Source organism: Somniosus microcephalus, chromosome 10, assembly GCF_052327205.1.
Source record: "Somniosus microcephalus isolate GS21.2 chromosome 10, FLI_Smic_1.0, whole genome shotgun sequence".
Lineage (NCBI taxonomy): Eukaryota > Metazoa > Chordata > Chondrichthyes > Squaliformes > Somniosidae > Somniosus > Somniosus microcephalus.
The window spans coordinates 115,948,011-116,020,099 of NC_140996.1; the positions used below are offsets into that span (position 1 = coordinate 115,948,011).

At 48.7% G+C, this 72,089-nt stretch overlaps 1 long non-coding RNA gene across 1 annotated transcript; it reads right to left on the reverse strand.

Annotated features, from left to right (window-relative positions):
• Window positions 1-37,418: 37,418 nt before the first annotated feature.
• Window positions 37,419-41,896, reverse strand: LOC147111639 (uncharacterized). The gene is made up of 2 exons (XR_015079851.1): window positions 41,765-41,896; window positions 37,419-39,000 (listed from the first exon to the last, which is right to left on the reverse strand). It is a non-coding gene; the product is annotated as an uncharacterized LOC147111639 (long non-coding RNA).
• Window positions 41,897-72,089: the final 30,193 nt, after the last annotated feature.

The window sequence follows — 72,089 nt, forward strand, 5'->3', positions numbered from 1 at the left end:
TATCAGGGTAGGTTAGTGTGGATGGTGTGTGAAAGATACTACAGGTGTGAGAACTGAAGGAAGTAATTGTGAGAACAGTAGAAAGTGTAAAGTGTGCCAGTAGCAACACAGAAGGGTGTTCAATGAAGTGTACTGCTATGATTGGAGGAGAGTGATGAGAAGCAGAAGGCTCGAGAGTTCTGGGATCACAGGTGGTGCAGGACTAAGCAGAGAGCAAGAGAGATATGAGTAGGAGTCTTACCTTAGCCGCTCTGGTGAGATCATTGAATTTCTTGCAGCATTGCATGGCATGTCCTTGGTGCGGTGCTCCTCATATTTAACTTGCTCTCCCACCTCTGACCACTGCTGCTGGCTATTTGCCTCTGCACTCTTCTCCCGTTGGCTGGAAAAAGCAGCTCTCTCCTCCTGGTTACCTCCTCCGCAAGGACCTGCAGAGCAGTATCGGGGCATCCTTGTAGAACTTCTCCCAGCGCCATCTTCACAGCAATGACTAAGAGATATGATTCAAAACAACCAAAGTACACCACCCCTTTAAGAGTTGCAGGCTGCCTTTAAATGGCATAACTATAGCCCAGTCCACACAACACCATCCCCCCACCCCCGCCCCATAATCAGCGAGCCGCCAATAAAAAATGTGAATAGCACTAACAGCTCACTGATCATAATCATATGAGGCACGAACACCAATTTGACATGTGCCTCTCGCTGAGGTCATCAGGCGCAATTATTGGTCGCTATCCCCAATTTGCGCCTATTTTCGGTGCAAGTCGACTTTCTCCCCCAGAGTTTTATAAAAATTAATTACATTTTCTGAACTTGATAAATGATACCTCTGTTGTTAAATACAGTCCATCACATGTAACAGTAATGTACACTGTAAATACACATTTATGCTGTAATCCAAAGTCATCTGAAGTTCTACCCATGATGTGGTGCAAGTCCATGTGAAATGACAGATTGTCCTCTTTTGCCCATAGTGTTTTATAGGTGCGAGCAAGGATATCTTGCCACAACCAGTAATAACACCAGACAAGTGCATGCATACATCAGAGAGGCAAACAGCATTGTAATAACAACATACGAAGACATTTTCAACAACTAGTGGAAATAAATGCTTGCCACAATAGTTGTCCATTTGATTCTAAAGTAATGTACACCAATTCATAGAAGAACATAGATACCCAGAAGATTATCATTATTTAGTCAAGAAAGTGGATTATTGAATCATGCTGGCCAGTCCATTCATTATTTGATAGAATAGTGTCAGACATTAAATGTAGGGATAACAACTATTATCTAAATGGCATGAACCCAGCTGAAGAGAGCACTGCTGTTGCTGCATTTTGAAACTACATGAGTACATAAAGTATTTATGGTAACATGAATATAGTTACACGGCATTACATGTTATGCTCTACAACTGATTATGTCACAAGTATATGGGCTAGTGCATAGGTACAAAAAATAAGCAGAAAGACAAATGGAATGCTGGCCTTTATCTCAAGGGGGGTTGGAATACAATGGGGGGAAGTTATGCTTTACTTGTATAGATCCTTGGGCAGACCCCATCTGCAGTACTGTGTACTGTGTTCAGTTCTGGGCATCGCACTTCAGGAAAAATATATTGGCCTTGGAGGGGGTGCAGCACAGATCAAAAAGGCCAATGGAATGTTAACCTTTATAACTAGAAGGCTAGACTATAAAAGGGGAAGAAGTTTTGCTTCAGCTATACGAAGCCCTGGTTAGACCACATCTGGAGTGCTGTGTACAGTTCTGGGCACCACACCTTAGAAAGGATATATTGGCCTTGGATGGAGTGCAGCGCAGATTTACCAGAACGTTATCAGGGCACCAAGGGTTAGATTATGAGGAAAGATTACATAAATTAGGCTTGTATTTCCTGGAATGTAGAATGATAAGGGGTGATTTGATTGAGGTTTTAGGATTTTGAAAGGAATTGATTGGGTAGATAGAGAAAAACATTTTCCGCTGGTGGGGAAGTCTAGGACAAGTGGACATAACCTTAAAATCAGAGCCAGGCCATTCAGGAGAGAAGTTAGGAAACACATCAGAGCAATGGGAGTCTTTTAGAAAGGAAATAGAGAGAGTACAATGCCAACATGTTCCTGTAAAGGTCAAGGGTGGGACCAACAAGCCCAGGGAACCCTGGATGTCAAGGGATATACAAGAATGGATTAGGAAAAAAAGGGAGGCTTTTGGCAGATACAAAGGACTAAAAACAGTGGAAGCCCTAGAGGAGTACAAAATGTGCAGGGGGTGACTAAAAAAGAAATTAGGAGAGTGAAGAGGGGGCATGAAAAAACACTGGCGGGCAAAATAAAGGAAAATCCCAAGGTGTTTTATAAGTATATTAAGGGCAAGAGGATAACCAGGGAAAGAGTAGGACCCATTAGGGACCAAAGTGGCAATCTGTGTGTAGAGCCAGAAGATGTAGGTGAGGTTTTAAATGAATATTTTGCATCTGTGTTCACTATGGAGAAGGGTGAGGAAGGCATAGAAATCAGGCAGGGGGATTGTGATATACTTGAACAAATTAGTATTGAGAGGGAGGAGGTACCAGCGGTTTTAGCGGGCTTAAAAGTGGATAAATCCCCAGGCCCTGATGGGATGTATCCCAGGCTGCTGAATGAGGCAAGGGAAGAGATTGCAGGGGCTCTGACACAAATTTTCAGAACCTCTCTGGCCACAGGGGAGGTGCCAAAGGACTGGAGAACAGCTAATGTAGTACCATTGTTCAAGAAGGGTAGTAGGGATAAACCAGGGAATTACAGGCCAGTGAGCCTAACATCAGTGGTAGGGAAATTATTGGAAAAAATTCTGAGGGACAGAATTAGTCTCCACTTGGAGAGGCAGAGATTAATCAGGGATAGTCAGCATGGCTTTGTCAGGGGGAGATCATGTCTGACCAATTTGATTGAATTTTGAGAGGGGGTGACTAGGTGTGTGGATGAGGGTAGTGCAGTTGATGTAGTCTACATGGACTTCAGTAAGGCTTTTGACAAAATCCCACATGGGAGACTGGTCAAAAAGGCCCATGGGATCCAGAGCAATTTGGCACATTGGATCCAAAATTGGCTTAGTGGCAGGAGGCAGAGGGTGATGGTCAAAGGTTGTTTTTGTGACTGGAAGCCTGTGTCCAGTGGTGTACCACGGTGATCGGTGCTGGGTCCTTTGCTGTTTGTAGTGTACATTAATGATTTAGATATGAATGTTGGAGGTATGATCAGTAAGCTTGCAGATGACACGAGAATTGGTGGAGTGGTAAATAGCGAGGAAGGCAGCCTCAGGCTATAGGACGATATAGACGGGATGGTTAGATGGGCAGAACAGTGGCAAATAGAATTTAACCCTGAAAAGTGTGAGGTGATGCATTTTGGGAGAACAAACAAGGCAAAGGAATACACAATGAATGGTAGGATCCTAGGAAGGACAGAGGATCGGAGGGACCTTGGTGTGCATGTACATAGATCCCTGAAGGCAGCAAGACAGGCAGATAAGGTGGTTAAAAAGGCATATGGGATACTTGCCTTCATTAGCCGAGGCATAGAATATAAGAGCAGGGAGGTTATGATGGAGCTGTACAAAACGTTAGTTAGGCCACAGCTGGAATACTATGTGCAGTTCTGGTCACCACACTATAGGAGGGATGTGATTGCATTGGAGAGGGTGCAGAGAAGATTCACCAGGATGATACCGGGGCTGGAGCGCTTCAGCTATGAAGAGAGACTGGACAGGCTGGGGTTGTTTTCCTTAGAGCAGGGAAGGCTGAGGGGGGACCTGATTGAGGTGTACAAAATTATGAGGGGCATAGATAGGGTAGATAGAAAGGAACTTTTCCCCTTAGTAGAGGGGTCAATAACCAGGGGGCATAGTTTCAAGGTAAGGGGCAGGAGGTTTAGAGGGGATTTGAGGGAAAACTTTTTCACCCAGAGGGTGGTTGGAATCTGGAACTCACTGCCTGAAGGGATAGTAGAGGCAGGAACCCTCACAACATTCAAGAAGCATTTAGATGAGCACTTGAAACGCCATAGCATACAAAGCTACAGACCAAGTGCTGGAAAATGGGATTAGAATAGACAGGGCTTGATGGCCGGCGCGGACACGATGGGCCAAAGGGCCTCTTTCTGTGCTGTATAACTCTATGGGGGAAAAATTCAGTTGTTTGCGCCTCCCATTAGCACCTTAAGAGGGCGCTAATGGGGCACAAAGCAACTAGCGCTCGGGTGCGGTGATGTTTGCGCCGCTCGCGAAATGAACTAGACATTTTGCGGCGGCGCTAAACACTAGCGCCACGATCTCCTGCGCCGGCAGATCGTGACGTCAGTCGAGTGCGCAACGCCCCGGTAGCGCCCCGGACCGGATATTGAGTGGCGCCCCCTGCCTTACCACCTGCCGCTAGCAATGACAGGTTGAGGGGAGCATTTTGCAGTCACGAAGGGACTGGGGGAGCGCTATTTAAAGGCGACCGCTTCCTGCCTTTTTTTGTTGGTGACATTTTTGCACCACGCATTCTGAGAGAGAGAGAGAGAGACTTCTGGAGAGATTCAACACTGTGTGAAGGAGTTTTGCATACTGAGCAGCACTTTGCAGGTTCATTTTGATTTGCCCTTCCTTGTATCTATTTAGAAGAGACTGTAGGGGCTGCACTGTGAGCTCTTTCCCTGGTTCTCTCCATTGTTCTTTCCAGCAGATTTGATGTACAGGTCTCTCCAGGCCGAGATTCAAGGCTGCAATGAGCAGGGTGTGGATGGAGTGCAAAATCAACCCTCCCCTTTAAGATAAAACAGAAAAATGCTGGAGAAACTCAACAGGTCAAGCAGCATCTGTGAAGAGAGAAACAGGGTTAACGTTTCAGGTCGATAACCTTTCGTCAGAACTCCCCTTTAGGAACTGGCCGGAGCCAGTGTGTCTGTGTTCCATTGATGAGCTTCGCCAGCGCTCTGAGGTAGCGCCTCACTCCTCGGCTTTTGCACCTTAAGACAGGCGTGAAGTGTCTGATTTAGCACTCCATTCACCTCCAGGGGCGATAAAAGCCAAGTTTGCCGTCGGAGGCGATAATTAGTGCCAGGCGCTAAACTTTGCGCACGGCCGCTAATGCCGCTAATGCCGCTAATGGCGCTCCAAACGGGGCGATACTGAATTTTTCCCCCATGATTCTATGGCCTAGAAATTCACTTTGGGCCCGCCAGCTGGCGTGCGCCCAAAAGTTAGCGCTGAGCGCGGAGCCAGTTGCGACCGTCAGATGTTCAGTTTATGCGCCACAAGTCGGAACCGGGCGCAATTCCAGGGTGTGCCCGCTCCCGCTTGGGGCGCTGAAACTGAATTTCAGCGCTCTAGGCGCCGCTGCGCCACCCGCTGCGGAGCGGCAGGCTGCGGTACTGCAGGCCTCCTCCTTCTCTTAAGGGGGAGGTGCCTGCAACGGGGAGATCGCCGCTGGATAGTGCCGGCAAATGAGCCCGGCACCACGGAGAAGTGCCGGGTTCGCGGAAAGCAGCCGGCAATGCCGCGGGGGGGGGTGGAGGAGGCTGGGGAAGGAGGTGCGGGCAGACGGCCGCCGAAAAAGCGGCCGGCCGCACCTCCACCTTAAAGCGCCCCACTAAGGCTACAGTACGGCCCCGTTTTCTGGTCGCTGTTTGCGGCCGCTGCGGAAGAGGCGGCCGCAACTCAATATGGGGGTCGGGCCGGTAGCGGGGTGGTAGCGGGGCACTGTGCACACCGATGACGTCATTGGTGCCGGCGCAGCGCTAACGGCTACCGCCGCCATTACCGCTGCGCTGAATATCAGCGCAAACTCCTCTATTGGCGCAGAAGCCCTCTTTGGGCGGTAACTGGCTGCAAAGCTGGCAGCGCCTTACTGAATTTCTAGGCCTATGACTTCTTCGCACTAAGGGTGGAGGAAGTGTGGAACTCTCTCCCACAAAAAGCAGTAAATTATAGCTCAATAATTTTAAATCTGAGACCGACAGATTTTTGCTAGCCAAGGGCATTAAGGGATATGGAGCCAAGACGGGTGGATCAAATTAGGATACAGATCAGCCATGCTCTCATTGAATGGCAGAACAGGCTTTAGGGGCTGAATGGCCTACTCCTGTTCCTATGTTTTACAAAGGCTTCCAAATAGAATTTCCCTGCATTTAAAGTGGTGTTTTTTGAATTAAGACATTGTGCAGTACCAGGCTACCAATGCCCCCCAAGATGGAAACTGCAAATCTAGAGTTTGAAATGGAGGTGTCCAATGTACACTATTTGAAACTTAGTCAGTCAACTTACCAATGGATATCGCATCAACATCGATAACTGACATTGCCGTAAGAATTTCAATACTGAAATACCAAATAAGCACTTGCTCCTTTGCTGAGAGATCAAATCACTTTAGCACAGGGCTGAGGATATCTTCAAGTAACATCCTTACATAGTCTAAGGCAACAACCTTTGCTCATGCAATTGCTGTGGCTTTAAATCAGAGCAAATTTGAAGTGAGTCCTCCCCATCCATGAAAATAAGTGACTCACAGCTGGGAGACAAGGAGACAATGTGGAAAAAGGGCCTGGGACTGGTATAGGGATAGGAATCAGCAGAAAATAACTTGAATAAATCAGATACTGCATAGAGGTAAATAGAGGTTGGAGCAAGCCCATCTCTGAACTTTGTTGGCCACTATAAATGTGTTGAAACATGCATTGAAGGGATAATTACTAGTCCTAGCCCCTTTAGGGCTACTCCGGATCAGGTGCATTGCTCAGACGTTCACTTTCAACTAAAGTTTGAGGTAGCCGAATCCTAAAGACGCTTAATTGGGTATAAAGGTCCGGACTATCTCTCCCTAAAGGAAAGGAACAACCTGAAAATGTTACCGTCCTCCAGATAGCACTTTTAATAAGTTTAGCTAGACTGTAACATTCCGGATATTATGAGGGTCTGGAAAACTCCCCCAGAATTCTGCAACTCCTCACCAAAGAGTGTACAGAGATTGAGTTCGCGAGTTTGATACAGAAGTCTTATGTGAGACAATTCTAAAGATATATAGATTTATTAAAGAACTGACATGCAGTTTACAGTTGGTGAGTCAATCGCAATATTAACAGTTCCAAAAAAAGAAAGCTTACAATCTTACTCTCAAATCTTAACTTCGCTACAGTTTTACAGTTCCTAAAGTTCTTTACAGGATATCCACCAAAATCAAATACCTTTGATCCCCGAGGTGCAAAGAGTTGGAGACTTACAGAGCCGCCTCTGAAGCTGAGAATCGCTTTGCCCCTTTAAAGCGAGTCTACTATCCCATTTGAGAGTTCAATATTTATACCCTTTTCCAGTGGTATTTCTTTAAGGTTTTCTGCTGATGTAAGCTAATTATCTTGTCATTTTACTGCTGACCCCTGCAATTCTTAGTCACCTCAGCTGCTAGCATTACAGAATTATGTCTATTCTCTAGGTGTTCTAAGTTTACCATAAAAACAGTGTTGCAGCAGGTGAGTTTTTACTATGTCATTTTTACGAAGGCAGATGTTTCTTACTTTTATGGGCTTCTTTACGAAGTGTAAATTAGAACACCTTAACCAGGGTGAACCATTGTCTCATTCCAAAAGGTTCAGCTTGCCAGAGCCTTTAACCTTGTGTTTCAATAAGGTTATTGATTCAGTGTCAACAACTACCTTATCTCAATAACCAGAATGCTTTCACAGCTTTTTCATAGTTAGGTTTCTAGATTTCCAAACCCAGTTTGTCATGTTTTAATAAGGCCAGGATTCTTTCAAAAGATAGTGTATTTTTCTGAATAGGTTACATGGCTTATTCCTTCACATCATGACATTCTACAGCTTAGAATCTAAGCTAACTCCGAAACCTTCAGTGTGGAGTAACTGCAGTGAAACCTGTACAAACGGACACCTGCAAAAACGGACACTTTTTGCCAGTCCCAAATAACTTACATTGTAATGGATACAAACTGCACTTTGATACCACGGACACTCGCAAATTACAATCTGCAGACAGCCTTTAATGCACCAAGTCCGTTTACAACTTAAAACATGGGACACGCAGGTAAGTGCGAGGCGGCAGCGGGTGAAAGAAACGGATTTTGTGGAATGGAGATCACTTACCCAGAGCGGCAGACAAGCTGCTCTATTTCTGGAATTGAATGCTTGCACAGCTCTATCCCAGGGATAGAGTGGTTTCTCTGCTGCTATGGATGCTGGGTAAAGAACACCCATTCTACCTCACCTTTAGTTTACATTCAGGTACCCATTGTACTGGGCTCCACTGTGTAATTTCCCTCCTCCGGTCTGGTCACATCACCCCCACTGCCACAGAGAACGGTTCGGGACTCTGGGGAATAATGAGTTACACGAGCACAGGTGTCAGAAACAATCGGGGGTCGGGAGTCAGGGGCAGCTCCGGAATCTGGGGGCCTCAGGAGTTGGGAATCACAGGGAGCTCAGGAGTCAGGGTTCGGGGAAGAAGGAAACTAGGGGCTGAGGAGAGATGGAGACTGGTTAAAGCGGGCTTGGAGAGAGAAAGGCAATGGAGGCTTGTGATCGAGAGCTGCAGCTGTGTGTTTAAAACTTGTAACTTAGCAAAAACAGGTTTTTTTAGCCCAAAAAAAGTTTTCATGTAAAATTAATAATTTTTTTATATAAAAAAGAGGAAATATAGAAACATAGAAACATAGAAGATAGGAGCAGGAGTAGGCCATTCAGCCCTTCAAGACTGCTCTGCCATTCAATGCGATCATGGCTGATCATCCAAATTCAGTACCCTGTCCCTGCTTTCTCCCCTTATCCCTTGATCCCTTAGCCTTAAGAAATATATCTAACACCTTCTTGAATATATTTAATGAATTGGCATCAACTCATCATCATAATCAACTTTATTGTCATTGTTAGTGCACAAGTGCAGTACAACGAAATGTAGGCTTGCGGCTCCCGAGAGTGTACATTTAGATTAAGACATTTAAACATTCAACATACATTTGGCTTGTAATACATTAACATAAACATAACCATAATAAAGTGCATTGGCAGATGTGCAGGCTTTAGAGTTTATTTGTGGAGTTCAGTAGGATGACAGCCCTGGGAAAGAAGCTGTTCCTAAATCTGGTCGTACGGGTGCGAATGCATCTGTAGCGTCTCCCAGATGGCAGGAGGGCGAACAGACTGTGGCTGGGGTGGGTAGGGTCTTTGATGATGGACCGTGACCTCCGTAAACAGCGTTTCTGGTATATGTGCTCTATGGTCGGTAGCCGGGTGCCGGTAATGCGTTGGGCAGTTTTGACTACCCGCTGCAGGGCTTTCCGGTCATAGTAGCTACAGCTGCCATACCATACTGTGATACAGTTCGTCAGGATGCTCTCTATTGTGCAGCGGTAAAAGTTGGAGAGGATCAGGGGTGACAGGTTACATCCCTTCAGCCTCCTTAGGAAATATAGGCGCTGCTGGGCCTTCTTCACCAGAGAGGAGGTATTGAGGGACCAGGAGAGGTCTTCCGTGATGTGGACTCCGAGGAATTTAAAGCTGTCCACCCTTTCCACCACAGCCCCATTGATGTGGATGGTAGAGAATTCCACAGGTTCACCACTCTCTGGGTGAAGAAATTTCTCCTCATCTCAGTCCTAAATGGCTTACCCCTTATCCTTAGACTGTGAAACCTGGTTCTGGACTCCCGCGCCATCGGGAACATCCTTCCTGCATCTAGTCTGTCTAGTCCTGTTAGAATGTTATAAGTTTCAAAGAGATCCCCTCTCATTCTTCTAAACTCTAGCGAATATAACCCTAATCGACCCAATCTCTCTTCATACGTCATCCCTGCCATCCCAGGTAGCAGTCTGGTGAATCTTCGCTGCACTCCCTCCATGGCAAGAACATCCTTCCTCAGGTAAGGCGACCAAAACTGCACACAATACTCAAGGTGTGGTCTCACCAAGGCCCTGTACAACTGCAGCAAGACATCCTTGCTCCTGTACTCGAATCCTCTCGCTATGAAGGCCAGCATACCATTTGCCTTCTTAACCACCTGCTGCACCTGCATGCTTACCTTCAGCGACTGGTGCACAAGGACACCCAGGTCTCGTTGAACTTCCCCTTTTCCCAATCTATTGCCATTCATATAATAATCTTCCTTCCTGTTTTTGCCACCAAAGTGGATAACCTCGCATTTATCCACATTATACTGCATCTGCCATGCATCTGCCCAATCGCCCAACCTGTCCAAATCGTACTGGAGTTTCTCTGCATCCTCCTCACAGCACACACGCCCACCCAGCTTTGTGTCGTCTGCAAACTTGGAGATATTACATCTAGGTCCCTCGTATAGATCATTAATATATATTGGCCTAGAAATTCAGTTGCGTTCGCCAGCCGTTAGCGCCATAAGAGGGGTAGATTTTGAGCGCTAGGCACTTAGCGCCCGGGCGCAGGCCGATCTGCACCCATGCCCAACTTCAGTTGACATTTAGCGCCGGCGCAAAGTGTTTGCGCCCGCTCAGCTGCGCGCGCAGCTTATGACGTCATTTCGTCGTGCAACGCTGTTTGTGCGCCCCAAACCGGAAATTCAGTGGCGCCCGCCCAATGTGGGCGTGGCGCTGTTAAGAACTGTGAAGTGGAACGCAGCAGAGGCCCTGCGGGCCTCGGGGAGCGATAATTAAAGGGCACTTAGACTGAACTATAAAGGCCAGCCATTTTGCTGCAATGACTTTAGTGCTTTGGATTTCTGGACAGAGACCAAGGAACAGACCTTATTGATTTGGGACAACATAGGAGAGGTATTTTTGGCTTCTGGCCAGAGCTTGGAAATTTGACTCATTGTGATTTCACTGTTTGCAAGTTTATTATGGGGGCTGCATGGGGTTCCAACCCTCAGTTCCAGCATTATGTGCGAAGGGCTCGCAGACGCTGTGTGAGAGGGCCAGCCATGCCTAGACGCAGAGGGGCCATCAGGCGTCGGCAACGTAGGCCTTACCCACTCAGGCAATACCGGCAGCAGGTGTCCTATCTCACCATGACTGCCGCGCATTGTGTTAAGAGGCTGCGCTTCAGAAGGGAGGTGGTTGCAGAGATCTGCCAGCTGCTTCACAGAGATCTGCGTCCACAGCTGATGTGCAGGACGTCTCTGTCGGTGGAAGTGAAGGTCACGGTGGCTCTGAACTTTTATGCAAGCGGCTCCTTCCAAGCCGCTGCTGGGGACATAGCGAACATCTCCCAGTTCGCCGTGCATCGCTGCATCCGGCAGGTCGCCGATGCCCTTTTCGCAAGAAGACACCAATTCATCTCCTTCCCCATGACCCTAGAGAGGCAGGAGCAGCGTGCAGTCGGTTTTGCCAGGATCGCCGACTTCCCCATGGTGCAGGGCGCCATTGACTGCACGCATGTGGCTATGCGGGCACCTATCGACAATGCCGAGGATTACCGCAACCGGAAGGGCTACCATTCCCTCAATGTACAGCTGGTGTGTGACCACAGGCAGCGCATCCTAGCTGTCAATGCCCGCTTTCCAGGAAGCAGCCACGATGCATTTATCCTGCGCCAGACTACTGTGGCGGACATGTTCGAGGCACAGCCTCCACCAAGGGGATGGCTTATTGGGGACAAGGGATACACTTTGTGTACATGGCTCATGACCCCGCTCCGCGTGCCCAGGACCCCTGCTGAGGAGGCATACAACGAAAGCCATCAAGCCACAAGGAACATCATAGAGCAAACGATTGGCGTCCTCAAGCAATGGTTCCGCTGCCTGGATCGTTCCGGCGGATCTCTACAGTATTCGCCGGATAGAGCCTCCCAGTTCGTCATCGTTTGCTGCATGCTGCACAACCTGGCTATCCGCAGGACTCAGGCACTGCCACCTCACGTTGGACCACCACCTCAGGAGGACGAGCAGGAGGACCATGAGGAGGAGGAGGAGGAGGAGGAGTACCAGCCCAGAAGGGAGCCACGAGGTCCAAGGGCCGTCCGCCGGCGGCTTATTGAACGACACTTCTAGGCCCCCTGTCAGGGAATGGCTTGTGGCAATGAACGCACCTGAATGCAGCCGCTCCGCAAGCCCTCAGCTGGTTAACGCAACAACCACTTGAAACATGACACCTGGACAAGCTGAATAAATAAAAAGCTTTATTTAACAAACTCAGGGCCCTTCCCACATGAAACAGAAAAACAGACAAGACCCCCAAAAAACAGTCAAAAACATATCTCACTCCCAGAACCTGGGGAGGAATAACAAAACTTGTCCATCCAATTGGCCTTCATCCTCGGCCTAGCCAAGACAAACCCCCCCATACAGAACACAAACACCCCCATATAAAAAAACAGTTGCCTTCATCTTCGGCCTTACCAAAATAAGCCCCCCCCATACAGAACACAAACACCCCCATATAAAAAAACAGTTGACAACACACTCTACTTGGTGTGCCGAGAGGGCGAGTCCTTGTGCAGGCTTCTCCGGCCCCTGCCCGACCTGTTGCTCCGCCTCAACCTGGGCCCTGTGGGTGTTGCAAGGCTGGGGGAAGGCTCCTGAGGGGCACAATGCGTGACGGCAGATGCCCTTGGGGGTCGGCCTAGACGAGGTCCGGCCCTGGAGGGGCCGGCTGCTGACTGCTGCAGCTGTGGCTGGGCAGCATCAGTCTCTGCAGCAGCTCGTCGCAGCTTGGCTGGGGGAGTGGCAGTGGCGGCTGCAGCAATGGGGGCAAGCTGGCTGATGCCAGGCGCTCGCTGGTCGCCAGAGACACTGGCACTCGGCCGGGCTGGCACTGCAGCAAGCGCAGCAATCTGGTGAAGGCCAGACCGCTGTGCTGCAGCAGGGCGGCGGGTGCCCTGGCGATGCCTCCGTGACACAGCGAGTGTGGCAGAAGTGAGTGCCCGAACTGCCCTGGTCTGTGCCCGCATCAGACCAGCCAGTGTCTGCACGGCACCACTCAGGAACTCTCGACTCGCGTCCTGTGCTGCCGCGAGTTGGTCGACACCCCTGGCCTGTGAGTCCCCGAAATCGGCCACACTATGAGCCAGGGACTCAATGGCCTGAGGCAACTGTCCCACAACCCCCATGAACTCGGTGTGGCGCTGCTCCGAGTCCGCGGACATTTCATCAAGGAGGCGCACCTCCTGGGCGAGGACCGTCTCCGGACTGGAGGCCGGACTCTCCCTCTGGGGAGAAGGCCGCCGAGCTGCCCGACCCTTCCCGCGTGCCTGGACGCCACTGGGCCCAGCAACTGCCCTCCCCTGCAACACTTCCCCCCTCTGGGGAGAAGGCCGCCGTGCTGCCCGACCCTTCCCGCGTGCCTGGACGCCACTGGGCCCAGGAGCTACACTCCCCTGCAACACTTCCCCCTGGCTCTCCTCCAGGTAAGACGTCTCCCCTCCATTGCCATCCCCTGGCGCGGATGAGGTTTCCCCCGATGTGCCGCCTTCCTCTTGGTCCTCGTCGTCCTCCTCTTCCGAGGGACTGGCACTCTCAGCTTCAGGGACCTCCTCCTCACCAGTTGAAAGCAGGAAGGCACAAGAGTAGCTTTAGAGTGAGGACAGGGCGTCAGCGAGGGAGGCATGAGTGGTGGCATTATGCGCATTGGTGGGACAGTGGCAAAGGATGTAGATCTGAAGCGCAAGGGGAACGAGAGAGGTGCAAATGGTCATGTCCTTACCATTGGGGCCCAGCACAGGGTCGGCATCTCCAATAGCTACGGGGCCAACCACCCGGGCACGCATGAGTCGAGCCACGCGCTCCTCCAGGTCACTGAGCTCCTGGAACTGGACACGGCCTCCCCCGGTGACAGTCCGGCTCTTCAGATTCTGCGCCAGCTTGGCCTGCAAGAGAAAGGATGGCCTCTAAGTACAGTGTGGTGCCCTGTTGTTGTGTGCACTGCCTCCCATGGTCGAAAAGCTTGGCCAGTGTGTAAAGTGCAGGAAGTGCTATTGATGATCATGCCAGTGCCATAGCTGCGGGAGGAGGGCTGGCCATTAGGCCTTTGAGGTCCCTTTGCCCATAATGTGAGGTGCACATGCAAGGATGAGGAGGACACTGGAAAGGGTACTCACCCTGACCAACCGAGTGAGGTCGTTGTACTTCTTGCGGCATTGGTCACCAGTCCTGGGGACATCGCTGTTGGCTGAGACCCTCTGGGCGATTTCCCTCCAGGCTCTCCTGTACTGCCTCCTGGGAGCCTTCTTGCCACTGTCCGGGCACAAGATCTCTCTTTTCTTTTCCAAACCCCTAAGCAGCACCCTCAAAGCATGCTCTGAGAAGCGCTGCGCTCGTTCACGGGCCTTCTGCATGGCTTCAGGCGCTATTTGGGTCCACCAGCAGTGTTCAGGCCTAGCTGCAGGGCTCCACTATCCAGGGCGTGGCAGCAGACAAAGTCGACCCTTCCCCCTTTAAGAGCTGGCTGGCGTCAGGGTGTCTGCTGTCAATCAAAACATGACCGCACCTGTGCTGCGCCCGGCCTCGGCGTTATCAGTCTGCACCGCCGGCTTAGCGCCTAAAGATAGGAGTGCAACGCCAGTTTCAGCGCTCGCCCAAACTCCTTGGCCAAAGCTACTGAATATCGGCGAAGTGGCCTCCACTTTCCGGCGGGCGCTAAATTTAGCGCCCGCCCGACTTTACCACCCCAAAAGTGGCTATACTGAATTTCTAGGCCATTGTAAATAACTGGGGTCCTAGCACCAATCCCTGCGGTACCCCACTAATCACTGCCTTCCACTCGGAAAAAGACCCATTTATTCCAACTCTTTGCTTCCTGCTGCCAACCAGTTCTCTATCCAAGTCAGTACCTTACCCCCAATCTCATGTGCTTTAACTTTGCACGATAGTCTCTTATGCGGGACCTTATCAAAAGCCTTCTGAAAGTCCAAGTACACCACATCCACTGGTTCTCCCTTATCTATTCTACTAGTTCCATCCTCAAAAAATTCCAGTGGATTAGTCAAGCATGATTTAGCTTTTGTAAATCCATGTTGACTTTTTCTGATCCTGCCATTGTTTTCCAAGTGCTCTGCTATTACATCTTTTATAATGGACTCAAGCATTTTCCCCACTACTAATGTCAGGCTTTCCGGTCTATAATTCCCCGTTTTTTTCTCTACCACCTTTATTAAAAAGTGCGGTTACATTAGCTACCCTCCAATCCATGGGAACTGTTCCAGAGTGTATAGAATTTTGGAAGATGACCAGCAATGCATCTACTATTTCTAGGGCCACTTCCTTAAGTACCCTAGGATGTAGATTATCAGGCCCTGGGGATTTATCGGCCTTCAATCCCGTCAATTTCCCTAACACCATTTCCCTACAAATACTGATTTCATTCAGTTCCTCCCTCTCATTAAACCCTATGTTCCCCGACATCTCTGGGAGTTTAATTGTGTCCTCCTTTGTGAAGATAGAACAAAAGGATGTATTTAATTGGTCTGCCATGTCTTTGTTCCCCATTATAAATTCCCCTGATTCTGACTGCAAGGGACCTACGCTTGACTTTACCAATCTTTTTCTCTTCACATATCTATAGAAGCTTTTACAGTCAGTTTTTATGTACCCTGCAAGCTTACTCTCATACTCTATTTTCCCCCTCTTAATTAATCCCTTTGTCCTCCTTTGCTGAATCCTAAACTGCTCCCAATCCTCAGGTTTGCTGCTTTTTCTGGCCAATTTATATGTCCTCTCCTTGGATCTTATGCTATCCCTAATTTCCCTTTTTAGCCAATGTTGAGTCACCTTTTTTGTTTTATTCTTATGCCAAACAAGGATGAACAAATTCTGTAGCTCATCCATGCGATCTTTAAATGTTTGCCATTGCCTATTCACCATCAACCCTTTAAGTAACATTCCCCAATCCATCCTAGCCTCATACCATCGTAGGTTCCTTTATTTAAATTCAGTTCCCAAGTCTCTGAATCAACTACTTCACTCTCCATCTTAATGAAGAATTCTATCATGTTATGATCGGTCCTCCCTAAGGGGCCTCGCACAACAAGATTGCTAATTAATCCTTTCTCATTACATAATACCCAGTCTAAGATGGCCTGATCTCTAGTTGGTTCCTCAACATATTGGTCCTGGAAACCATCCTGTATACACTCTAGGAATTCCTCTTCCACAGTGATGTTACTAATTTGGTTAGACCAATCTATATGTAGATTAAAGTCACCCATGATAACTGCTGTGCCCTTATTGCACGCATCTCTAATTTCTGTTTAATGCCATCCCCAACATCAGCATTACTGTTTGGGGGTCTGTATACAACTCCCACTAACGTTTTCTGCCCCTTGGTATTTCTCAGCTCTACCCATACAGATTCCACATCATCAGAGTTAATATGCTTCCTTACTATTTTGTTAATCTCCTCTTTAACCAGCAATGCTACCCCACCGCCTTTTCCTTTTTGCCTGCCCTTCCTGAATATTGAATACCCCTGGATGTTGAATTCCCAGCCTTGGTCACCCTGGAGCCATGTCTCCGTAATTCCAATTATATCATATCCGTTTACATCTATTTGCACAGCTAATTCATTATTACGAATGCTCCTCGCATTAAGACACAAAGCCTTCAGGCTTGTTTTTTTAACACTCTTAGACCTTTTAGAATTATTGTTTACTGTGGCCATGTTTGATTTACACCCTTGATTTCTCTGGCTTCCACTTTTGCTTTTCTCCTTCCTGTCTTTTGCTTCTATCCTTGCTTCCCTTTCCTCCAACTCCCTGCACAGGTTCCCAACCCCCTGCCATTTTAGTTTAAACCCTCCCCAACAGCACTAGCAAACACTTAAGGACTGGACCCTGCCCAGGTGCAAACCGTCCAGTTTGTACTGGTCCCACTGCCCCCAGAACCAGTTCCAATGTCCCAGGAATTTGAATCCCTCCCCCTTCTTCTAGCCACGTATTCATCTGAAATATCCTTCTATTTCTACTCTGACTAGCACGTGGCACCTGTAGCAATCCTGAGATTACTACCTTTGAGGTCCTATTTTTAAATTTACCTCCTAACTCCCTATATTCAGCTTTTAGGACCGCATCCCATTTTTTATCGTTGGTACCTATGTGCACCACAACAACTGGCTGTTCACCCTCCCCCTCCAGAATGCCCTGCAGCCGCTCCAAGACATCTTTGACCCTTGCACCAGGGAGGCAACATGCAATCTTGGAGTCTCATTTGTGGCTGCAGAAACGCCTATCTATTCCCCTTACAATAGAATCCCCTATCACTATAGCTCTCTCGCTCTTTTTCCTCCCGTCCCGTGCTGCATGGTGCCAGGTAGTTGGTTGCTGCTGCCTTCCCCTGATAAGCCATCCTCCCCAACAATATCCAAAGCAGTATATCTGTTTGAGAGGGGGATGGCCACAGGGGACCCCTGCACTACCTGCCTGCGCCTACTACTCTGCCTGGTGGTCACCCATTCCCTTCCTGCCTGTGCAGCCTTTACCTGCGGTGGGACCAACTGATTAAACATGATATCCATGATGTCCTCAGCATCACGAATGCTCCAGTATGTATCCATTCGCAGCTCCAGCGCCGCAATGCGGTCTGCCAGTAGCTGCAGCTGGATACACTTCCCACACACATGGTCATCAGGGACACAGGAAGTGTCCCTGATTTCCCACATAGTGCAGGAGGAGCATGCCACAGGGCCGAGCTTTGCTGGCGCGACTTACCCTTTAATTAATTTAAATTAAATCAATACCACCAATTATACTACCATTAAATGATATACTCAAGGGCCCTTGTTTTCTCGCACTCCCTGCTACACAACAGAGACCTTAGAAACTATAACCACAAAATTAAGACCTTCTAAATTTTATAAACTATGATCCATAACTGTCAAACTATAGAGTAGTATAAGTACTCACCAATCAGCTGCTCCCTCCTGCCCACGTCACGTTTTGAATCGTGACGTGGCTCTGGAACACCGCTGCCAGTCTGCGAGATTGGTAAGACTCTGTAAAATAGCCCGCGAAAGTGAGTTTAAATACTCACTGAACCTCCGCTCTCACCGCTCCCGACAATGGACTCTGTAAAAAAGCCCGCGAAAGTGAGTTTAAATACTCACTGAACCTCCGCTCTCACCGCTCCCGACAATGGACTCTGTAAAAAAGCCCGCGAAAGTGAGTTTAAATACTCACTGAACGTCTGCTCTCACTGCTCCCGACAATGGACTCTGTAAAAAAGCCTGCAAAAGTGAGTTTAAACATTGAACATAAATTGGGATTTTTACTCTGCATTTTCATATTCATTTCCATTCTGGAGTCTCCTTAAATCCTGAGCACTTTTGCGTGATTTTTATTTTTTTAAAGTTTAGTTTGCTCCAGAATGCAAATGTTTCTACTTTTCAAATTTCAAAAGGGAATTGGATAAGTACCTGAAGGAAAAAAATTTGCAGGGTTACGGGGAAGTGGGACTGTCTGAAGTGCTCTTGCAGAGAGCTGGCACAGGCTCGACGGGCCGAATGGCCTCCTTCTGTGCTGTAACCATTCTATGATTCTATAACTTCTATGATTCCATCAGGTGTCACGTGGTCAGATGTCATGTGTTCAAATCATCACATGATCAAACCTCCAAGAATGCCTCCAACCAGAGTTGGCAACCCTAGACATCTCACTTCTCCAGAACGTCAGGTACTGAAAAGCTGCTAACAGCCCCCTTCCCACCCCCCAGCACTTCAAACATCAGCAGCTGCAGCACGCAGAGGAAGGGGGTCCCGGACAGGTGTCTGCAGAACATTAATTTCCCCCCAACTTAGCTGGGATTTCCCAGACACTCCAGTCCGACAGCAGCCACCTTGCCCTGCGGAGGCTGCCAACGTAGCAGATCCCAGGATCAGGACATCCCACCCTCGATGGGAAGGACCGTGGAATGGCAATGAACTGGGAAACTCAACAAACAGAAAATGAACTGAAATCACATCCTGCTGGCAGGGCTCCAGAATTAGGCATTATCCCAGGTCAGGGCGAAAAAGACAAGAAACGCTGTAGGAGATACAGTCAGTCCCTGGATATTTGGCTCATCTGGTTTACTGTACATACAATTACCATTTTGAAAATAAGACACCTGATGGAAGTCCCTAAGGTGCCCCTAATTTACAGGTTTCACTGTACCTCTAGAATCATTCCTGTTACTGAGGTAAATATGATTCTAACTGTACCTATTATAGCAACTCATTTTTACTCACTAAATATCTCAACCACAATATTGGGGAAAATTAAAATTGCTGTGAAATTATTGATTTAATTTACAGCAGTTTAAATCTGGCATACAATACAACCATTACTTTTATCAAAAGGATTCAGTTCAAAGAAGTAAGCAATGCACAATGATGCTTAACAGTTTGCTTTATAAATTAAAATGAAAACTCTCCGCCCCCATGCAGAGCCTCAGCCAAGTTCATCGTGTTCTTTTAGATATAAATATGCAAAAAGATTCATGAGAATGCTCAGTGACCTTCAGAGTTGGCTCTAGTAAGAAACTCCTTTTTTCTTAAGTTAAGTGTAATGAGGTGTTTCATCAAGACAGTTGCTTTCTTCCGGGCAAACTGGTTAACTTATTGACGTCAACAATGCCATTTTGTCACAACTGATGGCGCAAGTCAAATTAAATCCTTGCTGATGAAATATTTCATGAAAAAAGGAACACAAAATTAAGCACAAATATTTTTTATCTGCCGAATGTTGAACTGTGTCCAAAGCAAAGAGCTAACCTTGTATGTGGCCTTACATCCAGATAAGGTTATTAAGGCAAATATTACCTTTGTTAGGCAAGGGTATTAAGGGTTATAAAACCAAGGTGAGTAAATGGAGTTAAGATGCAGATCTGCCATGATCTAATTGAATGGCGGAAAAGGCTTAAGGGTTTGAATGGCCTACTCCTGTTCCTATGTTCCAGATATTTCACTGTCTAAATGAACTCACCTTACCAGGTGATAGCAAAATACTGCGGATGCTGGAAATCCGAAATAACAACAGAAAATGCTGGAAAAACTCAGCAGGCCAGGCAACATCCATTTTTTTTTTTTAAATTAAAAAGTCCCACATGTGAATATTCAGCTCTTAAAGCTAAATTCCTGCCCTAACCTCAAAAAATGGGAAAAATACCTCAGCACTAATACAAATGGCTAAACAAGGCAGGGAAGGGGCACCGAGGGTCTCGCATGTAGCACTCCAGCTTTGTGCATGGGGTCAACACTGCAAAACAGGTCCTTTATCCACAGGGGCTAGGGGGCCTCCAGAAAGAAGTATGTGGGACTATATCACTGAGACCGTCACTGCCAGCAGTGTCACCCCCACCACCTGGCTCCAGTGCCCAAAGAAGCTTCATGACCTCAGACCACTGGTCAAGGTCAGTGAATGCATCTTCAAAAGCCATCTCCTACCAACTTCACCACTAGCCTCACATACTGCTCAATGCATGACCCCCCACCCCCAATCACTCATTTATCAACAATCTGCACCAATCACAAGGCACACCTCCTATTCCTAGCCTCACCTCACCTCCTTGGAGGAGACAGTGCAGGCCATTCTTGGCGGGGCCATGGCTGAGCCCTTGGCCAGTGGCGGGGCTGAAAGGATACAAGAAGCTGGTATCCTCATGCGTTATCCTCCTTCTGGCATGCACCTCTTGCTTTCCTGCCCTCGCCTCACCACAACTCCAACCTTGTGCCTTCCTCATTTTACACACCCAAGAAATGCAACCTGCCCAGCCAGTGGGTAACCAAAAAGATGGAGAGGAGAGTAAAGAAGAACAAGATGATTGATTTGACACTCCCAGACCAGCTACTCAAAGTCAACCAGCAAGGACATTTGCAGTGTCCCCCACTGAAAGTCAGCAGCCTTCCACCAGCCATGCTGCAGCCACGGGGGTAGCACTGCATGACATCAGTAGGATAGGCAAAGACACACACAAGACAGTCACTAAGTGATGAGTTGATTTCTTGATGTCATATTGGATGGATAGATCTATATAGGTGGATTGGAAAATTTGCTTTGTGATGGCTTTTATTTTAGCATCGTGGCCAAGAGGACATTGTGATGGTCAGCAACAGGTGTGGGACTAATGTTGAAAGCGGAATTGGGGTTGTGGTCGCTGGGACTGCAGGCAGATGATTCCATCCTGGATATCCCAGCCACAAAGCGGCTGTCTGGGATGCATCCTTCTATCCGATTCATCCTCTTCAGCTTCCTCCTCTTCTGTGTCTTCCTCTTCACTCCGCAAGCGGATGCTGCAAGTATAAAATGTTAGCATAAAATGCTGAAAATACTCAGCTGGTCAGGCAGCAACTCAACCGGAGACGTAAACACTGTTTTTCTCTCCATGGATGCTGTGTGAACCGCTGAGTATTCGCAGCATGTTGTGACTTCTCAAATGCCTTCATTTACCATCCGAGCCCTCGCAAGCATCCAGCAGCACTCCCTACAAACTTAAAAAACTTTTCACATCTATTGCAGTAAGCCACCACTTCAATAAAATAAAAAAAAACAGTCCAAAACCTTAAATTCAAACATGCCTGAACGACATGTGTGTCACTTTAAGAGGTGCAGGCTTTGCCACTGTCAGCCTGCTTGCACACCAGGTTAACCTGGCATGCTTAGGACCCAGCACTAAATTCAGTGCTAGGATCGAAGTTGTTGCTTGTGGCGTAAAGTCGGCATTGCACGCCGATTTACGTCACAACGCCGCCACTTTGTTGGAGATGGCACTGCCAGTTACCAGCAGCACAAAGGTAGGGACTAAAACGGCGGCCGCTGCAGGACCCACCAGCAACTGGCGAAAGAGCAGTGGCCATCATTTTAGTGCCATTTAATGGTGCTAAGGCCACAAATTCCTCGCCCATGATCCCTAAAAATCCACTGGGGAGGGCACATCTCAGTGTAAATGCCAGGAGGTGCCCACTCAGTCTCTGTGCTGGACCTACTGAAAATCTGTGTTAGTGAGCCATTTGTAATACTAAAAAAAACTTCTACCCCCTCACCTTCGGAGATCCTGGCCCCAATCCTGGCCTGGATCCCCTGCCAGGCCCCTGTTGAGACCAGGAGAACCTGTCTACATCAGGTCGCAACTGGCACAGAAATTTCTGTCCTTAGTCCAATACCCCCAACTCCCCCTTACAATGTTGACCTTTTAGGGGTAGGCAGAAGCTCTGCTCCTATACTGAAAACTTCACCCTATGACCAGGACCTGCTGTATCCAGCTTCCGGACACACTTACAGCTGTTCCAAAGGAGCCCTGCTGTAGTTACGGTGGGAATCTGTTGGAATGGTTTCAGATTTTCAGCCCCATATTGTTTCATTAATTTTATGAGCTTCTTCACTCATTTTAAAGAATTTGCAACATTATAAGCACGGCCATGGTTTATGTGGTGGCCTGTTTTTTGAGAGAGAGAGAGATAGAGAGAGAGATAATTAGATAGATAGAGAGATAATTAGATAGATAGATAATTAATTAGATAGGGAGATAATTAGATAGATAGATAGTATAGTGATCTGGGTTGTTATGGTTGGGGTTGTCCACCGGGTGGTGCTGTAGCCAATGCTGCTGCTAAGGTCGGGGGTTTTACTTCGTGTTAAGGTCAGCAAAGGTCGAATGCCAGGATGCAGGCCTGATGTATGTGTTTCCCAGTTGTTAATAAAGTACTCATGTTAATTCTACAATATCGCCTCTTTGAGTCCTTGTTCCACTTAATGGATTTATCACATTTGGCGATGAGGTAACTAAAGGACACTGACTAATGAAGAAAAGTCTGCCGGGACATTTAAACAACAAAATTACGAGCTACGGTTAGCTACCAGTTGGAAGAGAGCATGGCTGCCACGGTAGGAATGGTCTCCGCTTTTGATATTCAAGCACAAACTTGGGAGGAATACTGTGAAGTGTTGGGTTATTTTTTTGAAGCAAATGAAATAAATGATGCTGGAAAAAGGAAAGCCATTCTGCTTAGTTCAGTGGGAAGCCAGACCTACAGTTTGATGAGGAATCTGCTCAGTCCTGAAAAGCCTGGAGACAAATCATTTGGTGAATTAGTGGTCTTGCTAAAAGGACATTTCAACCCTAAGCCTAGTGAGATTGTACAGTGGTTCAAGTTTAATTCAAGGAACAGATAAGAGGGAGAGAGCGTAATGGACTATGTAGCGGTGTTGCATAAATTAGCACAAGATTGCAATTATGGGAACAACCTGAAGGAAATGCTGCAAGATAGGCTAGTTTGTGGAATTATGGACGACCGAATGCAGCGTAGATTATTATCCGAGACTGGGCTTACTTATGAAAAAAGCATCGGAACTTGCTCAAGCCATAGAGCCAGCGAACCGAGATGTAAAAGAAATACAGGGTTCAGACAAGGCTAATGCTACACAAGTTGCAGGTCAGGTTGTTGTGCACAAGTTGAACATGCGTCAGAAACCACAACGTGAGCATGTGAAGGCATGTTATAGATGCAAGGGCGATCACCTGGTGAGTGATTGCCGGTTTCTGGAGGAAAAGTGCTACAAGTGTGGGAAACAAGGACACATAAAACGAGCTTGCAGGGCGAAATCACCTGTGGAGGAATCCAAACCAAAAGGGGGAGGACAGCAAAACCAAGGGAAAGAAGTGAAAAAACATGGAGCACATCACATCAGCGGGGAAGCTGAGGAAGAAGAGGAAATGTTCATAATGTATAGCATGTTAGAGAACATTCCAAAAGTGGCTCCTATCACATTGCAACTGACAGTAAATGACTCTAAGGTGAACTTTGAAGTAGATACAGGGTGCGGCGTGACCATAATGAACAAGGCAGAGTACTCAAAATTGTGGAACCGTGCAAAAGTTCCAGAGTTAAAGCCTTGCTCCCTGCATCTTAAAACACATACAGGTGAACGAGTAGCGACATTAGGTACAGCTAAGGTAACTGTGCAACACAGGGACACAGTGGAACAGCTACCTGTAGTTATAGTATCGGGTACCGGACCAAACCTGTTAGGTCGGGGCTGGATAAAAGAACTTAAATTAGACTGGGGAGCAGTACATCAAATAGATGCGGGCAAACAGTTGACTTTGCAAGAAGTGTTGAGTGAACATGAGAGTGTGTTCAAGGAGGAACTTGTCACATTTAATGGCCCCCCAGCTAAGATTTATGTAGACAAGGAGGCACCGCCAAGGTTTTTTAAACAACGACCTGTGCCTTATGCCATGAAGCCAAAGGTAGAGGCTGAGCTTGACCGTCTATTGAGAGAGAACATATTGGAGCCAGTGAAATGTTCGGAATGGGCAGCTCCCATAGTACCTGTTTTAAAACCGAACAATTCGGTAAGACTCTGTGGAGACTATAAATTGACAGTCAATTGGGTGTCCAAACTAGAGCAGTATCCTATTCCCAAAACAGAGGATCTCTTTGCAAACCTGGCTGGAGGAAAGAAATTCACAAAGTTGGATATGAGTCATGCCTACTTGCAGATTACACTGAATGATGAATCAAAGAAGTATGTCACCATAAATACACACAAGGACTTGTTTACATATAACCGCTTATTGTTTGGTGTCTCATCTAGCCCAGCTATCTTCCAGGGGACAATCAAAGGTGTACTGCAAGGGATTCCACATGTTTCCATCTAACTGGATGACACTCTGGTGACGGGAAGAACCGAACAGGAACATCTGAGCACTCTGAGAGAGGTACTACAGAGATTGGAGAGGGCAGGGTTCCGGCTCAAGAGGAGTAAGTGCACTTTCCTGGGGAATGAGGCAGTGTTCCTGGGACACAGAGTGGATGCCACCGGGCTCCATCCACTCAAGGAGAAGGTACAAGCACTGCAGGATGCCCCTGCTCCTACAAATGTGGCTGAGTTAAAAGCTTACCTGGGACTGTTGAACTATTATAACAGGTTTTTACCAAACTTGTCAACAGTGTTAGCACCTCTTCACAAACTACTGCGCAAGGAGACACAGTGGCAGTGGGGAGAGGAACAGGGGGTTTCATTTGAACAGTCCAAGAAACTGATGCAGTCGTCGGATGTGCTGGTTCACTACACTGCAGAGAAAGACATCATTCTCTCTTGTGATGCGTCACCTTACGGGGTGGGGCAGTTCTTTCACACTGCATGGAAGATGGAACTGAAAGACCAATGGGGTTTTATGTCCCGAACTCTAACACCAGCGGAAAAAAACTATTCCCAGTTAGACAAAGAGGGGTTAGCAGTAATGTTTGGGTTACAGAGGTTCCACAAGTACATATATGGCAGGAAGTTCACCATATGCACCGATCATAAACCTCTTCTCTCTCTTTTCAATGAAATGAAAGCAGTTCCACAGATGGTGTCACCCTGGATCCAGAGGTGGGCCGTGACGTTGAGGGCATATGAGTATGTCATCGTCTACAAGGGGGGCAAGTACCATGGGAATGCAGATGCCTTGAGCCGTCTTCCACTGCCAGGCACACCTATCTGTGCAGCTCCAGAGGACAGAGTGTTGATGTTGGAGGACACTGACACGGCACTTGTGACTGCAGAGCAAGTAAGAACATGGACAGGTAAAGATCCAGTACTGTCTAGAGTTCGAGAATATGTGGCGAGGGGATGGCCACAGCATCCGGAAGGGGCTGACTTCACACCCTACAGTGTCAGGAAAACAGAGCTGAGTGTGCAGGATGGTTGCGTGTTGTGGGGAGCACGAATGATTATTCCACAGCCAGCACGACAGTCTATCCTAGAGCAACTACATCAGTGTCATCCTGGGTTCTCGCGTATGAAAGCCTTGGCTAGGAGTTACTTGTGGTGGCCAAAGCTAGATGAGGAGATAGAAAATCTAGTCAAGACATGCAGCACTTGTCAGGAACCCCGGAAGGCACCAGCAGCGGCTCTTCTCCACCCCTGGGAGTGGCCGGATAAACCATGGAGAAGATTACACTTGGATTATGCGGGTCCATTCATGGGGAAGATGTTCCTCATAATCATTGATACACATTCCAAATGGATGGATGTTGATCCTGTAAATTCTGCTTCCGCCACTACTACTATAGACTGCCTGCGTCGGAGCTTCAGTAATCAAGGGCTACTGGAGATCGTGGTAAGTGACAATGCCACTTGTTTTGTGAGTACAGAGACAAAAGAGTTCTTGAGAAAAAATGGCATAGTGCAGGTGACCTCGGCTCCATATCATCCATCCTCAAATGGACTTGCGGAGAGAGCCGTACAAACATTTAAAGAGATGATGAAAAAAAGTGCAGAAGGGAGTTTAGCAGCCAAAGTGTCACGGGTTCTGTTCAGCTGCAGAATAACACCTCAATCCACCACAGGACTCTCTCCTGCTGAGATGTTATTAGGTCGTAGACTATGCTCCACTCTTGACCTTGTCCACCCAGACCTAAAAAGGAAAATGGAAAATAGACAAAACAAACAAAAAGAGAACCATGACAAAAGAACAAAGAGCCGAAGTTCTGGAGAAGGGGATGCAGTCCTTACCAGGAATTTCAGTTATGGACCAAAGTGGATTCCTGGCTTCATAGACTCAATGACCGGTCCAGTATCATACAAGGTCATGTTGGGAGATGGTAGGGTAGTATGCAGACATGTAGATCAGATACTTCCCAGACATGGGGAAATTGAAATGAAGGTTCCAGATGCAATGACTGAGGACAGGTTTACCCCCAGTTATCCAAGTGCATCTGTGGTGCCACCACCAGGGACAGAGAAAATTCCACAGGAACCCATTCGTCAAGAGGGAACCATCGTTGCAGAGTCAGATACTCCGAGCACTGCTCAGGAGCAGCTGGTGGCTTCACCACAAACAAGCAGGGACTTTACTGTTAGACGTTCACAAAGGCCTCGCAAGCCACCAGAGAGATTGATACTGACCTGTTAGATTCATCAAGTATGGAACATGGTGAATGGAGACTTCTTATGTGACCCTGAGGAATGGTTGTTTGTTAAGAAATTCATACTGAAATCTTAAGGGGGGAGGGATATAGTGATCTGGGTTGTTATGGTTGGAGTTGTCCACCGGGTGGTGCTGTAGCCAATGCTGCTGCTAAGGTTGGGGGTTTTACTTCCTGTTAAGGTCAGCAAAGGTCGAATGCCAGGATGCAGGCCTGATGTATGTGTTTCCCAGTTGTTAATAAAGTACTCGTGTTAATTCTACAATATCGCCTCTTTGAGTCCTTGTTCCACTTAATGGATTTATCACAGATAGATAGAGAGATAATTAGATAATTAGATGGATAGATAATTAGATAATTAGATAGAGAGATAATTAGATAGATAGATAATTAGAGATAGAGAGATAATTAGAGCGATAATTAGAGAGAGATAGATAGATAGATAGATAGATAGATAGATAGATAGATAGATAGATAGATAGATAGATAGATCGATCGATCGATCGATAGATAGATAAAAAATATATCTTGACACACAAGCAAGGTAATATTTATTGCCCATCTCTAGTTGCTCTGAGGGCATGTGGTATGGGACTGTCACATGTAGGCAATTTTCATGGTTATTTTTCTGGTGCTAGCCCACATCTTGCCATTGTGGGATTTGAAGTCAGAATCATACCCACTAGGCACTGTGCAGAAGGCCATATCCACTGCAGATATTCAGGGAGCACCTCTCCTACATTAACTTTACTCAGGAGCAATGTATGAGGTGCCTTCACTTCACTAAGGAGGCTGTCACTGAGCTATGTCACCTGCTACAGCCACAACTTGTGCATCACACCAGGGCATGGACAGCACGGCCTGTGGCTGTCAAGGTCACCGTGGCCCTCAACTTTTATGCCACAGGCTCCTGTCAGGCTGCAACAGGTGATATCAGTGACATCTCCCAGTTTACACCAATGTATCATCAGGAGAAATACTTACATCTCCTTCCCTATTGAAAGAGTGAAGCAGTGCCTGTCATAGCATGCTCCTGCTTTATGACATACGGTGGGACCGCTTTAAAACGAACATGCATTCCTCCACGAATGACCCCGATATTCTCAACCCTGTATACCGCCGCTGGCTGTGATGACCCGCCCATTACCGGCATCCTTGTAATGTCCGAGCAGTATGCTTCACATATATGGCAGGTTTCCTCTGGGTGCAAGGTGCCATAGACTGCACCCACATTGCCTTGTGTGCTATCTATTGCCAGCCTGGCATCTTTATCAATCAATAGGGATCCCACTCCCTCAACGTACGGCTGCTTTGCGACCACAGAGCGCATCATGCAGCTCTGTGCCTGGTATCCTGGCAGCGGTTATGACTCCACTAGCCCTCTGTGCAACCTTTATTCCAACCAGGCTGCCACGTTAGACTGGCTATTGGATGACAAAGGCTATCCCCTTCCAGACATGGCTCATGACTCCCGGCAGGAACCCGTGCACAGCTGCAGAGCATGCCTACGAGACCTATGCTGCCACAAGAAATATCATTGAGCAAACAATCTGCACGCACAAGCAACACTTCCGCTGCCAGGACCGTTCCGGAGAAGCTCTGCCGCACACCCCCGAGTGTATCCAGATTTGTGGTTGTCTGTTGCATGCTCCACAACTTTGCCACTCTGAGAGTCAAGTCTTTACTCCCACCTGGGCAGCAACAAGTGCAGGAGGAGGAGCAGGAGAAGGAGGCAGTGACCACCAGGGCCCCTCCATGGCAGATGTCTCAGAGACCAGCTCATCGAAAAGCACCTCCCTAAATCAGCAATCCAATCCCCAATACACCAATAGTTCCACAATCCTTACCTTCTTACAACCACCATCACATCACCTTGCTTCAGTTCAGATTTCTGGATCTTGCCCTCAATTCGCTAGAAAGAGTAACACCAAATACAGAACGTAAAATAAATTTATCAACTCAATTACATCTCAAACAGTTAACTGAAATAATTAAGAATCACCCTTATGGCAGGATTGCATGACCTTTCCCTAACCTAGTGCTCCTATGACCTGTTTTCCCAGTATCCACAGCTAGGGAGGTGGAAGGCTGCTGAGCTTTCATTGCGGGCCCCTCAGCTGATTAGGCCCAGAACTGTTCAAGGTGGTTCTGCACAGATGGCCCGGCAGCAGACTGCAGCATCTCAGCATGGGCTGGAGCAGTCTGGCCCGGCTGGCTGTGTGGCATTAACAAGGGCATTGAAGGAGTGTTTAGCCAGGGACCAGGCATGCTGTCATCCTGAGAGAGGACTGCAGGTGCCTCACCCATGAAGCCAAGGCCACTCTCCTGGGACAGCACCTCAGCACTCCTATGGCAGGACTTCTGTGATGCTTTGGAGGCCGTCTACATTGGCCCTACGGAGCTAAGATGGCAGCCATCTGTGATTGTATGGTAGGAGTGTGAGCTGCCATAACAGCTATCTGAGCTTCCATGACATCAGCATGTGCTGCCATGGAAGCTGTCAGCAGAAGCTCCACCATGGTGGACGTCACTGTTTTGTTAATGGAGTTACTGTAAGCGGTTTTTGATCCTAGCCCAATTGCTAGACGAATGGTTCGAATCGCCCCGGCCTTTAGAAAGTTCTATACCCGGGAATTATTATTCAGAGTGTAAATGAAATAAGTCACGGACAGGAATGCTTCGGTGAAAAATCAAACTTATATTTATTTGTCTAACATACACTGGCTAAAACATGCACTACTAAACAAAATCACTGTCTCTGTGGAGAATAAGATCCAGGTTACAAACAACATACATATAGTACAAAACTGGGGACTATAACATGCAGTAATTCCCTTGTTGCTATGGTGGACTCTAACTCCACCCCTACCAACGAATTACCCAGTCGCATAAACCCCTTCGCCTGGTTGAACCAAACAAAGCTCCCACCCTCAGAATAACCCGAAAGCTTCACTTCTGAGAGCCCTTACAGCTCACCCAGGATATCGGGTTACCAGCTTGGGACACTCGAGACTATGCTTACCCTCACACACGGTCGGTTTTGATCGCTCCGCTCAGCGGCTTCTCTGGTACTTCTTGTTAGGTCGATCTTGTTGGAGCGGGAGTGAGAGAGAGAGAGAATGGTGGAAAATAATCTATCTTTATAGGAGTCTGGCTACCCCTATCTTTCCCACCAATCTTTGAAATCCTTTTGCTTCTGAGCACTCCGGTGCTTAATCAGTGATGGGTCATCATCGGACCCATGAGTATTCCGTGATTGGATTAATAGCCCCAAGTCTGGGACATATCTTTCGGTCTTTGTGTTGGGAAAAACTGGCTCCTCTTCAGCTGGCTAGACTAGTGGGTTCATTGTTCTGCTTCTCTTCTGAGATGGAGGTGAGAAGTGCTTTTGCATATTAGAGTGGCCTTTCTAATAGGTTCAAGTTCAATGGCCCCTTCCTTTTTCCAAGACTGTTGGGCGAACCCATACATTCTGAATGACTGACAGTTTTTTTGTCACAGCCAACTGCCATGCGTTCTCTGGAGTTTTAACAAACCAGTCCCCCACGCATCTGCACAGGGCGATCCCACCACAGGGAAAACACCCTCAGCCCATAAAGTCCACAAAAATATTCTCAACTGAGTCCATTCTTCAAACAGAGACTTTGCAATCTCTTCAGTCCCCCATTTGATGCTTTTCTTTCCACAAAGCATCACTCGACGAGAGAGCAAAAGCCAAAGTCTCCCACAAGTGAAGCTGTTTCCCTGATTTTACGTTTTAAACCCCAGAACTGTACCCCTTACTGCATTTTATAGTTCCCTTCTACCGATTCAAAACATCAGCGAAACGGCTTCTTAACACATTCAAACGGCTGGGTTCCAATTCCCACCGACAAACTTCAAGTCAAAATACAGAACATTAATAAGATCCACAGGACATTACCAAAAAGTCACTGCGCACATCGCACAGTACAGCACTGACAGGTGGTAACACAAGTGGTGCGCCGATAACAACCTGGCCCTTAACATCAAGAAAACCAAAGAAATCATTGTGGACTTCAGGAAGTGTAAAGGCGGAAGTCACACCCCCATCCACATCCATGGGGCTGTGGTGGAAAGGGTGGACAGCTTTAAGTTCCTCGGAGTCCACATCACGGAAGACCTCTCCTGGTCCCTCAATACCTCCTCTCTGGTGAAGAAGGCCCAGCAGCGCCTATATTTCCTAAGGAGGCTGAAGGGATGTAACCTGTCACCCCTGATCCTCTCGAACTTTTATCGCTGCACAATAGAGAGCATCCTGACAAATTGTATCACAGTATGGTATGGCAGCTGTAGCTACTATGACCGGAAAGCCCTGCAGCAGGTAGTCAAAACTGCCCAACGCATTACCGGCACCCGGCTACCGACCATAGAGCACATATACCAGAAACGCTGTTTACGGAGGTCACGGACCATCATCAAAGACCCTACCCACCCCAGCCACAGTCTGTTCACCCTCCTGCCATCTGGGAGATGCTACAGATGCATTTGCACCCGAACGACCAGATTTAGGAACAGCTTCTTTCCCAGGGCTGTCATCCTACTGAACTCCACAAATAAACTCTAAAGCCTGCACATCTGCCAATGCACTTTATTATGGTTATGTTTATGTTAATGTATTACAAGCCAAATGAATGTTGAATGTTTAAATGTCTTAATCTAAATGTACACTCTCGGGAGCCGCAAGCCTACATTTCGTTGCACTGCACTTGTGCACTAACAATGACAATAAAGTTGATTATTATTATTACAAAAATGCAACAGCACACATCGTGCAATACAGAGTGTAAAACTATAACCAGAATACAATACACTTGCTTACAGAACTTTAGTACAAGTTTTGGCAGGGAGAAACCATCATCAACACAAATCGAATTACACCTTTCCGGATCGATCTAACACCCTTTGCCACCACGCTGGGAGCATCCGGCGGTAAAACAAGTAGCTTACAAGCAACAATTGTATGATAACTAATGCATGGGAACAGATGCGGATCCAAGGAGGAATCTCTATACTCAGACCGATGTCCCACCATGGTGGCGAGACAATCCCCTTGATCTCCTCCCCCACTTCTACTGTCTTTTGCTCTAAAGTTTAAAAATGTTTCTGGGAGAGCTCAACGCTCTTTATTAACTCAGTGAGGTGTTCTGGCAGAAAAGGAATCGGGTACCCGAAATGCTCCACATAGTCCCACATAGTCCTGGAGACGCGTGAAGGTGTTGTTCACAGTGAGGTGAATGGTTGAGGGTTCGGGGATGGGAGTAATTCGCTCTTGTGCCACTTGAACCTCAGCCTTGGGTTTGAAGCAAAAACTGCCCTCGCTCAACGGACACCACATGTTCTGGCTGTACCGGTAGCGGAGCGCACTTGTGGTGACACAGTATGTCCCACTCCCTACGTATGCTACCTGTGGAGGTACGTGATCTGGTGCCATCACTTCCATGGTGAAATTGATAGGTTCCATGCCTGCAGAAGCAAACCCACATTCTGGTCACGCAAAAACATTCAAGTGCTGGGGACATAGTATTATGTGTGCACCCCAGCTCTGGCATCCGGAGAGGTCAGTGCCTGTCATAGCATGCTCCTGCTTTATGACATACGGTGGGACCGCTTTAAAACGAACATGCATTCCTCCACGAATGACCCCGATATTCTCAACCCTGTATACCGCCGCTGGCTGTGATGACCCGCCCATTACCGGCATCCTTGTAATGTCTGAGTATAAATAATACACGGACTGCAGGAGAACAATAAAACAGGTATTTACTTGAACAGAGGGTAACTTAAGACTGAAATACAGAAGCCTGCTATGGCTTTATAGACAGGGGTGGTCACTGCCGGTACTGCAGTATAGAATCAGTTCTTCTCTTAAAGGCACATACACAACAATTCCTCCCCTTTTAGATAAACAGTACATAACATTCATTTAACAACTAAATAATAACTAATTACAATTACAATTTTCTCTGTACTATATACATCAACTGAAATAATCATTTATAAGTTCAGTCTTTGAGGAGGCTTCCTGATCCTGACTGGATAGCGCCTTTCTCGAGTATCCTGTTCTTGCGGCGGAGTTGATCCTGGCTCATTGTCATTGGTTGGTTCGTCAGCTTCCAATACCACTGCTTCTGAGGTAGACGCAATCTGTACTTCGGGTTGATTACCAGGTGCACCTGCTCGTGGTATGGGTTTGGCTTGTTCCTGTGACTCTAGAATCTGGTCAGCATGGTGTCTCACGATGCTCTCTCCAACGTCCACTGTGTACATTAGTGGTCCCTGCTGTGTGCATATCGTTCCTGGCTGCCATTTTTCTGTTCGGTAGTCGCGGGCCAAGACTGGTTGCCATATCTTGAAGCTCCTGGTTGGCTTCTCATTTATGTGCTGGAATTGCTTATCCTCAACATCTCGTCTTATGTTTGGTTTGAGCAAATCCAGGCGACATCTTAGCCTTCGGTTGAAGAACATTATGGCTGGAGCTTGGTTGGTGACTGCATGTGTCGCATTCTGGTAAGCAAACAAGAAATTATCCACCTTGTGTTGTAGTGGTATGTCGTCATTATGCATTGCCTTTATGGCCTTTTTAAAGGTCTGAACAAACCTCTCAGCCAATCCATTTGTGGCTGGATGATATGGGGCAGATGTGTAATGCTTCACCCCATTATTCCTCAGAAACCTCCGGAAATCCTCTGACACAAACTGTGGCCCATTGTCGGAGCAAATCTGTTCTGGCAATCCATTCCTGGCGAAGATGGTCCGTAGGACTGCAATAGTTTTCTCCGTGGTGTTGGAGGACATTTTGATGACTTCTGACCATTTCGAATGGGCATCCACAGCGATTAGGAACATTGAGTCCATAAATGGACCAGCAAAATCAATGTGTACCCGTTGCCATGGAGATGAGGGCCACTCCCATCGATGTAGTGGGGCCTGTGGTGGAGCGTTTTGGACCTTCTGGCATCCTGTGCATCTCTTGGTCATATCCTCGATTTCTTTATCGATTCCCGGCCACCACACAAACGCCCTGGCTAGGCTCTTCATTTTTACTCCTCCCAGATGACCCTCATGAAGCTCATTGAGCACTCTATCTCTCAACTTGGGTGGAATTACCACTCGGGATCCACACATCAAGGTCCCCCGGCACACTGACAGCTGTTCTCTCCTTGGCGAGAATGCTGGCAACAGTGAGTCGCCATGTGCTGGCCATCCCTTCACTGTCAAGTCATAGACCCGAGAGAGTGTCGGGTCATTTCGGGTTTCCTTCTCTTTACTTGAGTTTGTAACAGGTAGACATTCGACTATGGTCGCATGGAATATCTCAACAGGGTCCACTGCAGGTGCTTCCTCTACCATAGGCAACGGTAGGTGCGACAGCCCATCAGCATTTCCATGCTGTTTCGTACCCTTGTACTCTATGTCGTACTGATGTGCCCCGAGAAAAAGTGACCATCTTTGCAGCCGTTGCGCCGTCATCACCGGAACGCCCTTCTTTGGGTTAAAAATGGAGACCAGGGGCTGATGATCAGTCAGTAGGGTGAATTTCTGCCCGTGCAGATAGTGATTGAACTTCTTCACCCCCCACACCAGGCTGAGGGCCTCCCTGTCAATCTGGGCGTAGTTACGCTCGGCTGAGGTTAACGAGCGCGACGCAAAGACTATTGGCCTCTCTGAACCGTCAGGGAATTTGTGTGACAGCACCGCTCCGATGCCGTAGGGAGACGCATCACATGCTAACCGAATCGGTAGTGTTGGATTGTAGTGGGCCAATACTTCTTTTGAAGTGATTAGGCATTTACATTTCTGAAAAGCACGCTTACACTCATCACTCCATTTCCATGTTACTCCAGTTTGAAGGAGGGCGTTCAGTGGGTGCAGAATTGTGGATAAATTCGGCAAGAACTTATGGTAGTAGTTCACCAACCCGAGGAACGACCTCAGTTGCGACACATTTTCCGGTGCTGGAGCCTTGACTACAGCCTCAATCTTGTCCAGCGACTTATGCAACCCTTCCTCATCAATCATGTGGCCACAATACGAGATTTGTCTCCTGAAGAACTCGCATTTGGGGCGGTTGGCTCGTAGCCCATATTCCTGTAATCTCGTGAGCACCTGCTCCAGGTTGGCAAGGTGTTCACTGTCATTTTCGCCCGTAACCAGGATGTCGTCCAAATAACACTGGGTCCCCGAGATCCCTTGCAGGACTTGTTCCATCGCCCTCTGCCAAATAGCCGGGGCTGATGCTACCCCGAATACCAGTCGATTGTACTGGTAAAGGCCTTTGTGAGTGTTTATCGTGAGGTATTTCCTAGACGCTTCTTCCACCTCCATTTGTAGATACGCTTGGGCCAGATCAATCTTTGTAAAACGTTTCCCTCCAGATAGTGAGGCGAAAATATCTTCTATCCGTGGAAGTGGATATTGTACTGTGTGCAGGACTGGGTTCACAGTTACCTTGAAGTCCCCACAGATGCGAACCTTCTTCGGTTCCCCAGGCATCCTGCTCAATGATTTCTTCATTACAGGAACGATGGGTGTGGCCCACTCGCTCCAGTCCACCTTGGACAGCACACCCGAATGCTCCAGACTCTCCAGCTCTGCTTCAACGGCTGGGCGGATCGCGTAAGGTACCGGTCTGGCCTTAAAAAATTTTGGGTTTGCGTTATCTTCGATTTTTATCATTGCTGTTACTCCTTTTAGAGTCCCAAGTCCTTGTTGGAACACCTCTTTCGCGTCAGTTAGAATTTTTGACAGTCGTCCAGGTGTGACGTCATCATCCTTTTTATCAGTCACAGTTAGCGCCTGAATGGAATGCCAATCCAATTGTATTTTTCGGATCCATTCGCGTCCCAATAATGGTGGTCCTCCATCTGGTAGTATATATAGATACAGTTTCTGTGTTTCCTTGCCATTGTATTCAACTGGCACCCTTATTTTTCCTCTGGGGTGGACTTTTTGCCCCGTGTATGTCTTCAATACAATGGACGTGTCCTTCAAGGGTATGTGTGAGAACAGCCGCTCATTGTCTCATCGATTCATGACAGTTAGGGCTGATCCTGTGTCCAATTCCATCTTTACTGGGGACCCTGCTATCATGAGGGTGACCCAAATGGTTCGGTGATCCTCCTTTACGATCACGTTGTGTAACTTTAGACAACTTAGTCTCCTGCTCCCGGAGTCCTTATCACTCTCCTGATCTTCCGAACTACTGTCTGTCAATTTCTTTACTTTCTTGTACTTTTCCTTAGTAGTTCTTGTTGTGTTGGTTTTCTTTCCCGACCTGCAGACTCTTGCTATGTGTCCCATTTTCCCACATTGCCTGCATACTTTGTCCTTAACCCAGCAGTCCTTCTGATCATGGGTTGTTCTGCAGCAGTGGTAGCACTTTTCTGCTCCATACGCCATTTCGTTAGCGCTGTATTCCTGTGGTTTCTGTTGTATTTCCGCAGCTCCCCGTGCTGCTGCTTTGTAGGATACTGCCACGCTGAAAGCCTGTTCTAGCGTCAGGTCCTTTTCCGAAAGTAGTCGTTTCTGGGTTCCTTCACTCTGGAGCCCGCAGACAAACTTATGCCGTAAGGTGTCTGCCAGTCCTGCTCCGAACTGGCAGTGCTTCGATAACTTGTGTAGTTCCGTAAGATAGTCAGCATTGCTTTCATCTTTGTGCTGGTTTCTTTTATGGAACTTGAATCTTTCTGCTATCAGCAGCGGTGTAGGGTTTAAGTGTTCCTGTAAGGTATTAACAATCTCTTCAAAACTTTTCTCCGTTGGTTTAGCTGGGGTAATTAAATTCCGCAATAGGCCGTACGTTCTCGCGCCCATCAAATTTAATAATACCGACGCCTTCTTTCCATCGGCCACCTCATTTGCCTTGCAGTACACTTCAATTCTTTCCACATACGTGGTCCAGTCTTCTACCTCGTTGTCGAAAGCAGTGATACTGCCACTCTTCGGCATCTTGAGTGATTTAAAATGGCGCCTCCCGCGCTTTTTCTTCTTCCCCAATGGAATAAAATGGCGCCTCCCGCGCTTTTCCTTCTTCCCCAATGTAATAAAATGGCGCCTTCCGCGCTTTTCCTTCTTCCCCTTGCTGCCACACTGCTCCTAGCATTCTACAGGGTAATGGCGGCGACCCGCGGCTTCGGCGCGTATCACTTTTCCTTCCCCGCGTTCTATCCTCTCCACGCTGCCCTGTTCTTGAGCACCGACCGCGCCCTGTGCGCTCCACCCTCTCTCTCTCTCTTCCTCCCGACAACGCTGCACGGCCCCTTTGCAGAGCCGCTCAGTCGAGCCCGAGCCCGCCGCAGTCCGGAAGGGTCAGCGCACTACCTGCTACCAGCACGACTTGCTGGAACACCTCGACTGGGGAGCCAGGCCCAGCTCTCCACAGCCTCCCCTGCAACTCTCCGATGGATCCCTGGGCGGTTGCCCGCGGTCGACGCCCGCCATTCTGACTTCGACCTCCAAGAAGCTTCTCTTCAGGGAAAAGATCCCCGTGAGGTGATGCAGTACTGCAGGTGAGTTCGAACCTGCCCGTCACCAGTGTAATGTCCGAGGATCAATAATACTCAGACTGCAGGAGAACAATAAAACAGGTATTTACTTGAACAGAGGGTAACTTAAGACTGAAATACAGAAGCCTGCTATGGCTTTATATACAGGGGTGGTCACTGCTGGTACTGCAGTATAGAATCAGTTCTTCTCTTAAAGGCACATACACAACAATCCTCACTACAATTCCCATCACTGTATGGTTGGACCGCCCACTATCTGCAGGAACAGGGTAGGCTTCAGAGGCTAAACGAAGCTGGCACGGGCTTAACGAATTGCTATACGGGTGCAGCGCGGCGAGATGCTCGTTGCTTAACCATGAAGGGACGTGGCCTTGCCTCAGGTCCTCCAGGTCATTGTGGCCCTCGCCCAGCAACCATGCTCTATACAACACACACACCTCATTCCGTGCAGCCTGCTCCAAGGCATTTCTGTCCTCCCGTATCAAATCATTAACAGTTTTTCTGTGCCTCTCCAGCTCCGCAATGATCTCCTTTAAATGAACGGTCTTTGCCTGGTCCTCATGAAGCTCTGAACCCACCACTGTATTCTCTTCCCCTAGAATCTTACGCAGTTTGTTCTTTAACCCAGTGATCTGCATCTGGAGTTGTGCATCATCCATACTATTAACAATACCCGTTCCTGTACTGAATGCTGTGGCTACATCATTCCAGGTCCCTCTTCTCTGCCTCCCGGACCCCACACTATCCCCAACATTCAGATTATAAAGCTGTTCTTTCTCTACATTTCCATAGTCCAGTTCGTAAAATTCCTGAAACATCGCATTTAACAGAGCTTCATAAAGCTTCTCCGTCTTCCTTGGACACCACACAGGCAGATGGACTTCAGTCAGGTTCAGGATCACGGATGCCACGGCGTAGTGCACGTTCTGAAACAACACTTTGTCAGTAGGGATTAGCACCAACCCATTCCCTGGACCCCTGGTGGTGGTGGGACACCCATCTACAGTCATCTGTACCGTCGGTGCTCTGGGCGGGGGCTTCCTGGTGTATGAGATGAGCTCTGTGGCGTTGATGGTGTTCGGGGGTTTTGGGATCACACAGGAGTCCACACTCCGATCCCAACCGATCCCACCCCCGGCATCCTGCCATCGCCTGCTAAACGCGATCGACACACCCGCTGGGCAGATCTTTTCCAACCCCCACATACACACATAAATCCCTTCCTCAGATTCCCACCACTTATCCCAACACACATTCACTCCTCCCTGAGAACCCGTGATCGTCTGGTACGTGTCATTACTTAGTCTCTCCCAGTCAGCTGTCTGGTCCCCTGTATCCACATTCAGTTTCCTGAGCCACCACCACCTTCCCAGTGGAATGTGTCCCCTACAGCTAAGGCACACCCGTTTACTCTCTGTTACCCTAACCCGGGAGGTGGTAACCCCTATTCTTGGGCATGAGATGGACGCTTCACCATAGGTGAGCTCGTCATGGCTGGAATTCGACCCCATCTTCCCTCGTGGAGATAGACGCTCGCCCCATCCTTCGAGCCACCTCCAGTGGTTACGGTCGGTCCATCTCCGCCGGTGCAGCCGAAGGCAACTGATTCCTCGGTGTCGCCCCTATGACTCGTGCTGGCTTAGGCGTTCCCTGAAAACACACAGAATGCAACTTTGTCCTTGGGTGATGCCTCACATTTCCAGACGCAGCTACACACGATTACATTTGGTCTTACAGCATACACGTAAATCCAAACTATACAGACAAGCTAAGGCAACAGACAGGAGAGAAAGAAGTTATGTACAGCGCCACCCGTCTCCGGGTGGCCACACTAGGTCTCCTCGACCCTGGGCCTCTTACGACTCCGGCTTCCTTCGTTCACCGGTATGTAAGGAGGCGTCCACGGCACCCTCGGCCGCGGGATCCTGGCACTCCTTCTCACTCCTGCCCCCACAGGCGGAATGACTGGTCCCTCTGTGGGCTCCTCACAGTCCCAGATTATGGGCTGGAGACCCACACCTGTAGCGCAGCTCACCACTCCCTGCTGTTTCCTCCTCTTATCAGCTCTTTCCCCAGGGTTGAAAAGCTTGCACCGATTGATATGGAACCACTTATTGCGTCGGGGCATTTTGACTGTATATACCATTGGACTTGCCCTATCCATGATACTGTACAGTCCCATGTACAGCGGTTCAAAAGTCCCTACCCTGGCGAAGTTTCTAACCATTACTTGATCTCCGACCTTCCACTCGTGGTGCCTCGGAGGCTCAAGCAATAAACGATTTCTACGATGTTGCTTCCCCATGTTACTGGCAGCCTGCCAATGAACCTGTCTGAGATGCTCAAGCAAATTCTTAACAAACCTGTCCCGGTTCACCTCTCTCAACTGACCTTCCGTGAGAACCGGGGCCAGTAGATGGCTGGGCGTTCTCATGACCCTGCCAGTCATGAGCTCATGCAGGGTATACCCTGTGCTTCTAGACGGGCTGGCTCGGACCTCCATCAGAACTAATGGCAAGACCTCCGCCCATTTTCTAGGCGAGTCTCCCATCTCCTTCCGTAACCTTTCCTTGATGGTCCTATTCATCCGCTCCACAATCCCCAATGACTGCAGGTTGTGTGCGACATGCCATTTACCCTCTACACCTAGCATCTTCAGAGTCGCCTGCATGACTGCCCCTGTGAAGTGACTCCCCTGATCGGACTCCACATACTGTGGTAGTCCCCACCTAGAGAACACTTCTCTCACTAGAATCCTTGCGGTCCCCAAAGCTGTGGCTATTTGGCATGGGAAGGCTTCTACCCATTTAAAGAACACATCCACCAGGTCCAGGCAGTACTTGTAACCCCCCTGTGCAGTGGGTAGCGATCTGATATAATTAACCTGTATGGACTGCCATGGTCCCTCCACTCTCCTAGTGTGTCCCATGGAAACCTTCCTTTTTTGGGGGTCAGATTTGTTTGCAGCACACCCCAAGCAATCTGCGCAGAAGTCGCGGACATCCTCCCTCAGTTGCGGCCACCACCCTGCCTGTTCCACCCATTGCCAGGTGGTCTCCGGCCCGGGGTACCCCGTTCCTGGACCCTCGTGGGCCAACTGAAGGAATTCTCTCCGGTGCTGCTGTGGAACTACCCACTGTTCCCCTCTGAAAACCACCCCTTCCTTTACCGTAATACCTGCCACTCCGTATGGACCCTCTACCTTATCTCCCTTAGCCAGCGTCTCCAGAACAGTCATTAGGGCCTGGACCATCTTTAGGTCCGGGGCCAATGCTACCCCTGCACTCCCTTGGGTCCCACCTCTGTCTCTGATCGCTGCTACCAGACTCGACCCATATGGATCCCAAAACGTGCCCGTTCGAGCACCCTCTTTGACCAGCACGTCGGCCTGCTGATTGCCCGCCGCCCGGGGTTCCGCCTTAGAATGGGCCTTGACTTTGTGGGTATAGAAATCCCCCTGGGTTCCTATCGATGTTAAGATCTGTCGCAACAATGGCTTGGTTGCTAGGGGTTTCCCGTCTGCAGATGTGAACCCGCGACGAGACCAAATGGCTAAATATTCTGTACATGAATTGCAAGTGAACATGTTGTCCGAACAAATCGTGTAGGGTGTAGGAACTCTTCGGGGTGGGTAAGCACATACACCACTGCCGACAGTTCAGCATGCTGGGCGCTCATGGTGCGCGGGAGTTTAATGGCCTTGGCAATGCCTGCCTTTGGGTCAAAAATCCCGCATCCAGTGAGTCGCTCCCCGGCCACCACTGTACTGGACCCGTCTACATAGATCTCGCGGCCTGTGGGATGGATCCCAGCCCGAATCCCTGTGTCTACGTCCCATACCCCTTCAACAGAACATTTGTGGGCCACCCCTGGGTAGATCAAATTTGCGGCGAGCTTGGGCTCACAGAGGCCTTTCACATTCAAATTCATCTGAGAGAGCAATAAAGTCCAGCGAGCAATGCGTGCACTGCTCACCGTGCCGTCCTTTATCCTCCCATCCAGAAGCATCTGAGTGGGCGTATGATGGGTTAAGAGAGTTACCGGGGTTGCCCCGTGAAGATTTGTGATCTCCTCACGGCCCAATGTGTGGCAAGCAGGTGCCTCTCACAATTGGAGTAACCCCTCTCTACATCTGTGAGGATTCTTGATGAGTATACCACAGGCCTCAGCTTGCCATGCCGCTCCTGGAGCAGCACTGCGCTCAAACTGTCCCCTGTGGCAGCTACCTCCAAAAAGAACTCCTTTCCCCCATCAATCTCTACTAAAGCCGGTGCGGTCTGCAGATCTCTCTTCAGACGACTAAAAGCTGCCATGCAGTCCTCATCCCACTCCCAGAACACTCCCTTGTGGAGGAGCCGGAGTAGAGGAGCTGCCGTAGCGGCACAGTACCCTGTGAGTCCCAAAAGGATCTTACCCCTGTTACCGTGGTCGAGGCAGGTTGCTCCTGTACCGCCTTCCTCCTCGCCTCACCGACGGCCCTCTCCCCAGCACGCACGGTCAGCCCGAGGAATTTTACTTCCTGCTGGCCGATCTGTGCTTTCTTGGGATTAACCTTGAACCCAGCTTCCTTTAACAGACTCAGCAGTTCAGCCAGCAGTGGGCCATGCTCCTCCCCCTCATTGGAGAACAAAAGCAGGTCGTCCACGTACTGCACAAGCTGCTGCGGTCTGCTGAACCCTTTTAAACAGTTGGCCATACATTGGTGGAAAACAGAAGGACTGTTATGAAACCCTTGGGGAAGGCAGGTCCATGTGTACTGCTGACCCTTGAAAGTGAATGCGAACTTATACTGGTCCTCCCTTTTAAGAGGGATAGACCAGAATCCGTTCGAAATGTCCAGCACCGTGAATGTTTTTGCGGATGCTGGGATACTCCCGATCAGGTCGGCTATGGCTGCGACGGTGGGGGCACAGGCTGGGATGTTCTTGTTAAGAACCTGATAGTCCGCAGTGGCTCTCCACGAATTGTCTGGTTTCCTAACCGGCCAAATCGGAGCGTTCACATGGGTTACTATGGGTCTCAACACACCCTGCTCAACCAGTGATCCCAATGCCGTCTCTAAATCCGCCTCTGCCTCTCTGGGGAAGTTGTACTGTTTCTGTGGTCGGGCCATGGGGTCTCCTTCTACTCTGACCTCCACCCCTATTACCCTCCCACAGTCGTGCTTGTGTGTAGTGAATGCCGCGAGGTTGGCTCGCACATCCGCTATGTACTCCGCCGGGGTAGACGTGACCAAAGGTTCAAGGTCATAATTACCCTTGGGCTTCATCGTACACATGGTTCCCTTGCCTTGCTTCCTTGGTATAACTACCACCTCCTTCTCCTTTCCCGTGCATACTGCCCCCCAAAGACAGTGATTCCGGAAATCCACCAATATCTTGTGGGCCAGTATGAAGTCTGCCCCCAAAATGCCTATTCCCTCCCGCTCCCACCGTATCAGGACACATTTCCACTCCATATGGAGTGTGCCCAGATCGATGGCTAGCGGGATGGAGAAAGACCCAGCCTGTTCATTCCCGGTGAACCCTACTAAGTTATATGGGACCCCGCTCGATAGAAGTGATGTGGTCGGGTTATCTGCATAGACAATGGTGCTTGCAGCTCCAGTGTCCAGCAGATAGGTCCCTTGCACCTTCTCCACCCCCATCTTCATGCACGGTCTCTTCCAAGCATCATAACTTAGTGGGCACAGGTAAACGGGCTGAGAAGCCCCTAGTCATGTGTCGGGATTGTTCGGGGCAGATGGGACTACGCTGCCCGCTGCCACGTCCACCCTACCCTGCCCTGCCAGAAAGACTGCGTGGAGAGCAGCCACTAATACCGCGAACGGATCAGTGCTGCTTCCTGCCACAGCTGCGGCTTTCTGCACTGGTGCTCCTTTTGTCAGAGACTGGGCAGTCTCTCCCCCAGTGCCCTTTACTCCCGTACCCATAACATCCCTGCTTCTTCTCTGAACTGCCCCCTTCCTGGCGCCACTCTCTTCTAACGTTGCCTCCACTAGGCTTTAACTCGTGTACTCTGCCCTTTGGTTTGTCATTCTCGCCCCTAACATTCTTTAAAGAGAGAGTTAACTGCCGGATCACACTCTCTTCTGTGGTCTGGGGATCCCTGGAATCGAACCACCCCTCTGCTTTGGCCTTGATCCTGGGCAGGCTGTTCACCACCAGGGTCCTCAGCCAATGAGCCCTAGGCTCCCCCTGCAGTTGCGCCCTGTCGGGCACCCCTGCACAGGCACTCCGGTAGATGGGTCAAAGCCTGTCCGCGAAAGCCTGCGGTGCCTCCCCAGCTGACTGCAGTGTCCTTTCCACTCGGGAGAAGGGACTTCCATCATTGAGGTCCATAGCCTCTAGGATGTCATCCTTTATCCCCTCTAACGTACCCTGCCCCATCTTGCTACCCGCTGAGAGCGGCTAGTACAACCTACTGTCCAGGGAAAATAAAAGTAATTTGGCTGTCTCAGCTTCGTTACAATTATTGATCCCCCCCACCTGCTCCACATCCGTAAAATAGACAGATGAGTCCTCTATGCTGGTCAGTTTGGTCAGGTTAGAGACCATTGCCTGCAGCTGGGGGGTCGTATACGGGACCACGAAGTCACTCTGCAGTGCTCCTTGCTCTTGACCGTCTACGGGCGCACCGTATTTCCGCTGCCGGACAGGGCACATGGGTCGTGGTCCCGGCACTTCAGCCGGTGGTCGAGCGTCCTCCTCTGCCTCACAGTCCTCCTTATCTCCCTCCTGCTCTTCCTCATCTACTCGGGCCACTCCCGGAGCTACCAAGCAGACCATCCCTTTGGCCTTAGATAGAGCATCGGTCAAATTCCGGATCTGCTCCTGGCAAGGACCATGATTACCCTCATCAAACCCTCCAGTGCTGGTGACTCTGTATGCCACCTGAATATCCTTCAACTGCTCTCCCAGCACCTTTACCTCACTCGACAAGCGAGCATTCTCCTCCCTAACCACTCTCTCGTTCCCCGTTGCCTCAGTGCCTCAGATGGCGCCCGAGACGGTCCGGTGCTAGCGTGCTCTCCCTGCTTTGGGCGGCCCGCTCTCGCCGCTCGCTCTCACAACCGGAGCGAGGTGTTCGGCGAGTCGGGCGGAGGCAGCACAGCGCGGCAAGCAGCAGCAGCCACGTCGACCCGCTAGGGCACGTCGGCCGGCCGCTCCTCAGCGGGAAGGGATTCCGACCGGGAGGAGGGGAGCTGAGCATGGCGGCCAGAGGCTGGACCGGAAGCGGGAGAAGCAGGCCTGGGCCGTCGGACCGTGGAGCCAGCGACGGTGAGGTGGAGGCCACGGCGACCGGAGGATGTGTTGGGCGAGTCGGGCGGAGGAGGACAGCACATCGGGACGCAGCAGCAGACTCGACGACTCGCAGTCCGACTGGGAGGAGGGGAGCCGGGAATGGTGGCCAGAGGGTGAGCGGGAGAAGCAGGCCACCGCACGTGGAGCCGAGCCGGCAACAGTGAGGAGGACAGAGCGGCTGAGGGACATCGTGCTCCCACTGCCACTGGATGCCAAAGAATTGACTTTCTGAACACGGCGCTGTAAAAATAGCTGACGTGTCTCTGTGAGCTCCCACAGCTTTATTGTGGGAGTGATTGGGGAGTAAGCATTCCATTGTACTAGTTACATATGGCAAATAAAGAATCTTGAATCTTGAATCTTGAATCTTGTGATGAAATATATGCCTTCATCAGCCTATGTGTTTTACCTGTGTGTTTCACCTGCTTGTATTGTGTGAACCACCCCCTTTTGTTCCTATTGTGTGTATTGGCTACGCCCCTGTCTTTTGCCATATAAAGGTCTCAGGAGCTGGATGAGTCATTCCTACCAGACGCCCGATGTGGGAAGACCTGTAATGCTGCTATGTTCTTAGTGATTAAAAGCCTTAGTTGAATCCTTTAAATTCCTTGTCTTTGAGTTATTGAAGGCACATCAATTTTAATCACTAAAACACCAGGATGGATCGACTCCTGAAACCAGAGCGCTTGGATCTGGACCCCCATGCCTCAGACGCAGCCACACAGTTCGGACACTGGTTCCAATGCTTCGAATTTTTCATTGCAAACTCATCCACTGCCATAGCCGCAGCCGAAACCGCTACCGGAGACATGAAACTGGGAATCCTGCGAAACTGGGTGAGCCATCGGGTCTCCCCCCTCATCCAAGATGCCATCAGCTACGAGGAGGCCTGCACCATCCTGAAGGCCCACTACGCGCGGCCAATAAACGTGGTGTACGCCAGGCATCTTCTGACTACTCGCACGCAGCGGCATGGTGAGTCACTAGAGGACTTTATACTAAACCTAAAAGTACTGGGCAGAGACTGTAACTGTAAGGCCGTGTCTGCCATCGTGTACACGGAGGAGCTGATTCGAGACTCCCTTATTGCGGGCCTCAGTTCAAATTATATTCGGCAGAAACTGTTTGAAAAGGAGGGACTGGACTTAAAACAGGCTATAGATATAGCGCGATCGCTGGATATGGCCCAGAGGAACTCTGAATCCTGTTCCCCAGGCCACGCGGCCCACTCCGCCTCGTGCGCACCGTGGGGGCCGCCATCTTGGAAGCCATCTTCACCTCCCAGGTCTCAGGCCAGCCCAGCACCATCGGAGCCCCAGCCTCCACCCAGGAGCCCCACTACTGCCGCAATGCATCGGGGCCCGAAATGCTACTTCTGCGGCCAGGACAAACACTCCAGGCATCTGTGCCCAGCGAAGGGCACCACCTGTTTTAAATGCGGGAAGAAAGGACATTTCAGCAAAGTCTGCAGAGGGAACCCCGCCTCCAACTCCACCACCGCCGCGTGCGCGCCGTGGGAGCGGCCATCTTGTCCACCCTCATGGAGTCCACCATCTTGCCCCGACTACACGGACCTCCAGGACCCACTGGTGGCCTCGATCACAGTGGATCAGTCCAGGCCGCATCCGTTGTCTAAATCGATGATGGACATCGAGGTAAACGGGAACAAGGTTAAATGCTTGATTGACTGCGGGAGCACCGAAAGCTTTATTCATCCTAGCCTGGTAAAATGACTTGCACTAACGATAGTCCCCACACAGGGCAAAATCGCCATGGCCGATAAGACTCATACCTCAAAAATTACAGGTTTCTGCGCGGTTATGTTGTCGGTAAAAGGCAATGATTACAGAGATTTTAAACTATTGATAATGCCAGATCTCTGTGTGAGCGTGATCTTGGGTCTGGACTTCCAGTGCCACCACCAAAGTATCACGCTTACCTACGGTGGGTCCCAGCCGCCCCTCACAGTGTGCGGTCCGGCTACCCTGAAGGTCAAGCCGCCCTCTCTGTTCGCCAACCTCGCACCCAACTGTCGACCCATAGCGACCAAGAGTAGGCGGTACAGCTGGGAGGACAGACGGTTCATTGCGTCGGAAGTAGAAAGACTCAAGCGGGAAGGTATCATCGAATGCAGTACCAGCCCGTGGCGCGCCCAGGTAGTAGTAGTTAAGGGTAGCGAAAAGAAGCGGATGGTGATAGATTATAGCCAGACGGTTAATCGATACACCCAGCTAGACGCCTACCCTCTGCCCCACATAGCGGACATGGTTAACCAAATTGCGCAATACCGGGTGTTTTCCACCATCGACCTAAAATCGGCATACCACCAGCTCCCCATTAGGCCAGAGGACCGTCCATACACCGCCTTCGAGGCGAACGGACGTCTCTACCACTTCCTCAGAGTCCCCTTTGGGGTAACGAACGGGGTCTTGGTCTTCCAGCGGGAGATGGACCGCATGGTCGATGAGAACCAGTTAACAGCCACCTACCCATACCTAGACAATGTCACCATCTGCGGCCACGACCAGCAAGACCACGACTCGAACCTCGCGAGATTTCTGAAAACCGCCCTCAGACTCAATCTCACCTACAACGAGGATAAGTGTGTCTTTAGCACCACGCGCCTCTGTATCCTGGGCTGCGTGGTGGAAAACGGGGAAATCGGTCCGGACCCCGACCGATTGCGCCCCCTACAGGAGCTACCCCTACCAAACACCCCCAAGGCCCTGAAAAGGTGCCTGGGGTTCTTCTCCTATTACGCCCAATGGGTCCCCAATTATTCCGACAAGGCCCGTCCCCTCCTGAAATCAATGTCCTTCCCGCTCACGGCTGAGGCCCACGCCGCCTTCAACAGCATTAAACACATTGAGAAGGCCGCGCTGCGGGCAGTGGACGAAAACATCCCTTTCCAGGTCGAAAGCGATGCGTCCGACTTCGCTTTAGCAGCCACCCTCAACCAGGATGGGCGGCCCGTAGCCTTTTTCTCAAGAACCCTCCAAGGGCCCGAGATCAGGCACTCGTCGGTAGAGAAGGAGGCCCAGGCCATAGTGGAGGCAGTGCGGCACTGGAGGCACTACCTAGCCGGCAAACGCTTCACCCCGCTTACCGACCAGCGGTCGGTAGCCTTCATGTTTAACAACAAACAGAGGGGGAAGATCAAGAACGACAAAATTCTCAGGTGGCGGATCGAACTCTCCACGTTTGAGTACGACATAATATATAGGCCGGGGGCCCTCAACGAATCCCCCGACGCCCTATCACGAGGGATGTGTGCCAGCATCCAGGGGGACAGGCTACAGGGCCTCCACAATGGCCTCTGCCACCCGGGGGTCACCCGGCTATTCCACTTTATAAAATCCCGTAACCTGCCCTATTCCATCGAGGAGGTCCGGTCTATGACCAGGGACTGCCGCACTTGTGCGGAATGCAAGCCCCGTTTTTTCAGGCCCGACCGAGCCCACCTGATCAAAGCTACACGGCCATTCGAGCGCCTGAGCTTAGATTTCAAGGGACCACTCCCCTCCACCGACCGCAATGTGTACTTCCTCAACATTGTGGACGAGTACTCCCGCTTCCCATTCGCCTACCCCTGCCCAGATATGACCAGTGCCACGGTCATCAAGTGCCTCGGCAACCTGTTTTGCACGTTCGGCATGCCCAACTACATCCACACTGACAGGGGGGCGTCGTTCATGAGCGATGAACTGCACCAGTACCTGCTGTCAAAGGGGATAGCCACGAGTCGGACCACTAGTTATAACCCCCGGGGTAATGGGCAAGTGGAGAGGGAGAACGCGACAGTGTGGAAGGCGGTCACCTTAGCACTAAGGTCTAAAGGCCTCCCCACCTCCCGCTGGCAGGAGGTCCTCCCAGACGTACTCCACTCGATAAGGTCGCTACTGTGTACTGCTACTAACGCCACTCCTCACGAGAAGATGTTTGTTTTTCCCCGCAAATCAACCTCAGGAGTATCCCTACCCTCGTGGCTCTCCGCCCCAGGGACAGTCCTGTTACGGAAACATGTGAGGGGCCACAAAACGGATCCCCTCGTGGAGGCAGTACACCTACTCCACGCAAACCCACAGTACGCGTACGTCAAGCACGCCGACGGGCGTGAAGACACCGTGTCCATAAAGGACCTCGCCTCGGCAGGAAGCGACGACGATGACCCATCACCACCACCCCCAGAAGAACCTCCACCATCCCCAGAGGTATCCTCACCACCCCCAGCAGTACCTGCAACAACCCCAGCACATGGGTATGCCCAGGAGGGCACCACGGACTCCCGGTCGGAACCCGAGGTACTGTTGCAACGTTCAGGAAGGACTATCACACCCCCGGACAGACTAAATCTGTAGAAGGGGTGAATGTGATGAAATATATGCCTTCATCAGCCTATGTGTTTTACCTGTGTGTTTCACCTGCTTGTATTGTGTGAACCGCCCCCTTTTGTTCCTATTGTGTGTATTGGCTATGCCCGTCTTTTGCCATATAAAGGTCTCAGGAGCTGTATGAGTCATTCCTACCAGACGCCCGATGTGGGAAGACCTGTAATGCTGCTATGTTCTTAGTGATTAAAAGCCTTAGTTGAATCCTTTAAATTCCTTGTCTTTGAGTTGTTGAAGGCACATCAAATCTTGAACCTGGCATTGCAGGAACTCCTTATGGTTACGGAAGGTTCCCTCCTGGCTTATTCTTCCCTTCTTCTCATCCCTTAGCTCCGTGCATAACCTGCTCCCTACTACAGCCCTTGTGTCTGACTGTGTCTCGGAGTCCTTGAGCTCTGCCTGTAACTTCGCAACCTGCTTATCTAGCAGTTGGACTTATCTTTGTAGACAGACGAGCCATATCGCTTTTTCAATGCTGCGCCTATGCTCCTTGCCCGCCGTCCATTCTGCCGCTGCGTCCACCGGACGCTCAGCACGCAACAAGCCTAGCACCCACTTCATAGTGCCGTTAACCTTCTTAAACACATGTGAAGAAATCCTTTCCTCCATTTGGGATCTTTCGCCAGACGCGCTGTCTATGACTGATTTATACTCCTTTAACCCAGGTCCTGCCGCTGGTCGCCAAGAGATGTAAGCGGTTTTTGATCCTAGCCCAATTGCTAGACGGACGGTTCGAATCGCCCCCGGCTTTAGAAAGTTCTATACCCGGGAATTATTATTCAGAGTGTAAATGAAATAAGTCACGGACAGGAATGCTTCGGTGAAAAATCAAACTTATATTTATTTGGTCTAACATAAACTGGCTAAAACATGCACTACTAAACTAAATCACTGTCTCTGTGGAGAATAAGATCCAGGTTACAAACAACATACATACAGTACAAAACTGGGGACTATAACAAGCAGTAATTCCCTTGTTGCTATGGTGGACTCTAATTCCACCCCTACCAACGAATTACCCAGTCGCAAAAACCCCTTTGTCTGGCTGAAATAAATGAAGCTCCCACCCTCGGAATAGCCCAAAAAACTTCACTTCTCAGAGCCGTTACAACTCACCCAGCTCACCTGGGATATCGGGTTACCGGCGTGGGACACTCGAGATTATGCTTACCCCCACACACGGTCGGTTTCGATCGCTCCGCTCAGCGGCTTCTCTGGTACTTCTTGTTAGGTCGATCTTGTTGGAGCGGGAGTGAGAGAGAGAGAGAATGGTGGAAAATAATCTATCTTTATAGGAGTCTGGCTACCCCTATCTTTCCCACCAATCTTTGAAATCCTTTTGCTTCTGAGCACTCCGGTGCTTAATCAGTGATGGGTCATCATCGGACACATGAGTATTCCGTGATTGGATTAATAGCCCCAAGTCTGGGACATATCTTTCGGTCTTTGTGTTGGGAAAAACTGGCTCCTCTTCGGCTGGCTAGACTAGTGGGTTCATTGTTCTGCTTCTCTTCTGAGATGGAGGTGAGAAGTGCTTTTGCATATTAGAGTGGCCTTTCTAATAGGTTCAAGTTCAATGGCCCCCTTCCTTTTTCCAGGACTGTCGGGCGAACCCATACATTCTGAATGACTGACAGTTTTTTTGTCATAGCCAACTGCCACGCGTTCTCTGGAGTTTTAACAAACCAGCCCCCACGCATCTGCACAGGGTGATCCCACCACAGGGAAAACACCCTCAGCCTATAAAGTCCACAAAAATATTCTCGACTGAGTCCATTCTTCAAACAGAGACTTTGCGATCTCTTCACTACCCGCTCGGCCCATGTTGGACAGAATGGTCTCCATGTGCAAAACCTTGAGACACGTTGGAGCAGGACTCCTCCATGCTCTGCGACATTGTGTGCAAACTCTCTGGCAAGCTGCCCAGTGCCCCTAGCATTTCATGGTAGATGCCCAGCAGCCTTTGTCAGTAACCTGGACTCTCGAAGTCAGCATTAGAGTCCTCTGGAGCAGAATTAGTATGCGACCGCACTCTCTGGCAAGCTGGCACCTGTGGTGTCTTATCACCTGCCCTAGCACCTTGGCATTTTGGACCCTATTGGAATTTTGAGTGGGAATCTCAATGCAATTTATTTGATTAAAAAAATAAACTATCACTCCAAGCCTATTCCCCTATTTTGTATCCGAATGCTGGCAGGAATCGTCAGATTAAGCCAGTGAAAGCATTCACACCAGGAAACATCCACGTTGTTCCAAAAAGCAGCTGCAGAAAATAAACATTCACATAAGATAACAGCCAGGCTTTCTCGCAGAAAGTTCCTTTTAAGGAAAATACAAAGTTTTATTTATTTATTCACAGGATTTGAGCACAAAGATTAACTAAACCATACCCCAACTGGGAATCTCAGAAACAAACAGCTCAGTTTAATTTTTTCTGCTTCAAGTTTATGCACAACAAACAATGGGAGAAAATAACATCTGATTGGTTCCAGTCCCGCTCCAGTCCTGCTCTCCAAATGATCTGATTGTTTAATTTTTAAAACCTCAAGTGGCAGTGAATAGGCTGCTGTTTCTTGTAAAATGTTGACAAGCCAACACATGGGTTGGAAAAACTGACTGTCAGCTTAATAAGTTAATGGTTGGCATGTATGGGTCGTGAATGGAAAATATATAACTTTAGACAGATATTCTGGAGTTTTGTTTGATTTACCCTTAGAAGGACAGAGATAAACTTTGCAGATTAAATGGAGTGGGTTAGAGTTATGAGTAGAGAAGATTATCTGTGGAACGAATTGGCTACAAGGGCCAAATGGCTTTTATTCATTTCATGTTTTCTTATGCTATTCCATTCATGGCACAGCACATCGCTATGTCAAGCAACCTTGGACTGGATCCAGTTTATAACATTTTATTTTTTTAAAAAGAGCATGAATAATTTTAAAATATTTACTAGAACTGTAACTACACTTCTATGATTTATTTACACTGCTGTTATAACGTAACATGGCTGTAACTTTCCTGGTGGTAATGGGGAGTGATACTAGTGCTGGCAATATCGGACTTTCACACCAAGTTTCACTATTTTTCCAATACCCTCACACAAGATGGCATGTAGGCTAAACATGGAGTTGCACGCTCTCCGCTTCTAAAACAGCTGTGTGTTTTGTCTGAAGGCTGACCAGAACTATAAGATAACAAGGGCTGATGGCAGCCCTACCAATGTAAAGAGACTCTCAACATGAGGAGGTGGCTCTTCAAACAGTTCAAGTATTTTTGTGTTAGAGAGAGAGAGAGAAAGAGAGATTATTTTTCCTGCCCAATAAGGCAAGAATCATATTTTACTTCATCTTCTTATTCCCTTTTTTAATACTCACTCATTAAGACTCAGGCTCATTCTGCGCAACAGCAGTATAGTGCTTAATGTATTATTAGTCTTGGAACTCTGTATTAATCATTTCATATGGGCATCATGGTGATACATGTTCCTTATCACTTTTCATAGGGTTCCCTCAAAATGACACAGCCGACATCAGATGGCATCAGGAAGTATGCCCATCTCATAAGCAACCATCACATTCTGCTGTTCACACAAGCAACAATTCAGATACATCCACCTTGGGGAATTCACTCAGTCATGGTCAGGAGGGAACATCTGTTGAACCACCTAGCACTAGTGAGCAGAAGCAAGTGGCGGTGGCAGTAGAGGAACAGGAACCAGTTAAATGAAGGACCAGACCTAGACGTTCCTCTGCTGCAGGATACAGAGATTCTTGCCTTACAAGGGTTGACTATAAAACAGAACCTCATGAATGAGCCAATGTGATTCATGCTGTCTTTTGAGAATATTCTGAACTCCCCAGATGGTAAGTTGGAGACTCTGCAGAAGTGCAGCACTGAGAGAGAAATTCACAAACCAAGTGGCAACTCCGCAGCCTTCTGCAGGTGAGCCCCTGAGGGCAGAGGTTCAAAACATAGATGCAGTTTTTTTCACAAATGTTCTTGCTAGATCCGTGTATCTTGATGTTGTGTTTCCTTCAATAATGAGACAAGAGACTGCAGGGAACAATCAACAGGTCTTTACTGGATAAGGGTTACTCTAAAACTAACTTTACAGATCCCTACTCAGGGTTTATATACAGGTGTGGTCACTGCCGGTACTACAGTATACAGGAGCTTTAAAAAGTAGTTCTCCCCTTAAAGGTACATACACTACAATTCCTCCCCTTTTAGATTAACAGTACCATAACATTCATTTAACAATTAAATATCAACTAATTACAATTAACACTTTTAACATGCAACATTAACTGAAAATAGTCTATTTATAAATTCAGTCTTTGGGGAGGCTTCCTGATCCTTTCTGGATAGCGCCTTTCCCGAGTGTCTTGCTCTTGGTGCGGAGGGGATTCTGGCCCCCTGTCGTCGGTTGGTTCATCAGCTTCCGATGCTACTGTTTCTAGGGTAGATGCTACCGGTATGTTGGGTTCATCACCAGGTACGTATGGGCGAGACATGGGGTTGACTCATTCCTGTGACTCTAGGATCTGGTCAACATGGCGTCTCACAATGTTCTCCCCAGCATCCACTGTGTACATTAGTGGCCCCTGCCGTGTGCATATCGTTCCTGGTTGCCATTTCTCTGTTCGGTAGTCGCGGGCCAAGACTGGTTGCCCTACATTGAAGCTCCTTGTCGGCTTCTCATTGATGTGCTGGAATTGCTTATTCTCAACATCTCTTCATACATTTGGTCTGAGCAAATCCAGACGAGATCTCAACCTTCGGTTAAAGAACATCATGGCCGGGGTCTGGTTGGTGACTGCATGTGTCGCATTTCTGTAGGCTAACAGGAAATTGTCCACCTTATGCTGCAGTGGAATGTCGTCATCGCACATGGCCCTTACTGCTTTCTTAAAGGTTTGTACGAACCTCTCAGCCAATCCATTTGTGACTGGATGATACGGGGCGGATGTGTAATGCTTTACCCCATTCCTCTTCATAAATCTTTGAAACTCCTCGGACACAAACTGTGGTCGGTTATCAGAGCAAATCTGCTCTGGCAAGCCGTTCCTGGCAAATACGGTCCGTAGGACTGCAATAGTTTTCTCCGTGGTGGTGGAGGACATTTTGATGACCTCAGGCCATTTCGAGTGCGCATCCACGGCTATTAAAAACATTGAGTCCATGAATGGACCAGCAAAATCAATATGCATCCGTTGCCATGGAGATGAGGGCCACTCCCAAGGGTGTAGAGGGGCATGTGGTGGTGCATTTTGGACCTTCTGGCATCCTGAGCAGCTCTTTGTCAGGTCCTCGATTTGCGGATTGATCCCCGGCCACCACACACAAGCCCTAGCAAGGCTTTTCATTTTCACCCCTCCCAGATGGCCTTCGTGAAGCTCATTGAGCAGTCTCTCCCTTAACTTGGGTAGAATTAACACTCGGGATCCACACATCAAGGTCCCCTGGCATACTGACAGCTGTTCTCTTCTGGATGAGAATGCTGGCAACAGTGAGTCGTCATATGTTGGCCATCCCTTCACCGTCAAGTCATATACTCGAGACAGTGTCGGGTCATTTCGGGTCTCCTTCTCTATATCAGCGTTAGTGACAGGCAAGCGTTCAATTATAGTCGAATGAAATATTTCGACAGGGTCCACTGCTGGTGCTTCCTCCGCAGTAGGCAGTGGCAGGCGTGATAGCCCATCAGCGTTTCCATGCTGTTTCGTGCCCTTATACTCGATTTCATATTGGTTCGCCCCTAGAAAAAGGGACCATCTTTGTAGCCGTTGCGCAGTCATCACCGGAACGCCCTTCTTTGGACTAAAGATGGAGACAAGTGGTTGGTGGTCAGTCAGCAAGGTGAACTTCTGCCTGTGCAGATAGTGGTTGAACTTTTTCACTCCCCACACTAGGCTGAGGGCCTCCCTGTCAATCTGGGCGTAGTTACGCTCAGCTGAGGTTAGTGATCGTGACGCAAAGGCTATTGGCCTCTCTGAGCCGTCCGAGAATTTGTGCGACAGCACCGCTCCAAATGCATCACACGCCAACCGAATTGGTAGTGCTGGGTTGAAATGAGCCAACACCTCTTTTGATGTGATCAATTCTTTGCTCTTCTGGATAGCTCATTTACATTCGTCATTCCACTTCCATGGTACCCCCGTTTGCAGTAGGGTGTTCAGTGGGTGTAGTACGGTAGACAAATTTGGCAAGAACTTATGGTAGTAGTTCACCAGCCCGAGGAACGACCTCAGTTGTGACACATTTTCCGGTGCTGGAGCCTTGACTACTGCCTCAATCTTCTCAGGGGACTTATGTAACCCCTCTTCATCAATAACGTGGCCACAATACGAGATCTGCTTCTGGAAAAACTTGCATTTGTGGCGATTAGCTCGGAGCCCATATTCCTTCAATCTGGTGAGCACCTGCTCCAGGTTGGCGAGGCGATCACTGTAATTTTCGCCCATGACCAGGACATCATCCAAATAACACTAGGTCCCTGGAATCCCTTGCAGGACTTGATCCATTGCCCTTTGCCAAATAGCCGGAGCTGATGCTACCCCGAACACCAGCCGGTTGTATTGGTAGAGACCTTTATGAGTGTTGATCGTGAGGTCCTGTTTCACGGCTTCTTCTACCTCCATTTGCAGGTACGCCTTGGCCAGATCAATCTTAGTGAAGCGTTTCCCTCCAGATAGCGAGGCAAAAATATCTTCAATCCGCGGAAGCAGATATTGTACCGTGTGCAAGACTGGGTTCACTGTCACCTTCAAGTCCCCACAGATGCGAACCTTCTTTGGTTCCCCAGGCGTATTACTCAATTACCTCTTCATTACAGGAACGATGGGTGTAGCCCACTCGCTCCAGTCCACTTTGGACAGTACTCCTGAACGTTCCAAACCTTCCAGCTCTGCTTCGACGGCTGGGCGGATCGCATAAGACACCGGCCTGGCCTTAAAAAACTTTGGGCTTGCATTTTCCTCTATTTTGATCGTTGCTGTTATGCCTTTTAGTGTTCCGAGTTCCTCCTGGAACACTTCTTGTGCGTCAGTTAGCATTTTTGACAGTCGTCCAGGTGTGACGTCGTCATCCTTTTTGGCATCTACAGTCAGTGCTTGTATGGAATGCCAATCTAGCTGTATCTTCCGGATCCATTCACGTCCTAGTAGTGGTGGTCCTCTCTCTGGCAATACATATAGGTCCATTTTTGGTGTTTCCTTGCCGTTATATATAACATTCACCCTTATTTTTCCTTTGGGGTAGACGTTTTGCCCCGTGTACATCTTCAAGACGATCTCTGTAGCTCTCAAGGGTATATGTGAGAATAGCCGCTTGTAGTCCCCTCGGTTTATGACTGTTAGGGCTGATCCTGTGTCCAATTCCATTTTCACTTGGACTCCGGCTATCTTGAGCGTGACCCAGATAGTTTGGTGATCCTCCGTTTTGATCACATTATGTAGTTTCAGACAACCCAGCTCCTTGCTTCCGGAGTCTGTATCCCTTTTCTGTTTGTCTGAACTACTCTCCGTCACCTTATGTACCTTCTTGTACTTCTCCTGTGGAGATTTCTTGCTGCTGGTTTTCTTTTCCGACCTGCAGACTCTTACTATGTGTCCAACTTTTCCACACTGCCTGCACACTTGGTCCTTGAACCAGCAATCCTTATAGTCGTGTGTTGTTCTGCCGCAGCGACAGCACTTCACTGTTCCGTATGACATTTCATTTGTGCCATATTCTTGCAGTCTCCGTTGTATCTCTGCCGCGCCCATGCTGCTGCTTCGTGTGATACTGCCATGCTGAAAGCCTTGTCCAGTGTAAGATCCTTTTCTGATAGAAGCCATTTCTGGGTTCCTTCACTTTGAAGCCCACACACAAACTTGTCCCTTAAAGTATCTGCTAGTCCCGTTCCAAACTGGCAGTGTTTCGATAGCTTGTGCAGTTCCGTTAAATACTTAGCATTACTTTCATCTTTATGCTGGTTTCTTTTGTGAAACTTAAATCTTTCTGCTATCAGCAGCGGTGTGGGGTTTAAGTGGTCCTGTAGGATTGACACTATGTTTTCAAAATTATTTTCCTCTGGTTTCTCTGGGGTTACTAGGTTTTGCAGTAAGCCATACATTTTTGCACCCATTGAATTCAACAATGCCAGCCCTTTCTTGTCATCTGGCACTTCATTCGACTTGCAGTATACTTCAATGCGTTTGACATATGTTGTCCAATCTTCGACTTCATTGTCGAACGCTGTGATACTGTCACTCTTCGGCATTTTTGGGTGTGGTTAGACTTGCTCAAAATGGCGTCTCCCGCGCTCTCCCTTCTTCTCTGCTGCGGCTCGGCCCTTGAACACTGGCTGCGCTCTGCGCGTTTTCCTGCGCGCCTCTCTCTCTCGTTGCCGCTGCTCGGCCCTTGAACACCGGCTGCGCCCTGTGCGCTCTACCCGCTCTCTTCTCCCGTTGACGCCGCTCGGTCCTGAACACTGGCTGCGCCCTGTGCGCTCTACCCTCTCTTTTCTCCCGTCGACGCTGCTCGGCCTTTTCTGTGCCATCGGTCGACTCTAGCCGCCGCTGTCCGGGAAGGGTCTGCGCCGTACCTGTTGCCAGCCCGTTTAGCTGGACCACCGTGATTGGAGAACCAAGCCCAGCTCTCAACAGCCTCCCCTGCGATGCTCAAATCTCCGCTGGATGGTCGACACCCGTGCTTCTGGACTCAGCCTTCTTCTTTCACTGTTCTCCAGGAGCGAATCCCTGGGAGGTGATGTAGAGTTGCAGGTAGGTTTGAATCGTCTCGTCGCCACTGTTAGACCCGTGTATCTTGATGTGTTTCCTTCAATAATGAGACAAGAGACTGCAGGGAACAATCAACAGGTGTTTACTGGATGAGGGTTACTCTAAAACTAACTCTACAGATCCCTACTCAGGGTTTATATACAGGTGTGGTCACTGCCGGTACTACAGTATACAGGAGCTGTAAAAAGTAGTTCTCCCCTTAAAGGTACATACACGACAGTTCTGTCTGCAGGTGTTGAGTCCTGGGATGCCATTTACATCACAATCTCACTTCCACATTACGCAGGCTGAAAGATCAGCTTGGAAGAACCATGGTGGCTGGCTTCACATTGCTCAGTGGTGGCCTATGGTGTACTCAAATGCAGGTCCCTAGGTGAAATACAATTGTTTGTTATGGAGAGCATGGTGTTCATAAGCAACATTCAATATGATAAAGGCTGAATTGCAGATTTAAGTGGAAGTCCTGTCAACCATTGTCTGATGCAAGAGTGTTCCTGCCTGTACATTATCTTCAACCATTTTTACACCTCCTGCCAAGGGTCCAGGCAGTGTTTCATTATCCTTTTGTTCTATTTTTGCTTCTGAGAATGACAAGATTTGCAGCAGATGCAGCTCTCTTTGTCCAAAGACCGTGGCTACACTGCAGCAGCCCCTTTGTTCTGTCCAAGCAGAATTTCTGCTTGAGCATGTTCATGTCATGTTCTACCAGAATTCAGTTGAATGCATGAGCTATATTGTGTCTATTCATGGCTTTCTCAAGGTGATAAGTAGCCATGACTGCAGCAGGTATCGTAGGTCCCCTGGTAACCACCACCCATTCTGCCTGCTCCTTCAAATAATGGTGGTACAGTGGATTACTACAAAATGAAGCATCATGGCTTTTCCTAGGATATTGCTCATTTATTTGTATGATGACTTGGTCATTATGATCTGACACCACAATGGAAAGGAAACCTTTTCTATTTATGTAAGACATAGGATTGTTATTAGGGGATCAATTGGTCACATGTATGCCATCAATTAGGCCTGGCACCTGGCAAAAGTGCTGCACTCTCAGGGGCTGCTGCCTTCTTTCCATGGAGAAAGTAAGGAAGGTGCTTCCCCTGCCAAACAAGGCTTCTGTCACTTGCTTGATGCACCAGTGCACAGTGGAATGACTGACCGAGTAATATCTCTGCTAAAGTCGTAAAAGGATTCCACTAGTGTAGAAATTTCACAGCCACAAACAGAACTGTGTCTGTGGCAAAATGTGTCAAGAGCTTCATGTTCAAGGAGGTAGCATCACTTGTTGACAGCCTCCCTCATCAACCACAAACAACTTATGGAGATCTCTTCAAACAGAAGAACGAGGAACAGAAGGGAACGGTAGCATAGTGGTAATGTCACTGGGCTAGTAATCCAGAGGCCTGGACTAATGATCCAGAGGCTTGAGTTCATAATCCCACCACGGCAGCTGTGAAATTTAAATTCAGTTAATTAAAATAAATCTGGAATGAGAAGCTCTTATCAGTAAAGTTAACCATGAAACTATCAGATTGTCGTAAAAACCCATCTAGTTCACTAATATCCCTTTAGGGTAAGAAATCTGCCGTCCTTACCTGGTCTGGCCTATGTGACTCCACACCTATTGCAATGTGGTTGACTCTTAACTGTCCTCTGAAATTGCCTAGCAAACCACTCAGTTGTAACAAACCACTACAAAACACAATAATAAGAATGAAACTGGACAGACCACCCGGCACCAGCTTCGGACACGACAAAGGACCACCCAGCCCATTCGACCCTACAAAGTCCTCCTCACGAACATCTGGGGACCTGCACCAAAATTGGGAGAGCTGTCCCACAGACTAGTCAAGCAACAGCCTGACATAGTCATACTCACAGAATCATACCTTTCAGCTGGCAGGACAGACCCACCAGGTGGTGGCAGAGTGGTGTACAGTTGGGAAGGAGTGGCCCTGGGAGGGAGTCCTCAAGATTGACTTTGGAAGTCTCATGGCTTCAGGTCAGGTCAAGCATGGGCAAGGAAACCTCCTGCTGATTACCACCTACCATTCCTCCCTCAGCTGATGAATCAGTACTCTTCCATGTTGAACACCACTTGGAAGAAGCATTGAGAATAGCAAGGGCACAGAATGTACTCTGGGTGGGGGACTTCAATGTCCATCACCATGAGTGGTTCAGTAGCACCACTACTGACCGAGCTGGCCGAGTCCTGAAGGACATAACTGCCAGTCTGGGCCTGTGACAGGTGGTGAGAGAACCAACATGAGGGAAAAACCTACTTGACCTCATCCTTGCCAATCTACCTGTCGCAGATGCATCTGTCCATGACAGTATTGGTAGCAGTGACCACCGCACAGTCATTGTGGAGACGAAGTCCCGCCTTCACACTGAGGACACCCTCCATCGTGCTGTGTGGCACTACCACCGTGCTAAATGGGATAGATTCAGAACAGATCTAGCAGCTCAAAACTGGGCATCCATGAGGCACTGCGGGCCATCAGCTACAGCAGAATTGTATTCAACCACAATCTTTAACCTCATGGCCCAACATATCCCTCACTCTACCATTACCATCAAGCCAGGGGACCAACCCTGGTTCAATAAGGAGTATAGAAGAGCATGCCAGGAGCAGCACTAGGTATATCTAAAAATGAGATGCCAACCTGCGGAAGCTGCAACACAGGACTACACGCATGAAAGCAGCATGCTATAAACAGAACTCAGCGATCCCACAAGCAACGGATCAGATCAAAGCTCTGCACCTGCCACATCCAGTCATGAATGGTGGTGGACCATTAAACAACAAACTGGAGGAGGAGGCTCCATGAATATCCCCATCCTCAATGCTGGTGGAGCCCAGCACGTGAGCCAGAAGTGCCAAGTGGATGATCCATATTGGCCTACTCCTGAGGTCCCCACCATCACTGAAGCCAGTCTTCAGCCAATTCGATTCACTCCACGTGATATCAAGAAGCGGCTGAGCACACTGGATACAGCACAGGTTATGGGCCCGACAACATCCCGGCTATTGTGCTGAAGACTTGTGCTCCAGAACTAGCTGCACCTCCAGCCAAGCTGTTCCAGTACAGCTACAATACTGGCATCTATCCGACAATGTGGAAAACTGCCCAGGTATGTCCGGTCCACAAAAAGCAAGACAAATCCAACCCGACCAATTACCACCCAATCAGTCTACTCTCAATCATCAGCAAAGTGATGGAAGGTGTCATCAACAGTGCTATCAAGCGGCACTTACTCACCAATAACCTGCTCACTGATGCCCAGTTTGTTGTCCACCAAAACCACTCGGCTCCCGACCTCATTGCAGCCTTGGTCCAAACATGGAAAAAGGAGCTGAATTCCAGATGTGAGGTGAGAGTGACTGCCCTTGACATCAAGGCAGCATTTGACCGAGTGTGGCATCAAGGAGCCCGAGTAAAACTGAAGTCAATGGAATCGGGGGGGAAACCTCTCCACCGGCTGGAGTCATACCTAGCACAAAGGAAGATGGTTGTGGTGGTTGAAGGTCAATCATCACAGCCCCAGGAGTTCCTCAGGGCAGTGTCCTAGGCTCAACCATCTTCAGCTGCTTCATCAATGACCTTCCCTCCAACATAAGGTCAGAAATGGGGATGTTTGCTGATGACTGCACAGTGTTCAGCGCCATTCACAACTCCTCAGATAATGAAGCAGTCCATGTCCACATGCAACAAGACCTGGACGACATTCAGGCTTGAGCTGATAAGTGGCAGTTAAAATTTGCGCCACGCAAGTGCCAGGCAATGACTATCTCCAACAAGTGAGAGTCTAACAACCACTCCTCTGTAGTCTATGTACCTTTAAGGGGAGAACTACTTTTTACAGCTCCTGTATACTGTAGTACCGGCAGTGACCACACCTGTATATAAACCCTGAGTAGGGATTTTTACAGTTAGTTTTAGAGTAACCCTCATCCAGTAAACACCTGTTGATTGTTTCCTGCAGTCTCTTATCTAATTATTGAAGGACACACAACATCAAGATACACGGATCTAACATTGGCGACAAGAAGATTCAAACCTACCTGCAACTCTGCATCACCTCCCAGGGATTCGCTCCTGGAGAACAGTGAAAGAGGAAGGCCGAGTCCAGAAGCACAGGCGTCGACCATCCAGAGGAGATTTGAGCATCGCAGGGGAGGCTGTTGAGAGCTGGGCTTGGTTCTCCAGTCACAGTGGTCCAGCAAAACGGGCTGGCAACAGGTACGGCGCAGACCCTTCCCGGACAGCGGCGGCTAGAGCCGACCGACGGCACAGAAAAAGGCCGAGCAGCATCGACGGGAGAAGAGAGAGGGTAGAGCGCACAGGGTGCAGGCAGTGTTCAGGACCGAGCAGCGTCGACGGGAGAAGAGAGAGGGTAGAGCGCACAGGGTGCAGCCAGAGTTCAGGACCGAGCGGCGTCAACGAGAGAGAGCAGAGCGCAGCCGGTGTTCAAGGGCCGAGCAGCGTCAACGAGAGAGAGAGGTGCGCAGGAAAACGTGCAGAGCGCAGCCGGTGTTCAAGGGCCGAGCAGCGTCAGCGGGGAAGAAAGGAAAGCGCGGGAGCCGCCATTTTGAGCCGCAGCAGAGAAGAAGGGAAAGCGCGAGAGACGCCATTTTGAGCAGCAGCGGAGAAGAAGGGAAAGCGCGGGAGACGCCATTTTGAGCCAGTCTAACCACACCCAGGGATGCCGAAGAGTGGCAGTGTCACAGCGTTCGACAATGAAGTCGAAGATTGGACGACATATCTCGAACGCACAGAAGTGTACTGCAAGGCGAATGAAGTGCCAGATGACAGGAAAGCGCTGGTATTGTTGAATTCAATGGGGGCAAAAATGTATGGCTTACTGCGAAACCTAGTAACCCCAGAGAAACAAGTGGAAAAGGATTTTGAAAACATAGTGTCAATCCTACAGGACCACTTAGACCCAACACCGCTGCTGATAGTGGAAAGATTTAAGTTTCACAAAAGGTACCAGCATAAAGACGAAAGTAATGCTGAGTTTTTAACGGAACTGCGCAAGCTATCGAAACACTGCCAGTTTGGAACGGGACTAGCAGATATCTTAAGGGACAAGTTTGTGTGTGGGCTTCAAAGTGAAGGAACCCAGAAACGGCTTCTATCAGAAAAGGATCTTACGCTGGACAAGGCTTTCAGCATGGCAGTATCACACGAAGCAGCAGCACGGGGCGCGGCAGAGATACAACGGAGACCACAAGAATATGGCACAAATGAAATGTCATACGGAACAGTGAAGTGCTATCGCTGCGGCAGAACAAAACACGACCATAATGATTGCTGGTTCAAGGACAAAGTGTGCAGACAGTGTGGAAAAGTAGGACACATAGCAAGAGTCTGCAGGTCAGAAAAGAAAACCAGCAGCAAGAAATCTCCACAGGAGAAGTACAAGAAGGTACATAAGGTGACGGAGAGTAGTTCAGACAAACAGAAAAGGGATACAGACTCCGGAAGCAAGGAGCTTGATTGTCTGAAACTATATAATGTGATCAAAATGGAGGATCACCAAACGATCTGGGTCACGCTCAAGATAGCCGGAGTCCAAGTGAAAATGGAATTGGACACAGGATCAGCCCTAACAGTCATAAACCGAAGTGACTACAAGCAGCTATTCTCAAATATACCCTTGAGAGATACAGAGATCGTCTTGAAGATGTACACGGGGCAAAAAGTCTACCCCAAACAAAAAATAAGGGTGAATGTTATATATAACGGCAAGGAAGCACCAAAAATGGACCTATATGTATTGCCAGAGGGAGGACCACCACTACTAGGACGTGAATGGATCCGGAAGATACAGCTAGGTTGGCATTCCATACAAGCACTGACTGTAAATGCCAAAAAGGATGACGACGTCACACCTGGACTGTAGTGTATGTAACCGTCTACCTTTAAGAGACTATTGTATGTAACCGTTCACCTTTAAGAGAACTATTTTAGGTGTGGCACTACTTGTTTGGCTTCTGTATACGGTAATACCGACGGTGACCACACCGGTATATAAGTGCTGTGGCATGATTTATAGGGCAGATTCGCCCTGACCTTCGAATAGTAAAGTCCTGTTGTATGTTACTCCTGAAGTCTGTGTCGTAATTAACTGCACAACCCACAGACTTTACAGTGGCGACGAGTCCGATCGTACCCTGCGGCAACAATATTTTCAAGCAACGAAAGAGCGTCGAAAAGAGGCAACCGCCCTCGTCATTCGGCTGGGAGAAAACTCAAGGCTGCAGCAATAGAAAGGAGGAAGACTTTAGCGACAAAAACTTCCATCAGCAACAGGCACTGACTGTCCCTTCTGCCACGGTGACTGTGAGTAAGGGAAAGTGAAAAGAATAGCCGGAGGATAAGGGCTGGGCACTCGACCACGGTCGAGGGGAAAAAGGAGCCGGACAAAAAAAAAAGTCGGGTCCAACGGCGTCGTGAGAGACCGCGACCGGCGGGAAAAGCCGGGCGGTGACCGAAGCCACGAAGCGCTGCGACCGGGAGCGTAGGTGCGGGAAGAGAGAAACTCAGCCACAGCCGGGGAGAGAAGCACCGGACTGCGAGAGGGCTGGGAGGCGCGATTGGGGTCCGAGCGAGCGGGAGAGGCAGAGCCGACCAAGAGAGATTGCGCGAGAGCCAGTCCAGCGGCTGAACTGTCCTCCGTCAACGGGGTGTACCCAGCGCCGGTAGAGCCGAGCGAGCGGGAGAGAGACAGAGCCGAGCAAGGGGAACTGTGCGAGAGCTAGCCCAGCGGCTGAACCTGTTCGCCGTCAACGGGGTACCCAGAGCCGGTCGCCCTGCCAATAAATTTTTAAAAAAGGGGAAAGCCTTGAAGCCGACGCGCAGGCTGTGAACCTGAAAGCCAGCGGCCGTCGCCCGTGGGGGAAAGTGTACCCCACCCGCCAGGGAAGAAACGCGGGAAGCCGCCATTAGGCGGGGAAGAAGACAGAAGCGGGAAACCGCCATTGAAGTGGGCGGGGAGAGAAGATAAGAGCGGGAAACTGCCATTTTCACGGGAAAACCGCCATCTTAGAAAAAAAAAGAAATAATAATTTAAAGAAATACTTGTGTTGTTCCCAAAGAGAGGAAGATGCCTAAGCGTGGTAACATCAACGATTTTAATTCGGAGATAGAAGACTGGGCCACGTACGTGGAACGCATTGAGATCTATTGTGAGGCCAACAAAATAGAAGAAGACGACAAAGCTATAACCTTGCTAAACTCGATGGGGGCAAAGACATACGGGCTCTTGAAGCATCCACTATCACCAGCTAAACCGGCGGATCAGACTTTCGATGAGATAGTGGCTGTTCTGAAGGATCACTTAAACCCCACACCGTTGATGTTGGCTGAACGATTCAAATTCTATGCGAGAACGCAACGGAAAGACGAAAGCAACGCGGAATACTTGGTCGAACTGCGTAGACTAGCGAAATACTGCCAGTTTGAAGGGAATCTGACAGAGGCATTGCGAGACAAGTTCATATGCGGACTGTCCAAGGAAGGGACGCAAAAGCGCCTACTCGAAGAGAATGACCTTACACTTGACAGGGCTGTCCTTATAGCAGCATCGCACGAAGCCGCAGCGAAAGGAACTGCGGAAATGCAGCTAAAGGCAGTGGCACTCGGTGTGGACCAAATTACCTCGAGTATAACAAAATGCTATCGCTGTGGGAAGACAACACACGATCAGAACCAATGCTGGTTTAAGAACCAGGAATGTAGGAAATGTGGCAAACTGGGTCACATCGCTAAGGTATGCCGGTCAGGGAAGAAGACCAACAACCAAAGGAAGCCATCACAGGAAAAGTACAACAAGGTACACAAGGTGGCTGAGAAGAGTTCAGACGAACAGAATTCAGACTCAGACCCAAACGGCCAGGAGCTGGGTAGTCTGAGAATTCATAATATGAGTAAGGAAGCTGACCTACAAGCTATCTGGGTCATGCTAAAAATAGCTGGAGTCCAAGTGAAAATGGAGTTGGACACTGGATCAGCTGTATCAGTCATAAATCGAAGGGATTACCACAGGCTATTCTCACATATACCCTTAAGAGATACCAAGTTCGTATTGCAGACATACACGGGGCATAAAGTATACCCCATGGGAAAGATAAGAGTCAAGGTGAGAGATAGGGGTAAAGAACACCCAAGAATGAACTTATACGTACTACCTGAGGGACCACCACTTCTAGGACGGGAGTGGATCAAGAAAATAGACATGGAATGGCACTACCTACAAGCAATGACGAGTGAGGACTCGGTGCAGACAAGCAGCTCAGACTCTGAGCCGGAAGACGATAAGTCCAGCCCAAGTATGAAAAACAAGGTTAACATGAACTCACTGACTAAGGTTGGAAAAACGATGGCGTGTATAAAGACAGAGAATTCTGAGTCTGTTCAAGTTACAGACATATGCATTACGGAGGAACACCGGGCTCGAACTCAACGTTATCTCAAAGTACGACAACAATTAGAACAATTGAGTTACCGTCTCGTACAAGAGATGAAAACAATGAAAAAGTTCTATGACACCGAATGGGAGAGTCTGGAAAGACAACAGAACCTGCTGGCTCAAGCAGAGAGCGACCATAGAGCCATCGTGACCAATTACCGATCACATCTCCCTTATGATGTTCAGGAGTTAGAATATTTGCATGATCTAGAGATACAGCATAAAGGCAAACCACGCTACACTGAGGATTTTGTCCTGCAATTGGAGACGGAGCTAGTGCAGGCAAGGTTAAGAGAAGCTGAATCGCAATGTGCACTTAAAGAGATGCAGAAAAAAATCTTGGACATAGAAAAGAGAAACGCTTCTTTACCTGATGAGAATAATGTGGCCATGTTGCAAGAGGAGCTTATAGGGGCGAAACTGAAAGAAGCTAAGCAAAGGATGTTGGAACTTGAAACACAGAACCAAATCAGCAGTAACCAGCTATGTCGAGCAGAGAAGGAGTGCAATGGTCTACAGGAGAAGGTGCAATATCTCTCAGCCCAGAATAAGGGACTACTCACTCAGTTAAATGAAAGTAAAGGGAAAATGGCTGAGATAGACTGCAAGAATAAAGAAGATTTGATGGCAGTGAGACTTCGAGAGGCAGATAGCATAGCAGCCTTGGCTAAACTCCAACAGAAAATTGCAAAAAAAGCAAATGAAGAGGAATCTTCAGGAAGCCAGGATTTTATTCCAGTTCTTCTCTACGACTCCTTACAAGCAGAGTGTGAGAAGTTGAAAGAACAGTATGAACAGGCCCAGGCTATAATTCTGGAGAGGGTTAACTCGGCAACCTCCGAAAAGCTAGTTTCAGTAGAAGCATATGAGCAACTAAAGGTTGAACATGAGCAAGAAGTCCAAAGGCTGCAGGAAATTCTTGATGAGCTCAAGGCCAAGACAGACTCATCGGTAGAAGTTCCATCCATAGATGAGAAATTAGAGGTGAAAGACATGGCAGAACATGAAAGACAAGATGTCCAAGAACTCATAAAAATATTGAAGGAAACCCAAGACAAATATGAGGCGGCAATGACCGAGGTTCAACAACTTGAAGAACAGATTCAACTGGGAATCCTTTCAGTGGAAGAAAAGGAAACTGTAAGAAACACAGAGACTGTAAGAATGGCCCCTGAACATGAGCTAGAGAGCATCAAGGCTCAACTTCTCCGAGCGCTGAAAGCCAAAGTACAAGAGGAAAAGAAGGTGAAAGCATTGGAGGAAAAGGTGGATGAAATGGAGAAGACTCTGATCCACAGTGTTCCCGTGGAAGAGTTAACGGTCAGCCAACTCCTTCATATGCTGAGGGACAAGACTCTGCAATGGGAACAATCTGAACACGAGCTTCAATCTTCAAAGGGAAGGAGTTCGGAGCTCTCAAAAGTTATGGAAATAGCTGAGGTTGCAACACAGATTTTACTGGGATGCCAAAAGTACGCTGAATCACATCTATGTGAACAACAGAATGTTGAAACAGCTGCTCCAGTAGAAGGATTGAATAGCCCGATCAATCAATCCCCGATGGAAGGGGAAGTATTGAAATCACAAATGAGGTCCTTAGTGAAGGATTTGCAGGAAACCCAGGAAGAGCGGGATGACTATGAACGCATGAAGAAGTCCCTTCAGGAAAGATGTCTAGGGAGGGAACAACAGTCGGCTAACGTCCAGTTGGGTAAGGAAGAAGTAGCGGCCCTCTCGCTAGACTAGCTCAGGATGACACCGAATATTACCATGACCTGTTGAGTGACACGGAATATTACGAGGACTTGGTCTGCCCAGCTTGTGATGAAAACTCCCAAAGTGCAGAAATCAGGATGAAGCACTTAAAGTCTAAGGAACATAGGGAGATGGTGGCGCTACAGCTGGCAGCTGAGAAGGGAGCCCCGAGAGTCTCCAAGAAGCAAAAAAGAAAAAGACGAAGCCGAAGATGATAACCATCTAAATCATTATCACTTCAAATGGGAAAGTAGGGAAAAATTACTAAGGCAGTCCAGCTGTTTGTAAAAGTCAGCACTGCTGGTTCAGCAGGACGGAAGTTCAAGCTGTTACGTCAAGGGAAAGACTATTGGATGAGTCACGCTAGCAATGTGAACCGGCTACACCACAGAGATGTTGTTCGGACCGAGTCAAGACCAGAGACTGAATCTGTGAACTGTTCCCACAGAGACTGAACCTGTGAACTGTTTTCCGCAGAGACTATATCTGTAAATTGTTTTACATGAAGTTGAATATATGTTATGTTTAATGGGGAATACGTATGTTGTAAGCTAAAAAGGGAGGATTGTAGTGTATGTAACCGTCCACCTTTAAGAGACTATTGTATGTAACCGTTCACCTTTAAGAGAACTATTTTAGGTGTGGCACTACTTGTTTGGCTTCTGTATACAGTAATACCGACGGTGACCACACCGGTATATAAGTGCTGTGGCATGATTTATAGGGCAGATTCGCCCTGACCTTCAAATAGTAAAGTCCTGTTGTATGTTACTCCTGAAGTCTGTGTCGTAATTAACTGCACAACCCACAGACTTTACATGGACGACTGTCAAAAATGCTAACTGACACACAAGAAGTGTTCCAGGAGGGACTCGGAACACTAAAAGGCATAACAGCGACGATCAAAATAGAGGAAAATGCAAGCCCAAAGTTTTTAAGGCCAGACCGGTGCCTTATGCGATCCACCCAGCCGTCGAAGCAGAGCTGGAAGGTTTGGAACGTTCAGGAGTACTGTCCAAAGTGGACTGGAGCGAGTGGGCTACACCCATCGTTCCTGTAATGAAGAGGTCATTGAGTAATACGCCTGGGGAACCAAAGAAGGTTCGCATCTGTGGGGACTTTAAGGTGACAGTGAACCCAGTCCTGCACACGGTACAATATCCGCTTCCACGGATTGAAGATATTTTCGCCTCGCTATCTGGAGGGAAACGCTTCACTAAGATTGATCTGGCCCAGGCGTACCTGCAAATGGAGGTAGAAGAAGCCTCGAAACAGTACCTCACGATCAACACTCATAAAGGTCTCTACCAATACAACCGGCTGGTGTTCAGGGTAGCATCAGCTCCGGCAATTTGGCAAAGGGCAATGGATCAAGTCCTGCAAGGGATTCCAGGGACCCAGTGTTATTTGGATGACATCCTGGTCATGGGTGAAAATGACAGTGATCACCTCGCCAACCTGGAGCAGGTGCTCACTAGATTGAAAAAATATGGGCTTCGAGCTAATCGCCACAAATGTGAGTTTTTCCAGAAGCAGATCTCGTATTGTGGCCATGTTATTGATAAAGAGGGGTTACATAAGTCCCCTGAAAAGATTGAGGCAGTAGTCAAGGCTCCAGCACCGGAAAATGTGTCACAACTGAGGTCGTTCCTCGGGCTGGTGAACTACTACCATAAGTTCTTGCCGAATTTGTCTACCGTACTACACCCACTGAACACCCTACTGCAAATAGGGGTAGCATGGAAGTGGAATGACGAATGTAAACGAGCTTTCCAGAAGAGCAAAGAATTGATCACATCAGAAGAGGTGTTGGCTCATTTCAACCCAGCACTACCAATTCGGTTGGCGTGTGATGCATCACCCTATGGCATTGGAGCGGTGCTGTCGCACAAATTCTCGGACGGCTCAGAGAGGCCAATAGCCTTTGCGTCACGATCACTAGCCTCAGCCGAGCGTAACTACGCCCAGATTGACAGGGAGGCCCTCAGCCTAGTGTGGGGAGTGAAAACGTTCAATCACTATCGGCAGGGGCAGAAGTTCACCTTGCTGACTGACCACCAACCACTTGTCTCCATCTTTAATCCAAAGAAGGGCGTTCCGGTGATGACTGCGCAACGGCTACAAAGATGGTCCCTTTTTCTAGGGGTGAACCAATATGAAATCGAGTATAAGGACACGAAACAGCATGGAAACGCTGACGGGCTATCACACCTGCCACTGCCTACTGCGGAGGAAGCATCAGAAGTGGACCCTGTCGAAATATTTCATTCGACTATAATTGAACGCTTGCCAGTAACTAACGCTGGTATAGAGAAGGAGACCCGAAATGACCCGACACTGTCTCGGGTATATGACTTGACGGTGAAGGGATGGCCAACACATGGCGACTCACTGTTGCCAGCATTCTCATCCAGAAGAGAACAGCTGTCAGTATGCCAGGGGACCTTGATGTGTGGATCCTGAGTGGTAATTCCACCCAAGTTAAGGGAGAGAGTGCTCAATGAGCTTCACGAAGGTCATCTGGGAGGGGTGAAAATGAAATGCCTTGCTAGGGCTTATGTGTGGTGGCCGGGGATCGGTCAGCATATCGAGGACCTGACAAAGAGCTGCTCAGGATGCCAGAAGGTCCAAAATGCACCACCACATGCCCCTCTACACCCATGGGAGTGGCCCTCATCTCCATGGCAATGGGTGCATATTGATTTTGCTGGTCCATTCATGGACTCAATGTTTTTAATAGCCGTGGATGCGCACTCGAAATGGCCTGAGGTCATCAAAATGTCCTCCACCACCACGGAGAAAACTATTGCAGTCCTACGGACCATATTTTCCAGGAACAGCTTGCCAGAGCAGATTTGCTCTGATAACGGACCACAGTTTGTGTCCGAGGAGTTTCGACGATTTATGAAAAGGAATGGGGTAAGGCATTACACATCCGCCCTGTAACACCCAGCCTGTATCACCCAGCCACAAATGGAGTGGCTGAGAGGTTCGTACAAACCTATAAAAAAGCAGTAAGGGCCATCTGCGATGACGACATTCCACTGCAGCATAAGGTGGACAATTTCCTGTTAGCGTACAGAAATGCGACACATGCAGTCACCAACCAGACCCTGGCCATGATGTTCTTTAACCGAAGGCTGAGATCTCATCTGGATTTGCTCAGACCAAATGTATGAAGAGATGTTGAGAATAAGCAATTCCAGCACATCAATGAGAAGCCGACAAGGAGCTTCAATGTAGGGCAACCAGTCTTGGCCCGCGACTACCGAACAGAGAAATGGCAACCAGGAACGATATGCACACGGCAGGGGCCACTAATGTACACAGTGGATGTTGTGGAGAACATTGTGAGACGCCATGTTGACCAGATCCTAGAGTCACAGGAACGAGTCAACCCCATTTCTCGCGGACCTGGTGATGAACCCGTCATACAGGTAGCATCTACCCCAGAAACAGTAGCATCGGAAGCTGATGAACCAACTGACGACAGGGGGCCAGAATCGCCTCCGCACCAAGAGCAAGACACTCAGGAAAGGCGCTATCCAGAAAGGACCAGGAAGCCGCCACAAAGACTGAATTTATAAATAGACTATTTCCAGTTAATGCTGCATGTTAAAAGTGTTAATTGTAATTAGTTGATATTTAATTGTTAAATGAATGTTATGGTACTGTTAATCTAAAAGGGGAGGAATTGTAGTGTATGTACCTTTAAGGGGAGAACTACTTTTTACAGCTCCTGTATACTGTAGTACCGGCAGTGACCACACCTGTGCAGAAACCCTGAGTAGGGATCTGTAAAGTTAGTTTTAAAGTAACCCTCATCCAGTGAACACCTGTTGATTGTTCCCTGCAGTCTCTTGCTAATTATTGAAGGACACACAACATCAAGATACACGGATCTAACATACTCGACATTCAATGGCATTACTGTTACGTCCATGTATAATAAGACACAGACTGCAGAGAACGGTACAACAGGTGTTTACTCAACGTGGCTCACACTGCAACTGATCTGTACAGATTAC